Raw genomic sequence first — 72089 nt, 5'->3', positions numbered from 1 at the left:
GTAGGGATGTCATGTAAAAGCCCTGGATGGGTTCCATTGGGAGCTCATTAAAAAGCAGTTACACTTAGATGCCATTAGGTTGTTTTAGGATTAGTAGCATCTTAATAATATGTGTAAGAAGTGGACTTTAAGTAGCAAACAATGTGCATTAGTCTGGCGGCTGGTTAAATGACAAAACATGGATTCTATTAAAGCTGTAGTTTTTAGTAGACTACAGTTGGCTAAGATGCCTTGTAATTATAAAAACTGTGATGGTAGGGCAGAAGTGGGGAAGACATGCCTATTTTAATTTTTTATATTTTGTAAGGAATCACCTAGAGATAATGATCTTAGTTCAATTTTTAAAATAGATTCACTAGTTTAACTCATTTCCTCTTAAATTTATTTTAAAAAACTCTCCTCTGCTGAAAGATTGTATGGCAAATTTGATCTCAGGCTAAAATTTGTTTTATGTGTACATATTTTGAAGCTATGTTTGCATTAGAGGACATCCATAAAAAAACCAAGAGCACTAATAAATACATTTGTACTGTTTTTTGCTGCAACTATATTACACTAAAATTGATGAAATTTAAAAAAAAATTACACTCAAGAAGGATTGGAAGATTATATACATTTCTTGTTTAAAGGTTTTTTGTTAAGTGGAAAACATTAAAATAAATTGAGACTATAACATTTATAAATGGACACTACACATCTGACAAGCTTTCATTGAGGATATGTTACCTTAACCCTGAATATATAAATTTACACTTTTTTGTATAATTCAGAAGCTGTATGATTGTATAACAAGCAACAAATATTGTTCAGCGCTGGTATTGCAATTTCAAAATTTAGGCCTGACTCAACCATCACTTATTGCTAGACGTGATAGCTGCCATGACTAGAGAGAAGCATTGATGTCTTTGGGACTAATAGATAACACACATGAGTCTGGGTAGGTATTTGCAGGGGTAGACACTAGCTTAAGGCAGAAATTCCTATGAAAATCCTCAAATAACAGAACTGGAAGGGATCCCAGGGTCATTTAATCTAACCACCCACCGCACAACTATTTGACGTGCTATGGATTGAATTGGAAACAGGATCCAGGTGCCTGCATCCTAAGACAAAACCATTATGCTGTTTAGAGGTATAGTCCTGAGAAATGCCATTCCCAAAGGCTTGTATTATAGATGCACGCCAAGATAGACAGGAGGCTGTAGGAACATAATGGCACATCCTCTGAACCTGTGTGAACAATTAGCCTACTCAGAATCCGGGTCTGATAAAGGCAACTACCTTGGATAGTGAGACCCTTGGTCAGAGAGGGCCCCAAAGAAAACAGAGAGTCAGAGGGAGAGCAGCAGATGGCAGCACAGTACTAGAGATGGGTCTGAGCTGACCAGGTGTTACAATCTAGGGTTTGGTGCAGTCTGTAGTAGAGACTCCGACCAGCTGCCCATTTCAGACTTGAATCCTGATTGGAAACAACCAAATCTCAGGGGGCTGGGAGTTGGGGTTATAGTTTGGGCAAAGAACTAACAGAGTTGCACTTGTTGCCTGAGAGGTGGCTCTTTCTACAGAGGGTGGGGTGAACTGTCTTGCTTGGGAGGAAGATGGAGAGTGTCCTTGATCAAGATAAGAACAAGAAAAAACAAGAACTTGATTGTCTGTATGCTATTCACCTCTCTGTCTTAGCACTTGGGACTTTATAGATATCAATAATATGTATTACTGCAGGTGCTGGGTGCTTCAAGGAGAATATGAGACAGAACCCATCCTTGGGCTGGCAAATTAAGTGATGGAGTTGATGAAAAAGTGAGGATGTAACCTAGGTTAGGAAGAGGGAAAGCAAGATAGAGATAGGTTATTGCACTTGTCGTGTGCATGCTTGCTGACTCTTTTATGTGATTTTGCTCTGCTTATTCATATATCTTAGTGGTACACATTTCCTGTGAGGTGTGAATGCATTCATCTTGTATATGTGATGATATGGAAGTCAGTGTTTGAACAAATATGCATTTTGGAGTGGAGTGCCAAACCTAAGGGAAAATGTACAAAGGCACAGAGGTGTTTGAAGAGAAAAGGAAATATAAGGCTTATTGAGATGGGCAGACAGGGTGTGGGGCAGAAAACACAGAAAGTTAAAGCTCATTGGCATAGTTAAGGACTACATGATAAAAAGGGAAAATAAAGTGTTTGAACTCTGTACATAGTGCAATGGTACAGTGGTGGTGGTGATGCTGGCAGCAACATTTTGGGCAGAAATGGGGAATAAGTTTTGTATCAAAAGGGCCAGAGAAGAGACAGCAGTAACCTGAGTAGCAAGTGACTAGAGCTCTGAAAAAAAAAATGCCCTTCCAAGGACAGGAAGTAGAGAGCAAAGAAAAGAAGGCCAATACTTTGAGCGGAAGGAGCAGAGCTATGAAAGTGGAGCTGAAAAAGTAAAGATTAGAGGGAGAACTATGAGAGGGCAGAATCACAGAAATTAAGAATGTCTCAGAATGGGCTGCGTTTAGTGGGAAGACTCTTTCTGCTAAGGTTTTTTTCCCCCTCTAAAGTGGAAATCAAGGTGAGTACCTTAAATCAAAGCACTGAGTCTCAACAGTGTGGCACTGTGTATGAGATTAATTCAGAGTGTAGTAAGTATTAAGGTGCAGCACAGTTCAAAGTCCTGTCCCAGCGTTTAGTTCAGCGTAAAACCTGGTAAGCATTTCTTGGGAGCAGTCACTTTCTTGTTCCACATCCTCCACTGGAATCTGTAGACGATGACAATACCTTAAACACTTTACCCAACATTGTTGTTATTACATTGTTGTAACGATGACACTACTACTACTACTACTACAATTGTTTGTATCTAGCTCTTACATAGAGCTTTTCCTTCATAGATCTCAGACCACTTTCCAAAGGAGATCAGTATCATTGTCCTTGTTTTGCAGATGGAGAAACTGTGCAGAGATCGGGGAAAATAACTTGCCTAAGGTCTTGGTATCTTGGTATTCCCTGGCTCCAGATGGACTAGAAACTCCACACACATGCTTCTTCTTGCAAGAGTTATGTATATTTGCTTCCCATCATGAACAAGGCAGAAAACATAGAGGAGCCCCAAGTTAAACAACCACAGCCAGGCTGTCCAATTGGTGGCCTGTGGGCTGCATGAGGCTCATGACTGATTAATTTGTGACCCCTGGACCCCCCCTCCCCTTTTTCTGGCATCAGCAGCTGTCAAGTGCTTCAGGCTCCCACTCCCTCCTTTGCCTTTCATTTCCTGCCCTTGCCTCTGCCCCTGCTCCAGGGGCAGCACAACACAACCCACCGTGTACCAAAAACACTACTACTGGCAAGCTGAGGGTGAGGATAAGATGTCCATGCACATGGTACAGTGGGGATGGTGCTCATGTGTGCAGTGGGGGGGAAGGGACCATGTATGGGGACAGTCACAGGCCATTTAGAAATTGGACAGCCCCAAACTACACCTATAGAAAGAAAAAGAAAATTGAAGAATTTCTAAATTAGTAAAACCGGAAGGAGCCAAAAAGATTTTTTTTATTTGACTCCAAACCACTTTTCTAGTTTACATCGTATTTGATGTAGTACTTACATGGGGAAATAGTTCTGCCATGTTACTGCGCTCACATCTTGATTGGTGTCATCTGACCAACCTGCAAAGCAGTGTCTTCTGCTGTTGTCTATATAAATACAAGAACTGTCAGGGCAAATGTTGAGTTATTTTTACTGTTTTCATATAATAACTGTGAGCTCTGCAGGCAAAATAATGCTGGCAAAACATTTAGGTTTGTCATTTATGAACCAAGTGAATTCTCAGCATAATCCCCAGCTAGAATGTTGGGCTCCTCTGCTACGCTGCAATGGTTGTCACATGTCGTTCCCCTGTTCTTAATGAGCTGTTAATGGGCTGCTAACTATGTATGTAAATTGAAATGAGGTTAGATATTGAGGAGTGATCAAGAAATAAAGTGCCTTGTACTTTCTCAAAGTGTTGCAAAATAAACGTCTTAATTTTATTAGCCCAAAGTTGATATTTTGTTTTCACTGGCACAAAGTTGATAGATTCCGTTTTTCTAAAGAACCTTTATTTAAGACATATTCTTCTCAGTACACTGGGTTACATTAACAGAGGGGTCCTTTCATTTCACCTGACATGGCTTAAACCTGTATGTATAGGAAATGTCCTACTCTCAGTTGAATACTCTAATAGTATAATATAGTAATAGTAAAAGGTACTATTCAAGACTATTGGAGCTTAATGTAAACATTTTTATTACTTATTTAAGTGGCAGGTAAGAAAATGGGAATAGTCAGGACTTTGGCTCTAAAAGGCCATTAGAAGCTGAGATGTAGAGCCAAGAAAGATTGCAGGGGTAATTGCACAAACAGTGAGTGCTACATGGAGCACTCCCAGTTGGCTTTTGCTAAACTTTTGGAAAAGGTGAAGCATTCATTCCCCTGGCTTCCGCCAGAGTCCTCCAGCTACAAGCTGTTTAGAAAGCACTGGTGGGCCACTATTAATAGGATCACTTTTATGTAGAGTCAGTTGCCATTGCTTTCATTGGTGTGTTGTCATTGCTTTCAGCTGCATCACTGTCACTAGAGACTGGTCTGGAGAAAGGACCTTGTCTTCTCCTGTTTCCCCAGTGCTATGTGAGCCCTAATTTAATAGCTAGTTAATTCTTCGAATAGAAGTGGTCTCAGGCAGTTAACCTTGCCTTTGGAAAACTCTACAAAACCTGATGTCCACAGTGGGCCAAACTGTGTAGCCCTAGGTGAAGTGAAGTTTCCACATGTCTTACTTAAGGATGTTTTAATGCTGTCTCTCATTTTTGCTTCCATGTGCATTATAGACTTCATTCCGCCCTCTGTCAAGAATATTGCTTCTGCTTCTCTTGGCTGTGAATCGAGGCTGTTGAAATCTTGGGAGTCTTTTCTTTAACTTCAGTAGGCTTTGGGCCATGCTGCTAATCGCCATGTCTTTGAGATCTTTTCTCCGCATAATTCTTAGTCTTATCACTGTTATCCTCTGGTACCATCTTCAAAGGTAGTCCCAGCACCCATACTTTGTTCTCTCTTCCCCTTATTCCTTTCCTTTGAGCTTTCACCTCCTGTCTGAGTTTACTTCCACTAAACAAGCCTTTCTCCTTCCCATGCTCTCTTCTTTCCTAATTCTTCCAATAATTTTGTCATGGTTGAAGGCTGGTTTGCTTCCTGTTTCTTCTATTCCTTGTTTACATAAAGATCTGATATTTTTTCACCCATCACATACTTGCTGTAGTAAGTTTTCTTACTTAAAAAGCAGCAAGGTGCATCTACACATACAATTAATGCAAATGAATTTACACTGGTGCAATTTGCACTGGAGTAAACAAACTTGGGTGCAGCGTTGAAACATGCGCTTGGTGACAGAAGCAAATTGAGCCCAGGTGTAGCAATTTAGTTAGGGACACCCTGGCTCTGGCCCCTTGCTGGCTCGGCTGAACAGCCACAATTTGCACCTTCATCACCATCTACATGCTTGCTTAATCACAGCTATTTACTCTGGTGTAGGATAATATTTGTGTCTAATGGAGTAAATTAGTCTATTGTGCCCTAATTGAGGCACACATGTAGATGGTGACAAGGAGCAAATTAGTCTCCTCCTCAGTAAAGCACACATGTAGATGTGCCCACGGATACCAATTTTCCATCTAATACCTGCTTCATAGGTGATATATGTTTCTTCTATGGCTGACTCCTGACATGGGGGCAGGTTGAGTCCTTGCCTTAAATCTTCACTGCTCCAGGAATAGACAAGGGACCTGACTGACTTGGTCACCACCTCCTTGCTTGTTCCAGACAGCCCTCTTTCTAGAGCTGTTGCTTTTCTCTTGTCCCCTGGTGCACTCATCCCCTACCATGCCCATGCTCAGCTGGTTCATGTTTGGAAGTTAATCAAGGCTCTATCTATTCTTTGCTGTAGTCCATCCAGGCTTGGCCCACTTGTCTCTGAGGGTCTGTAGCTGTCTCAGAGAGGCCCCTGGGCTACAGCAAAGAACAGATAGACTGTAAATCACACTGGCCTCTGTGATTCATGTTGTCAATGCCTAGCAGTCAGCTAGCTAAAACCTGCTACACCCCATATGGGTTCATATAGTGAGTCACAGTTCAAGCACATGGCTAGACTCTTTTGGGCTCTGAGTTTGGCGAATTTAAATGCTAGTAGGGAGAACAACGAAGTCTAGGATTCTGCATCACAAAATGTTGCTGGATCATTTCACAATTTAGCTTAGGATATTTATCATAATACTGTGTAGTATTCTAGAAATGGTTACGTGGTACATTTTGTAAAATTAATAAATTGGTAATTTGAGATCTCATTACCACACTTTGCCATTTATTCTGTGCTGGGAAGTAGGGTGAGACACAGCTGTTTATGTTGAGTGAATTATGGGGTGTTTTTATGAATCTAATGTGAATCAACAATGCTCTACTAGACTTGCGTAGCTGAGTATCTTTTGTGTGCAGTAACTCAGTCCTGATTTATTTGCAAATCGTGATTAAATCTGAACAGGTGCTTTAATTTCATTTAGGCCTGTAAGGATTTTACAACATGACCCTGGGACCTAATGAATTAGTAATATAAAGATTTCTAAAATGTTTTTGAAAAACAAAAGGTAATTAACTATTAAAAGGTAAGAGTAATATTTTGAAAAGGTCTTCACATTAGCCTACAAATTCAGAGGTAAGGGTGAAACTTGCTTTCTTAACTAACTTTTTCACGCAGTTGGTAAAGGCAGTGTCCAGTATTGGGCAATGCTACATACTTTCCTGCAGTTTTATTGCAATATCTAGGCCTGAAAAGGTGAAGTTTCTGATCTGACTTTGAATTCCGTCAAATTTTGTGGGTTGAGGTCAGAGCCTTAACTTTATTTTTTAGTGGCTTAATGGTACCTTCCAAAATGTCATTACACAGCACCAAAGCAAGTTGAATGTTTTTGTTCACCCTGCCATCCTTGTTGTTTGTCAGGAACAAGATCCTTAATGTGCGTTCATTTCCCAGATGATTGACATTTTTGTCCTAAAAGGCTGTAGAGACTCCAGTGCTCTGAAGTCAGTACTCCAAAGAATAGTAACATAAAACAACGCTTCTTTGTGGACAAACTAATCCTCCAAACAGTGTTTCATTCAAATGAAAAAGGCTGCAGATCGAAAGTATTATTGCATGACTGTGTTTTCAAGAGATTATTGTGAATGAACTGTATTTTGCACTGAATGGTATCAGCAAAACAACCTCTGCTGAGTCCCCCTTCTAAATGTTTCCCATACCAATTTTGCCCTAAAAGAGTTCAGAAAGGAAAATAAGTAAAAATGTTTTGCAGCATTTCAGCCTTTCTTCTTTGAGTATGTGGATAAAAGGGGTCACGAAAACAAGACAAACATTCGTAGTTTATGCTTTTGAAGTCAATTTATTTTATTTTAGAGAATATTAATCAGTTTAAAAAATAGTACTGGGTCTGAAAAATTAACTCTGCCTTTGCCTTGAAATCTAGCTTTGAAAAATATCACTGAAGCTACTAGATACAACTGAATAGAATTTTTATTTTGTAGGCCTAAAGCTTGGAAAGCAGGAGTATTAAATTCACGTGTCCCCCAAATTTGTTTTCTTCCCCAGATCTTTTACATCTGATTTTTTTTACGATACGCACACAGATTACTGTAGGATATACCCACAGTGTAGCTTCTTGACCTTTTGGTTTAGATCAAGTGTAGCCCACCTGGCAAAGGCTGTCCTGGCTGCAGCAGGGGAGATCTCCACGAACTGTGCCATCCGGGGCTCCGAGAGCCAGATGTGCTCCGACATTGTCATCACCAATGAGGAGGCCAAGAAGGTTGTGATAGTAAACGTGACCATCCCTTTTGAGAATCGGTGCCATGCCTTCACTGACGCCCAGGCTTGAAAGCAGGAGAAGTACATCCCACTGGCTGACATCCTGAGGAGCCATGACTACGACGTAACGGTCAAGGCGCTCATCATGACAGCGCTTGGAGCCTGGGACCCCAGCAATGAGTTACTTGTTTGCCTGCTGCATCTCCCGCTGCTATGCCAAGTTGATGTGGTGCCTCATGGTGTCCGACACCATCTCCTGGTCCTGTGACATCTACGTTGAACACATCGTGGGCCGATACCAGGACACTGACCCCATTAGACCAACCGCCATCAGACTGGACCCAGAGGGGACTGCCTGAACCCCACTCTGCACCTGATGGACTCTGAGAGCTATTCTCAAAGATGGACTACTCCACTCCACCTAGCAAGGACCCTCATGATAGGACTCCATAGACTGACCGACTCTGTTGTTCAACCCTCCCCCCCCCCCAACACTGTGGGTTTCTGTATGGGTTTGTTTGTATCTATCTTCTTTTCTCTCTCAGCGTTGTGATCCCCTTCCTCTCCTTCCCCCAGCCTGTCCCCCCACCCCCAGGCTTAGATGGCTAATATTGTATTTCTGTAACCTAGTTGTGTTCCCCTTCTCATGCCCATCCCTCTTATGTTAGTCCCTCACTCGGGCACTCTGTATTTTCTTTATGGCCTTGTAATCTTTGTTCTATGACTCTTAACATTTTCTAATGAAGCTAAATCTTGTTAATGGGAAATCTAATTTTCAAACTCAGGCATTGAGGTAAGGTGCTCATATCCTGTGTTACAGATACAGATGTGTTTTGTGTCTAAAATGGCCCAGCTGTCCTGATGCAGGCCTGAAAACAACCAAGTTTGAAAGCAAGGCCTCATCTACATAGAGAAAGGGTAGCATTGTAGTTAAAGCACTACACTGGAGCTCAGGAGATCACAATTCAGTTCCTTGTTCTGTTGCTCATTTCATGTGCAGCCTTGAGCCTGATCCAAAGATCATTCAGTGGGCTTTGGCTCAAATTCTTAATCTCTCTATGTATCAGTTTCCCAGCTGATTTCACGATAACAACAGTACTTTCTCTCCTACTTTTTGAGTTCTATTTAGGCAGTAAACTCTTTGGATGGGGATAATTTCTTGCTATGTAGTACCTGTGGATTCTTGATACTGTTTGGTTTTTCTACAGGGTACTGTACAACAAATAGCAGAAAGAAGGGAATCATTTACAGTGTAAATGGTGGCTGATTCATAATATAATATTCTATGTATTGTATCAGTGTAGTGCTTTAACCAGCTTATTGATCAGATTCATTGTATCTGTTCAAGCATTACAGGAGTCTCTTAGAAGTTTGCACTAAAACTAAATTTGAAAGAGTTTCAATTACAACCAGCTCTTTTCATTTGCTCAGACCGTTCTGAATCATTCTCTTGCGCTGAAATTTCCCACGGGTAGTTTCAGTCAAAAGGACATTTTCTTGTGAAATGTCTGAGTAAGGGCTACGTTAAATTGAAAAGGAAGAGGTATTTCTTCCCACTGCAAAAAAAAAAAAGTTTCCTATTTTTTTGGCACTGGTGATACAAAAACAGATAGTTTTTTGTTTTTATACAACTTATAATTAAAAAAAAAGTGGTTAGAGTCTTGTGTGACTATAGCCAATCACTTCTGTGTATACTCAGTAGTATCTGCTGATGTTTGCAGTAGACCAGAAGTTCAGTTCACTTTAATAGACTCATAGGATAAGTACAGACATTCAGAAAGCCCCTGGCAGAAACACTCTATCGTGCTTTACTTAAATGCTATGAGTTTAGAGCATGAGCGAACTGAACTGGTATAACCTTTTTGGTGAGGGCTGGGAGCCTGCCCTTACTGGCCACTGGGGGTGCTCCCACATCCCTCCCAGGCGGCTGCCAGAGTGTCCTCTCTCCCCAGTCCTGCCCCCTACCAACCACCAGCTGGCAATTGTCAGCAGCAGCAGTGGGGAGACTCTGGAGCCCTTCCTCCGCAACCCCCCACCAAGTAGCAGTGTGTTGTGGAGACAGAAACTCTCCTTCCCCAACACCCCTCTCCTGGGCTGGGCTGCGTGACACACTGGGATCAGAGGCTGTCATTGACTGGGTCAGTGACTAGTGAGAGGGTGGTCTGCTCAAGGCTAGAGAGTAGCCCTGTGCAATGCCACCTGGGATGATGGCAATCATGCTCTAAGTTAACCCTCAATGGGATCTGGCACAGACATTCAGCAAAGAGCTCTAGCACAGGGGTGGACAAAACACAGCCTGTGGGCTGCATTTGGCTTGCCAAAGCATTTTGTCCAGCCTGCAGCAGGTCCCTTGACCCCACCCAGCCCAGGTGCAGGAGGCAGCCCATGGTGCGTGTGGCTGGTCCCACCACCCCTGGGTGCAGCAGCCAGATTCCATTTCCCAGCAGTCCCAGAGGTGGCTCCTTCTGACTGCCACTGTTGGACCTGGCCTTGCAAGCCCTGGTACCCTGACTGGTCCGCCCCACATTGCCCACTGGGGGTGGGACCTGCACAGGCAGGGTGCACAGCCAGGCAGATGGGATGGAGCCATGGATGGGCGGGGAGCTGCATCCAGGAACAGGACAGGTGGGGTTGGGATCACAGGGCAGCGACAGTGCAGGGCTAGGGCCCAGGGCAAAGCCATGATTTGCTCCCGCACGTCCCTGCAATGGGTGCTGGCTCCACAGGCAGGGATATGTGGGGAGCAGTTCTCAGTTCTGCCCCAGGCCCCAGTCCTGTGTGGGCATCACCCCACAATTGTGAATCCCAGCCCCGCCCATCCATCCCACCCCTGGGATGCAATCCATCCCACTCCAGTCGTGGCAGGAAAGTTTTCCCAAGGCCCCACCCACCTGTGGTCCCATCCTGTCTGCCCAGCAGCGTGCCCTGCCCACATGGGTTCTGGCCAGTCCCCATGGAGACCCTGGGATCAGTGGGCTGTGACAGCTCAGGGCCAGGGGCAGACCCATGATCCACTTTCTGCATGCACCTGCCCATGGAACTGGCACCCATTGCAGGGCTGTATGGGCAGTGGATTGCAGCTCTGCCCCAGGCCCTGGTCTTGTTCCTAATCCCAGCCCCAGCCCTACCCGCCTGTTTCATTCCCAAATGCTGCTCCCTGCCCACCACAGCTCCATCCCAGCCACCTGGCCACCATGCATGGGACCACTTAGGGAGTTTTGGTGAGCTGTTGTGAGTGGGATGCTGACCCAGGCCATGACAGCTCACTGAAATTCCCTCCAGCCAAACAAACTGCCCCCCTTGCTCTAACTGAAAGCGCTTTAGTCAAATGCCTCATCTATTGAAGGTTAATTTAGAGGGCAATCTGCCATTTTTATGCGTTCTAAGAGCTGTGAACATTTGTTAATTTATAGCTTTAAAGCACTTTCTTCCTGCTTAAAGCAAGATAGATATAATGCAGGAATGGGCAACCCCTGGCACGTGTGTCTATCAGTGGCATGTGGAGACATATTTTCCTTGGCATGCCAGGAGGCGTGGTGAGAAAAATGTTTAAAAAAAACCATTTTTTTTTTAAAGTTGCCGCACCGGGCTCTCTGGAGAAGTCATTCCTAGATTTGAACATTTCATATTCCTCACTTTTTTCTGTGTTTTTCTGCTCTCTGATTGCTTTCTTGGAAATACTTACCCAGATTTATACACATGTCAAATAATTAAATTTATTTTTCTGATTTTTTGCATTCTGTTTGCCTGTTTACATTGTTTGCCCTGCCTTTGGTTTGCATGAACTTCGGGAAATTTTATAGCTAGAAGGCATACAAAGGTAGTATATGAAGTTGTATTTATTGTCTCCAGGTTTAGAATTTTTAGAAAACCTTAGATTTACTGTAAAAAAACAAACAAAAAACCCAGCAACATTTATGATTATTAACTATACTAATATGCAGTGCTTCCTGCCATGTACCCCCTGCCCCGGTTTTATTTTTCTGGCATGCTGACACTCCAATATCTTACAAGGTAGTCATGGCATTTTTTTTGGCACTATGGTCAAAAATGTTGCCTATCCCTGGTATAACGTCTGTACCTAGCTTTAACATTTAAGTCTAGGAAGGACTACATCACTTAATCTTACCTTGTGTATCTCATACACAGTATTTCACTCAAATACCCCTATATTAAGTTCAGAGACTGTTTTTTGAGACTATCGTGCTCTATTTCTCATATTGACAAAAAAGTTGAAGTTAAAATGTAAATGCTTTTTTGAAGAGCATAGGCAAGTCCAAAAAAAGAAAAGGCCCCTACTTACACTGAATTTAGGAACATGGTCAAATCATGCATGACAAAGTTCCTGCCAGAGGCAAAGATTTCTTTGGGTGATATCTTTTACTGGACCAACTGCATATTTGGGATAGAGTTAGACAAGCTTTTAAATGTAACACCATTTTGTATCAGGTCTGAGCAGTTAAAGCCAGCACAGCATAGTAAAAACAGTTGTCAGAGAGGGGACAAAGATTCCCAGGGGTAGCAGACAAACAATTAGCAGAAGAAGAGAAGCTGATGACTGGGTTAAAAAGCCCTATCCAAAAGGGGGAGGGTTATTCTCACCTTGGTGTAGAATATTCAGGAATCCAGTTGGTTATAATCTACTGCAAAACCAGCATCAGTGTTAAATCCTTGGTTCTTAGAGTCCAGCGAGTTTATGAATTTTTGTTCCCAAATTCATCTTTTCTTCCCAAGTTCCTAAAGAAATATTTTCTTGGCCTTTAATTCATTTTATTTTATCAATTGTGATTAAGATTGCATAGGCATTTCCACACCAAATCTTGAATGTGGCAAGATGATTTTTTTTTTCTGAAAAAGCAAAATTTGTCCAGTTATTTATGAGAATAAAGAGAAAAACACTTTTCAGAAGAAAATGCTGTGATGTTTAACACCTTTCTTGGCAAAGAGATTGTACTTAAAACTAGGAACAGTAATTAATTTTCAGTTGAAACTGGTTTTTGGCAGTAAAACTAGGAAGTCAAACATTATCTGTTGAAACTGGTTTTTGGCTCTTTTTTTTTTTGCAAAAGGTCTGTTTTCTATTGAAAAGTTCAAGTTGCCTTAAGACAAAATAAAACAGTTGTTCTTTTTTGACAAAATGTCAACATTTCCACCAAATGCAAAATATATTGATTTGCTCATCTGCTCCAGTTAAAACATTAAAACGTGGTGGTGAAATTGTGCTCCCTGAGGGGAAATGCCTTTGACTATTCCATTGAAAATTGGGTTTCAACTGGGTTTGTTCTGTGCCTTGGTAAACTCATATTTCTGGCAAGCATGCTTTAGTCAGTAAGATTAAGATTTTTTCAGCAAAGATTGTACCGGAGGTAGATTGTACTGCATGGCTACCTGGTTGTGGGGGTAGGCATCAGATGCTACAGTTAACTGGTGTGACAGAGAAATACTTGGAGCCATACATATATTAACTACTTCAAATGAATCCACTTTAGCACCTGCATTATTCTCATCAGTGTCATATCTCCAATGTAATATAATGCATAGTTGTATCTCCTGCCATATCTCCTATGTGATAAATGCCATATCTCCTTTTAGGCTTGTAAATTATTATACTGTGTATTATATTATATACTATATTAAATACATTATAGATAGCATAGGAGGCAAGGTTTTATGTACATCTTATGGGGTGTGCATTTATTGTCACATAACTTTGTATCACGTAATATAGGAAGGGAAGAGATCTGTTCTGTGGACCTTTGGAGGGTGTGTAGATGTGGCCCTGTGTTGCTGTCTCAAGAAAGATTGATAATTGTCAAACCTTATTTTCTGACAGCTGTTCATTGATATGTAGAAAAAGAGCGCAGTGGATGCAATTCTCAGTGAATACCTTTCCTCAGCACAAAAGTCACTCCCCCAGGGTGCACTAATTGTCTGTCACAAAGGAGTCCCTTAGAATTAAATGGGCCAAGGAGTGTGAAACTTCCTTTTTTACTCGGTTTTGGGTTGCAGGGCATGGCCATTTGGAGAGGGTTGCCCTATTGTTGAATATATATGTTTTGACTAAACAGAAAATTTAAGATCCTAGGGTTATTAGTCTGACACCTTTCACAAGTGCCCGCTATGTTTTTATAACAACAAATAAACACACTGAAACCAACCAGACAACTGCACCAAAACCAAAGAAGCCACGCATCTCGTAAAATCCACATGATCAAATAAGCTGAATGACAAAGTGACAGCTTTAAGTACAGACTGCTGCTGCTTTATTTCTATTCATGTCTTACAGCTTCTTAGCAATTAAATGTTTTGTATCTAAGGTTCAGAGCTGAGCTTCACAGAGCAAAGGTGAAGTTTCAGTCTAGATTAAAAAGGTTTTTAGTGTGAGATGCCATCAAGTGCTACAACACTACAAATGGACACTTACAGCTTATTAAACTGGAAATAACTCCACTGATGCAAGCCAGCCCATTTGGCATTTTATATGACTGAGATTGAAGATGAAGGGAAAAGAAAGGTGCAGTAATAACTAAGGCAATAGGGATAGGGATATGGTGATGATAAAATGTCTGCAGAGGTAATTGTTTTCTGAAGAAAACAAAAAGAAAATAAAAAAAGGAAGAAAAGGAAAATTACTGAAACGCCCAGTATATTTATGGAGTAAAGTCTCCTCTCCCTATAGCGAGGAAGAAAAAGGGTCTTTTAGCTAAAGGAGGTCATTCCATGCAAACCTCTGAAGGAAAGAGGATTTTGTAATGATAAAAGCAGGGGAGAATACGCTCTATACACTTTAATGATTTCTTTGCTACTCACAGATAGGAACTAGAACTCCACACTATTAGCCACAAATGGCATTTTGAAATGACTTTTTTTTTTTGGGGCAAACCCAAAAGACATTGCTAAGATTTACATTTTCAAATATATGCTGACCTTTTTTCCTCTTTCTTTTAGTTCATTTGTCATCAGTATGTAATTGAATCAATATATTTCCTGATCAACCCAAAGATTGAATAAGGTCATGGGAAGCCATGTGTGGACATTAAAAATCATTATTTTACTCAAAATGAGCAGAGATGGCATAGACCATTCAGAGTTCCAAATGAAATTCTATTAGATTCTATTACACTTTTACAATTATAGAGACGTTCCAATATTACAAGGGGAAATGAAGTCATAATAAAAAAGCCCAGAGGTGTATTACAAAGAAATGGGCATACTATTTTTCTAGTTAAAAACTTGATGAAAGGAGCTCTGCTACTTTTCAGTTGCTGAGATGTGACCTTGTTCTTAAGAATACCAGAAGCCAGCTTCTTCTTATTCGCCCTTTTTACCTTTATTTCATAGCACATTTTAAAAAAAAGAAAGGATATTTAAACTGGGTCTTACTTTAAAAAATGTTTAAGGAAACAGGCATAATAATATGTTTGATATTATATATACACACATCACTTCAGTATCCTCTAAGGATTTTGGGAGCTGCATGTCTGATTTACAGTGGGTAAAAAAACATCTGTTTCTGTACATAAGTCAAAATAAACCCATTTTATACAATTCCACTTCTCTGCCTTTCTTCAGTGCCCTTTTCATCCCTGAGATCTCATTAAAATATAAGATTGGCTAAGCCAGATATTGTCAGTTTAAAATGAACTCTTTTTACTGTAACTCCCAGGAAAAATATACTGGTAATCACGTATCACATGGTAATGCACATTCATGTGGGTACTGCATTCATTGAAGGTATGCTAATTTATTTCACACAGTCTTAGAAAGTCCAAGTATGCCTTCCAAGCTTACTCTGTCACTGGCAGAAGTTGGATAGATTGTGGGATTTTACTATGTTAGGAGGTCAGTCTAATAATGGATGATCCTTTCAAGGGTGTTGAACAATATTAGCACTGTTAGGTGTGCAAACACTTATACGTGACTCATAAGATAAACCCAGAGATATCAAATAGGAATCCATATGGTCAAAAACAATCTGACCTGTTGTGGTCTTAGTTCTTTGCCACAGAAGAATTACTCTATTATGTCTTTGTTGTCAAAAAAACTAAGGGAAGAGCTGGCATTTTCCAAGGGGTTCCTTGAGTCTAAAAAGGCAAAGAACCACTGGCCTAGATTAAAGTTGTTAAGTTTGATACATAATGGTTAGTTATCATCCTCAAAGAGTAGTCCTCAATAGTTCAGTATCCAGCTGGGAGGAGATATCAAGTGGGGTTCCCAAGGCAACTGTCCTGGGTGCAGTACTGTTAAATATCTGCATTAATTACTTAGAGGATGGGATTGAGTGCACGCTTAGCACATTTGCAGACGTCACCATGTTGGATGGAGTTTCAGACACTCTGGAGGATAGGATTAGGGCTCATAATGATTTTCATAAACTGGAAAAATGGTCTGAAATAAATCAAATTAAATTCAATAAGGACAAGTGCAAATTTCTGCACTTAGGATGAAACAGTTACTTGCATAAACATAGATTGGGGAATGACAGGCTAGGCTCTGTAGTACAGGAGAAAAGGACTGGAGCATTATAGTAGATCAGAAGCTGAATATGGGTCAACTGTGTGCTCCTGTTTGCCAAGGAAAAAAAAGCCAATAGCACACAGGGCTGTATTAACATGAGAATCCCTTGCAAGAGAAATGATTCTTTTAGTCCAGGGCCATCCAACTAGCTGCCCATGGGTCTCATCCATCCACAAAGGGTTAAATTGCAGCCCCTGGGCTCCTGTGCAGCTGCAGCTCCCCCATCACTCCAGCTGCAACAGTGTCTGGAGTCTCAGGGCTCCCCTTCCCTCCTCCAGCTTCCATGTCCTGTGCCTGCTTCAAGCAGAGGTGTGACATGGCATGGTATGGCAAAGGGTATTCATGGTGAGGCCAGGGCCATGCAGTGCATACTGCAACTGTGGGCAGGGTGCCTGTGTGGGCACATGCTTTAGTGGTGGAGGGGGTGTCTAGAAGGGATGGTTACAGTGGCAGGGTGGGAGCACAGTGCAATATTTGAGGGTGTGCAGGCGTGCAGCACCAGATAGATATCCATGTAGTATGTAGCAGGGTCCCCACTGGTGCAGCCCATGGGGCATGGGGCCCCAGCTATTTAGAAGTTGGACAGCCCTGTTCTACTCAGTTCAGCAATGCTAGAGTACAATGTCCACTTTTGGGCACTTTGCTGCAAAGAAGACATCAAGAGAGTCCAGTGAAGAGCAACAAAAATAATGAGAGGTCTATGAAACATGACTTATGAGGAAATGTTGGAAGAACTGAAATTAATTAGTTTGGAGAAGCTAAGACCTTAGGCGTGGGCGGGATTTGATAAGTTTTCGAATAGCTGAAGGGTTGTTAGAAAGAGATTCTCTGTGGCCATTTGAGGCAGAACAAGCAGTAATAGTCTGATTGCAGTAAGGGAAATGTGGATTGGATATTAGGAAACTCTATCTATGGGCATTGAAACAGATTACTAGAAAGGTTGTGGTAATTAGTGTTTTTTATGAGCAAGTTAGACAAGCCTGTGTGTAGGATGGTTTAGACAGGGATGATCCTCCCTTGAGCAGGGGGTTGAATCAACCTTCATATGTTCCCGTGGGGTAATTTCCTACCCCAGACGCATTGTTGTGCAGTATCTTGAAGTTAATTCATTCGAAAAAGTTTTCTTTTTAGGACATTGTCACTGGCACCTCAGTGGACAGTATCTCCAAAGAACAACCAGCTTACATGAACGGTTTGCTCTCTGTGGATGAAAAACTGCCCAGGAAAACATGTTACAGCAGGAGTGAATGTGTTTTTTCCATATGGGGTAACTTGTTACCCCACTGCAATTTCTGTATACATGACAGGCCTAGACCTGTTTGGCCACTTTGGGTGGATGTATCTGAAAGGTCAGCATTCATTCACACCTCATTCATGTCCACTTCAGGTATCCACGGTAACTAATGGATGGCCATCTGCCCCTCTGCTTTTGCAGAAGATGCGGTAATCCCTTTTGCTAGCCACTTTGTTTGCAGGCTGCAAAGTCTTCGAAACAGCCTGCCCTTTGCCAAAACAAACAAACAAAAAACCCATTTGTAACACCCAAATTCACCTCTGCTCACTTTTCTCATGGAAAAACTCCACTTCGCCTGCCCCTTTCATAACATACGAGCTAGTTTGCCCTGCCTTTGTTGGAAGTGAGGACAAGGAGCAAAGGGACAGCAGAGAAGAAATAGAACAACATCATACTGCAATACAGTGTACATTATGGAGTCCCCTTCAACGGTAAGGGCTTGACACTCTCCATGCCCCCTTTACCTGCTCTCAATAAGCCCCTGCATGTGTGGTTTCCAAACAGCATCCACCCACATTTGGTTTGCCTGCAAGGGGTGGATGCTGGTCTCTGGCTTCTGTGCCCAGGACAGGGTGCTACCTGCGCTGCCATAGGGCAGGGCAGAATTGCTTCTGTGACAGCATAGGTGGACAGGCTTGGCTTTGATTGTTATTTATATGCATTCATTAGTAATCAATTTTTCTTTTTTTTTCTGCAGTCTAGGATGAGAAGGTAGCGCATATTCAGTGCTTAAACCTGTCTTGCACAGGTAACCGGAGACGACAGTGACACCCACTGATTAAATCTTATCCCAAGGCAGTGAGGATGCTGACTTTATTCTAGACATGGGAGATTGTTCAGAGCAAGAAGACCATGTGTCTATGCAAGCTTCACCCAGCTCAGATGAGGAGGGGTTGGTGCCACAAGCAGAAGTGATGCCAACACTTCCAGTGGGAAAGGGAAGAGGACCAGCCTGGGACCACTGTGGAAGACCAAAGAGAGCTACAGCAGGATGTGGAGCAGAACCACTGTCACCACCCCCACAAAATATTGCAGATGATGACACTTTAGAGGAAAGTATGGCAGAGTGTGAGAGCAAAGTCAACAGCTAATACATCATCAGAGAACAGCCAAGGACATAGTCCATGAAAGTGCTGGGCCAACAAGATAAAGTAGTAAAGACACAGTGGTGGAAACTTTCCACCTGTTTCTCTCACAAGATATCCTGACTGTTATCATAAGAGAAACAAACAGAGAAGCAGAAAGAAGGGTCAGGGAGTGGAATTATAGCCATCCAGAAAGTAGAAAGGAGTGGAACAAGCTCAATGAAACAGAGCTGAAAGTCTTCATTGGCCTCCTACTGCTGAGTGGTCTATACTACAGTGGTCATGAGGCACTGGAGGAGTTGTGGAAGCAACATACCAGGTGTCCTTGCTTCCATGCCACCATGAGTTTAAAATGATTCCGTCAAACCACCGACTACCTGAGATTTGACAACAAACTGACGTGAGGAAAGGAGAGCTATGGATAAGCTTGCTGCCTCCAGAGATATTTGGATACAATTTGTGGAGCAACTCAGGAAAAGGTATATTCCAAGAATACACCTGATGGTTGATAAGCAGCATATTGCGTTCAGGGGTCGCTGTCCCTTCAGACAGTGTATGCCCAGCAAGCCTGCCAAATATGGCTTGAAAATTTGGTGGTGCTGTGATGCAGCAACATCATTTCTTCTGTCTGGAGACATCTCCTTGGGCAAGCAACCAGAAGCTCCACGCCAAGGTAATCTTGGTACCCAGGACGTTGAAAAACTGGTTCATCCCTGGTACAAGACAGGAAGGAATATTTTGGGTGACAATTTCTTCACAGGTACTGACCTGACAGAAAGACTGCTACAGCAGGACTTGACCTATGTGGGTACAATTTGGAAAAACAAGGCCAATATCCCAAATGAAATGCAAACAAATCGAAGAAAGGAAACATTTTCATCCATTTTTTCTTTTGATGGGGAACTCACCCTAGTTTCCTATGTTCCAAAGAAGTCCAAAGTTGTGCTGTTGCTTTCAAGCATGCACCATGGCCTGTCGTTGGGTGGAGAGCAAAGAAAGCCATCATCCATGACTACAATAAAAACAAGAATGGAGTGGATAACCTTGACCACTTAGTTCGCATGACCCCCTAAAGATGGAAAATCAACAGGTTGCCAATGACATTATTTTTCAATATGCTGAATGTGGTTGCCATTGCCAGCCTCATCATTTGGCTAGGCCACAATGCAAACTGGAAGCAAAGATCATGTTTAAGAAGATGACGCTTTTTTTTGCAGGAGCTTGGAGAACAGTTGATCGATGGACAAATAGAACAATGGATACACATAATCTGTCTAAGTCCGTCAAGTCTGGTATGACTGCCCTAAATTACAAATTGCCACAACACACCCCAGTAGAACCTTCTGCAAGCACGTTGTGCTTTTTGTCCAAGGACAGATGACCGCAAAACCTGGAAACAATGTGAAGATTCTAAGTAATTTGCATGTGTGCACCACAGTACATCACTGCTGCTTTGTGAGGAATGCAATATTTAGTTAAAACAGTAAGGGAATGTTTTTGGAAGTAATTGTTAGTGTGAAAACAGTGTGAACTGCAGACTTAGCAAATTGTTCATTCACGTTTTGAAACTTAAAAAAAGTTAAAATTTTGTTCATAGTTCTAGTTAAATAATATTTGGGGGTCAAATCATCATAAATACTCTTTCAAATAATCTGCATGTTTAATAGATAGTTTTGGGTGCATTTATACTGTTGTTACTGGTTCCATTTTTTTCATGAGAACAGCAACGGTTACGGTTTCATGAGAATACATGAGGATTAAATCATCAGGGGCCTCCTGTAGTCCCTTCCAATCCTATTTTTCTCTGATTCTACTATTTAATTCCTTGGGAAAACACTTCATTGTGTTTGGTTACAGCTTGATATGGGTGGGTTTTGGATGGGGCTGTGTCCATCCTTCCCTACACAGGGAAACGAGTTACTGTCCGTTGAGATTAAACATTAATACAAGTTCAGAGTCAATTGATGAGAAAAAGGAAAAAAGTTATTTTTATTAAGGGATTAATTCAGCTACATAAATGGAAGAGAATGTTGTGGCATATCCAAAACTGACACCTACATCATGATCACAGCAAGCCAATAGAAATTCAGAACGGGAAGGGCAATCTCAGCCAAATGCAACTGCCTGAAAAGATTGTTAGGATGCTGCTATCCAGCCACATCCTTCCCCAATACCCACACAAATCATTGTTTCTTTTGGAAAGCCTACAACAAGAACAACTGAGTGTGGAATGGAAGACAAATAGAGCGTTGGAAAATGTGGTTGCGGTTGGATACATCGTCTCACAAAAGAAATTCTGGAATCATATGCTGTTGCCGTTCACTCTACAGAACTGTGAACCCTATGACAAAGCTGAAGTTCCTTATTCAACCCTAGAACAAACCCTACTTTCCACTCCAAACAATTATTCTTTTAATTTCAGAAATCACTGCCTACATTTGAAATATGCAGAGAGCTCACCAAGAACTGCAAGCCTGAAGTGGGGTCAAAAATATAGTATCTTCTTCCCAGAAATTTGGGGACACAAAAGAAATTGTGGATGAACTTTATTAATCAAGGTCACCACGTTTTATTAAATGCCTACGTTTTCTGATTGGTTTGTATGCAGAACATTTAGGAGTTCTGCTTCCAGAATCTGTGATCCAAAGCTACTGAAGTAAATTGAAGATTTCCCCAGTTGACTTTGGACAGGCCCAGAGCCATTCAACAACTCCTTGTAATGCGATTCACCACTACCTCTTAAAATTACAAATATTTGACCAAAATTAAACTGCCTTGGTAAGACAGACTTGCAAACTCTCTTGAAGTGTCTAACCTTCCAAGCAAGGTAACTTTTCTGACAGTTTCTCAGTGTGTAGCATGGTCTGCCAGTTGTAGGTACCATGGATCTTTCTCCTGCAAAGAATCGCATCCTCCCATCCATAGACAAGGGAAATGCTATACTGTCATGCTGGGTGTCCTGCAGAAACCTCTGCAACATTTGATACCGTTGATCATCTGAGAAACTACAAGGATAGTAGAAAAAGATGTAGTGAAAGTTATATGAAAGTTATTCCTCCTTCTCCAAAGCCATCTCTTATGCTGTTCCTCCCTAGAACTTTTTCCGGATGGTTATTCCCATGATACAGCCAACTGCCTCAGTTCAAAGAGGCTTAGGCCTCTTCTTTATATTGTAAATATCTATAGGGAGCTGCTTGGAAAGCATGTGATAGAACATAATCTGAAATGCCAGCAGTACATGTGTGACAGCCTGCTCTGTGCTTACCTTAATTATAAACAGCACTGTCTCTTCATGAAAAATGCCAAACTCCTGTAAGACTGAGGTGATGCTGGTAGCCAGAGGGAAATGTTTCAAAGAATTTGCCGCTTCATACAATCACTCACACCACTGCATGCATCTGCCCTCAGATAATGAAACTAGCCCCTGCCTTGGGGTTGTTTGATCTCAGGTAGATAGCCTGGGCAGAAAAACAACTCTCCCATTCTTATCTGTGATTGGCCAGAAAGCCAGAGATTTGGCCAGACTAATCCAAGCTGTTGTCACTTCTGTAGAGCTCACAGAAGGAAGTGGGAGTATGTTGCTGAAACAGCTGAGCTCCCCTTCTGTGGCACAGGTGGCTATCTGGATGCGTCTTCTCTGCACATGGATATGCTTTGATTTTCCAGGTTCAGTTAGTTACAAATTCTCGAGGTATAAACACTTGAGAGCTTTTAGGTAACCCATGCAATATGTGTTTGGTTTTCAGGGTGCAGTGGTGTTCCATTTCAGGGACTAGGTTACAATTTGCTGTTCAGGACTCAGTGTACCACAAACTACCCCTTCACGTTATTGGCTGGTATTGCAGTATCAGAGCTAGTGCGTTGCTGCCATGTGTGCTAGGCCATAAACAGCTGCCTTTAGCCTTCAAAGCCTTTTTCCAGACCCTTGTCTATGTAACCATCCAGACAGAGTTCTCTGGGTACTTTCACAGACTTCCTACCAGAACAGCAGGTATTTCCTGGGGTTCTCTGCATCTGTTGAATCTGTTGGCTTGACCTTGGGGCCTATGATTGCATTTCCAGCATTCATTTTTTCCCTTCCCTAATCACTTAGGTTCTGGGTTCTGTGGCCTTCCCTCTCTCCAAAGCAGAGGGAATGGGTACATTGTGGTTCTGGTAGGCTACGCCTCCATCCTAGGAACTAAATAGGCTTTGACCCAAATTCAAGAGCAGCAGCCTGTATTTTGGCAGGAAGTATAACTACTGTAGCTGAACACAAAATCTGCATTAATTCACTCCTCTCCCTTAGAAACGCTGGTAGTGGGAATGTGCCTGAAATTCTGAGATTCTCTCTTTGCTTTTCAAGCCTCAAGGACTCTTATCTTGATGAATAGATTTTGAACTGAGTTTGGCTGAATACAGCTAGGCTACCTGACCCACCAAGGCTGGGGGGGGAGGGGGGTGGTCACTGTGGAGCCATATGAAGCCCTTCTTTCTTCTCAGTGGATTGTTTGTCTACATTAGTTCTACATGATGCCAGCCTCAAAGTAAAACTGGTATTGAGTCTTGAGCCAGACTCCTGCATGGTAGCAAACTGTGTTACTGTTGGTTTGCAAGGCCTGTCTTCAGCCAGTTATATAACTACCAGTGCTATGACATCTTAATATTGGGTTTGTAATAATTAAGCAAGCAGTGCTTTGCGGAGATGATTCCTCAGACCTAACTATATTGATTCCTAGAGAGTATGCTGAGACTATAACAGAGAAGGTATGAAGCAATCAAGTCTAAATCTGCAATCTAGTCTCTCCCAAAATCTTAAATGATTTTAAGGAATTATCCAAGAAATTGCTCCAGGCCCATCTATATAACTAATAGAGCACTGTTTAAAAACTTTCAAACGTATCATTCCTCACTGAAATTTTTTTTGAAAAACTTATGCTTAAAGTTTTAAGGTTTGCCTTCACCTTATTCTTTTCCCAATCTCCTCCCTCTTAGATTATTTTTACAGGAGAAAAATGGGAAAGGAAGATGCAGAAAAGAGGGAGAATAAAGACATTAAAAGGAAAATGTTTGAAATCTATTTTATTTAAATAAGCAGTTTTGCAAAGAAAAAAACAGATACAAATTGGAGAATGATCATTTTTGGAAACCTGCAGAATGAAAAGAATTTCAAAACATTCAGAGATTTTATGAAAATGCTTGACCTCTTTTTGACCATCTCTCCTTTTTGACCAGTTCTGCTTATAATCACGTTATCTCAAAAATACTTTTTGAATGCAAAGTAATTTATTCAGACAACAATTCTAGGAAGAAATAGATGAATTTCCCCCCTAATTTTACATGAGTAGGGAAATGAAGAAGCAGATTCTGGTTGCCTTTCTCCAATAGAAAAGTATGAACCTGTAAGGAGGAAGAAAGCTATTAGAATCTGGCCCTATGCAATATGTTCAAAGCCATTAAAAAGAATAAGAATTAGAACTGACGAATTTTTGGCTCCTGGTCTAATGTTCCGATGACTAAAACATGCCTCTAGTGAAACGAGAACAAACTCTAGATCCTACGTGCTGTATAGCACATTTAAAATGCATTTACTTCCCCACCCTGGGAGTGCCAATAGCTCTAAAATAACTTTTTAAAATAAATTGTTTATTGAAAGATTAAGAGCATGTTATTGATTTTGCAGTTATGGCCAATTTTGGCGCACTTTTGTGACAGCATTTAGTCATAGATAGTCCTTTTCATACGTGTTATGACTTCAATATGAAAAAAGCCTTCCTTCTGTGTATCCTTTCATTGCTCTCATCTACACACTTTCTTCCATGTTGCCCATATTGCTTTGTGGGCCAAATGATCTCTCTGTCTCAGATCAAATCCCTCCTTAAGAAATTTCTTCTGTGCACATTTCTGATAATGATCGCTCCAAGAGATTCATACTGATTTAAGGCAGGGCTTTCAACTAATATAATATGAGTGACTGATGAGATAGTCTTATTACCTTTTCTCATAATTGTCCAAAACCAAAGAGAAACCTTAAAAGAAAAGAACAGTTTTTCTTCCTATTTTCTTTGTTTTAATGGTCTCTTTACTTTAAACAATCTTACTTAAAAAAAAAAAAAAAAAAAAAAGGAAAACTAACCTCCAGGCATTCAGAGGACACAATGGCCCTTTCACAAATGATTTTAAATTGACAGCACCATTTTTCTTAGTAAAACTATGTGATATCCCCTAAACACATGTAGAGGCATAACAGGACAGCCCCATGCCTGGGCACCGGTGGCTTATGTGTACTGCTGGCAGCAGTAGCGTGGCAACTATTTTTGTGCTCGCTCCCAAGAGTGACACCTGGGACTGCTATATCACTCACCGACCCCCGCCTTTCCCCTTCTCTTACACTACTGCACAAATGCATATTATAATGCAGAGAATCTCTCAATAAGTGCGTTCATAAATCTTGGGCATTGGCCCAGGACTTTACACACTCTGCTTGAACTTTTACTCTTTTAGATCTTATTACATATATCATCATAAACTCTTGGTGTGTGCATGTGTGTGTGGTCGACTGTACAGTCATGGTGCTTTTGCTACCATTTCCTCTGTAGTGTTGAGGACTAGAGGAAGAGTGTTCTTTGCAAAATGTCCCCAGTCGTGGAGCTTGATCCTGCTGACAGTTTGTCAGCAGCAAGTTTAATACCTTTTAGCATCTGGTGCCAGACTTACCTTTCCACAGTCCTTAGCCAAAAGGATTAAATTAAAATATTGCTTTTCTTTCTTTTTGCCTAGTTGATTGATTTCTTTTTTTATCTTTATATTCATGCGCAAAATGTTCAGAAGTAAGGATCTAAAGACAGACTCCTAATTTTTTATGTAAACAATAAATGGCCTGATTGTCAAAAGTACTCATCAGTTTCCACTGACACTAATAACAACTGCTGCATTTTCAGTACTTTAGGAAATCAAGTCATTTATTCAGGTGCTCAAACATGTATTTAAGGATATAACTTCAGATAGGTACTTAAAAAAAATTATTGGCAAGAAACACTCACGATATAAATGTTTTACTATAAGACTAGCCAGTGGACTTCCTTTAGGCTTAGCTCTGGCAAAATAAATGTCTATTGTACATTTTCAGCAAAATATTTTAAAATGGGTTCAGCTAAATGTCCTTTGTAACATCATCGTTGATCAGAAAAAAATGTATTGATGTTATGGTCTAATGCATTCGATTTATAACATCCCGTGGTTGCTAATCCCAGTCACTAATCACCAGCCTAGAAAGTTCTGCTAAAGCAGACGGGCAGGGGTGGCCAACCCACAAGTGTCATGAGCAGCCTCTGTTTCTGACACGTAGCAGATTAGGGAGAAGACAGGCAGCACAGCAGCAGATAGGGCAGGAAGCAGAAAGTGGAACAGCCAGGTCAGGCAGGGTGCACTGGTCAAGAAGCAGAAAGTAGAGCAACAGGAAAGGGATCCGAGTGGTAATCAGGGAGAGCAAGGGGCTAATTTCTGGTATGCTGGCCAAAAAGATTGACTCCCATTGCATTAGGAGATCTCTTTGTGGAGAAAGTCTCAGGTCCAAGTCCCATTAATGGTGGTACAGGGCAAGGCTGTGCAAAATTTCACAGGATGTTTCGTTTTGAAGCTGTTTCAATGTGTTTCGAGTTCAAAACAGCAAAATAGAAATGCCTTTGAAAAAGCTTTGAAACAAAACAAGGGCTTTCAAAAAGTTTCAAGTTTCAAAGCCAGGCTTGGCTTCAGCACCAGTCCCAGCCAGCAGCAGCAGCCTCCTGTCATCCCATGCAGATCCGGGGGCTGCGCCCCCCAGGAGGATTCTGGCACAGCCCCCAGCCCATCCAGGGGGCACCGGCCCCTGGATCTGTGCCTCAGATGACAGCATGTTGTTGCTGCCAGCTGGCACCAGCAGCAGCACCAACCTTCCCAGTGCTAGGTGTGGGCTGTGCCCAGCGCCAGTCCCAGCCAGCAGCAGCAGCATCCTGTGATCCAGCAGGCAGATCAGGGGCCTGCCCGTACCCCTAGGAGGAGTCTGTCAGAGCCCTGCAGCCCTCCCAGGGGTGCGGGCCCCCGATCTGCCTGCCGGATCACAGAAGGCTGCTTCTCCCACCTGGGACAGGCGCTGGGCACACCCCACACCCAGCACTGGGAAGATTGGTGCTGCAGCCCATCCTAGGTGGCAGGGCCCCACCTACACTCCCAGGAGGAGTTGGCAGAGCCTTGTAGCCCTCCCAGGGGTGCAGGGGCCCTCAATCTGCCTGCTGGATCACAGGAGGCCGTTCCTGCTGCCTGGGATGGGTGGCAGCACTAATTTTCCTGGTGCTGGGTGCGGGCTGTGCCCAGCGCCGGTCCCAGGCAGCAGCAGCAGCCTCCTGTCATCCGGCAGGCAGATTGAGGGCCTCACCCCCTCCCTCCTTGACCTCACACTTCCTGTCCCTGCTCCTGCAGGTAGGATGGCACATCTGGGGAGTCCGGCATTCTGGAATCCAGGTGGCCTCCATGAAGCAGGGGAACTTAGCAGCAGCAGAAGCTCAAGGTGGCATGTAGCTGGCTATGGGGGAAAGGCACGGAGACAAATAGCAGAGACTGTGCAGCAGTGGGAAGGCTGTAGAGAAGCTAATGTAGTTGGTGTGGAGCATGGAGAAGACAGCACGGCAGTGTATGGGGGAACCCACATGTTGCGTGGCCCTGGGGTGAAAGTGGTGGTGGTGGGGGGAGCTAGGCCATGCAGCCTCAGCTGCCAAAAAGTTGGACACACCTGATATAAGCCAAGGCACAAATCAACTGCCAGCTGGCATATGGAAGAGGTGTCTTTACACATGCTCCTGGGGTAGGGAGGGTGCTTTAATTAGATAGGCTATTTGGAGCTGCTCTAATTAAAGTGCTCATTGCCTCTTGTGTATTGCTTTAAAGTATCCCCACTGCCATTTGAAGCATGGGGATGCTGAATACATAAGATGCTGAGGCTACTGGAGTGTGTTAATTAGCACATTAGCAGACTCGATTAATTGAGTCTGCTCAGCACATTGGAGCAGCTGTCCCACATAGTTTCATAGTTGCTAGGGTCAGGAGGGACCTGAACAGATCATCTAGCCTGACCCCCTGCCACAGGCAGGAATGAATGCTGGGTTCACAAGACCCCAGACAGGTGATCGTCCAACCTCCTCTTGAATTTGCCCAAGGTAGGGGCGAGGACCACTTCCCTGGGAAGCTGGTTCCAGATTTTGGCCAACCTAACTGTAAAATATTGCCTTCTGATCTCTGACCTAAACCTATTCTCCATCAGCTTATTACTGTTGTTCCATATCACCCTAAGTGGTGCTGGGGAGAAAAGGGCTCTACCTATTTGCTGTTGATCTCCCCTGATGAGCTTGTAGGCAGCCACCAGGTCCCCCCTCAGCCTCTTCTTGCTGAGGCTGAACAGGTTCAGGCCCTTCAGTCGCTCCTCGTAGGGCCTGTCCTGCTGCCCTCTCACCAAGTGGGTGGCCCTCCTCTGAACCCTCTCCAGACTGGCCACATCCCTTTTGAAGTGCGGTGCCCAGTACTGGACGCAGTACTCCAACTGTGGAGTACTGGCACTGACATGTCTGGCACCCAAAGTTCTTCTCAGGACAGGTTGTTTGATAGCCACATTCTTTTCATTGGCATGCAGTTAAAAGAAATACCAAAGTAGATGCTCTACTATGGTATGGTAATTGCTGCCTCTTAATCTTTAATCTATTTCTATTATGTAATATGCTATGTGCACTAAAGAAGACCAAGAGATTGATTTAGCATTTTTATTCTGTTGGTTTCTAAGATTGTCTGATTTTCCTTTTTAAAAACTTTTTAAAAGTCATTTTTTTTTCATGTGAAAGAAAACTCCTGACCAATACAAGTTGAAATTCAAGCTTCTCTTTTTCCTGAAAGAAACTGAAAATCAAACCCTAGGATTGAACCCAGAGTAGTTTGAAAAATTCAAAATATGTCCAGAGACTAGAGCATTGTGTACAAGGCCCAGGAGAGAGAGGTGCTTAGCACCTCTGAGAATCAGACATATGTGAAAAGAGTCTAGCTATTTCTAATTACTGATTGGATTAGGAAATGCCTATTTGATTACACTACCCAGAATCATTTAACCAGACACTGAGAGTATCTCTATTTGGAGAGTAAATATAATGAATGATAGATGGATAGAAAATATCCCACAGAATTCTGTCCTTTCTTATTAAACTGCCACATATTGAGTGCATCCACAGTACATGTGCGATTAGGGCAAAAAGATAAATACTGGCATAGTTCGCACCAGATTTTATTTCTCCAGGGCATGGTTTTACATGTATGCCAGGGACTGCAGTATGTTGAGCTAAGGCAGAGCAGCCCTAGGCTGGCAGATGGCCCGGGGGTCAGTTGTGAGTGGTGGAGGGGCTGGCTGGGGCACAAGGGTGCTACAGTGTGGGGCTAGGTGACTGGCAGCACTTGCACTGTAGCACCCGCATGCCCCAACCAACCCCAGTCACTGCCTACACATGTTTGAACATGTTTGTACATGCCTTGAGGTACCAGGATGGCACATGAATGCTACAATGGTGGGGCAGATGGAGCATCCCACAGGAACGTAGGGGGGGCCCACGGTTTGGTGATTGGCCACGGGGGGACTCTGGGTGCCCCCCCAGACTCTGGAGACACCAGTCGCTGAGCCGGCGGGGAGGCGTGGGGGGGGGGGTCCCCCTGTGTGCTCTCCAGTGGACCTGGAAGTGGACCATAAGTGCTTCTGGTCCACTTCCGGACCTGCTGCCGAGTGTGCTGGGGACCCCCGCAATGCTTCTGTGGGATGCTCCATGTGCCTCTGCATCGCAGCATTCAAAAGCCACATGCTACCTAGAGGTATGTAGAAAAAACATTTAAAGCTGTGTCTATGTCCGAATCACTGAATCTGTCTGAATCAATTCGGAGACTTCTGGTTCGATTCAGAGAGATTAAAGGGTCCTCTGATTCGATTTGGATTTGGAGATTCAGCCATTGAATCGGGCCGAATCTCCGCCAAATTAAATCAGAGACCGGAGCTGTGCACAGCCCTACTAATTAGTCAACTGCAGTAAAGCACATGTGTAGATATATCCCTTATGTGGTACTATAATGCTTAATATATTTATGCTACTGATGAGATGACATTTTTAGTTGCCTTCCTATTTAAAAGCATCTTTTGTTGGCCTGTGGCAGGTTTAATAATTAAATGAAAATTTCATGCAAGTTGGAAACAAAAACATTTAATTTCACTACTGAATTTGCAAATAACTCTCTTCTCTGGATGTCAGAGAAGGATTTATGGTTTTGATGGGAGACTTTGAAACTTGATGGCATTGTGTGCTTTCAGTGCCAAACTAGAAAACACTAACCAGTTTTGCTCAGGAGGTAGGCGAACAAGTGAACCAAAACTTTTATTAAAAATAAATAAATAAAATAAAGGGTTTGCTTAGATCCCCATTAACTGAAATCTCTGAGATAGCACAGCGCTAAGTATATTATGGACATAGAATTATAAGTCATGACCCTATTACAAATGATAAATCATAATTTTCAAACCTAATTGCCTCACTAATGTGTACCTACACCTGGCCAAACTTCCTTCTTCCATTTTTCAAACTGCCAGTGCAAACAACTGGTCACTGTTTTCCACTGAAACAAAACTGCATCTTGTGGACAGCATCCAAATAATTTCCCACATACTCAAATAAAAACAACCCCATGATCAAAATATGAAGACATCAAAATATGCAACAATTAGGTATAAAGAAATACCACCTTGAAGATAATGGCTTTGGAACAGAGTGATTTGATCACTGATGTCAAAACGCATGTAAAATGCTTGCTTTCTTCCGTTACTTTGCTTAAGTTCCATTTACCTCTTTGAAGTTTCTCCATATGTCTCTATGTCAATGAAAAGGGATTTATGTTCACACCCTCAAGCTATTACCTTATCATACTACTGTTTGATGTATTTTGAGTTTCATTCAGTCCTCACTCAGGTACACTCCCACTATAAGTCAATAAAGAACTTAATCAGGTAGAAACCAAATAAGAATCTTGGGATAGGATTATGGTTTATTGCTTGAAAGAAGGATTAACATTTCATCAGTAATGACATTTCTGTTACTCTGCAATGTATGTTGTTGTTGGATGTAGTCCAATTAGCTCCCTCAGCATTCACTAAGTAATGCTGTGTCATATCAGTGTCACTGAAGAAACCACCAAGCAACATTTAGGTGTTGCAGCAAGTGGTACTGGTAGGCAGCACTGAGTCATTACTGAATTAATGCTCCATTATGGAGATCAGGTATGCTGCTGTTGAAGAAGTGAAAGTTCTGATTGCTTGAAGTTATCTCAGGAGTGCTAGTCCTGGTATCCAGACAAAATTCCAGCTTATATGAGTACATTTGACTTCTCTAATTCTTCTCATCTCTCCAAAGTTGGGCTATGGTCATCACTTCTTGGCTGAAGTGATTATGCAGTTTTGCTTTGAGCTTCATGGTCTTTTTTCTTAGAGCCAAGAAAATGTCAGCGGTGGGTATAGAGGGTCTATATACAGACAGGGTTTACTGTGTAATTTTGTACCTTATCCACCTGGATTGTTTGGGATGAAAGCTGGCACTTAAACAGAAGGTATTGTTTTGTTGATATGAATATTGATTGGGAACCTGACCTAAGTCTGCTGTCTTCAAAACTGGAATAAATAAAATAGACCATTGCCAGGTTAGGTGCCAGTAAGTAGATCAAATTTCTGTAGGATTCTTGCCATGAATTTTGGCCCAGATACATCCCAGCCTTTCATTTTAGAAAGATGCACAGTCTATTGACAGTAACACAGCAAACAGACATCAACAATTTCTCTTAAATATTCTCCAATATATGCCCCAAGAATGTTTTTTCTTTAACCCAAGTATTTGATATTTGGGTAAAATTCTGTAATTCTTCTTAAAAAGCGTTACTCATTCTTATGTAAATGAATGTGAACATGAGGTTGTAGTAGAAAATAAAAAAATGAAGAGTCACAGTAACGGGGAAAACAAAAGGAATTCCCACCAAGAAATCTGATTTATTTCTAGTGGCATAAGATAAACTATTAAAAAAAACCCCTGACATTAAAGAAGAACAAAATATGAACGATAGGATCCTCTGGGCAAAGCCACAGGTGAGTTTTTAAGAGGTGGTAAATTAGCTACAAGATTGAAAGGAATACTCTTTTGTGGGGAATGGAGGGAGGGGGATATAGCTACCTCTTCCATAAAGTGCTTTACATTTTCTAGCAAGTACTGAACTAAAAAAAAAAAAACCCAACCGGAAAGCAATGCAAAGAATACCAGTATAATTGTGAATTAGGAGCCAAATTATGCCAGGCACAATTGAATAAGTTCTGACTTTTCTTACTGACAGACATGTATATTAATAGTTGGCACTTATTGAACCAAATATGAATATTCATCTTCATTTATATTTCAAGGCCTTTCATTCCTCAAGGACCACGGTGCTTTTGACCAATTTTCATCCACATTACTAAAATGACAGCTTTCACTCCTGGGCCCTGACAGAGGTCTGCAGAATTCATTGGAGGTCCTGGGAGGAGGGAACCAGCTCCCGCTCCCAGCTGTCCACAAACACTCATTAAGAGAGGCAAATATCCAGCAGAATCTCTGTGAGAATTTTTAATCACGCAAAGGCTCTGCTAATTAGGTAGCTGATGGGGCATAGAGAGCACAAGGATGAATTCTTTAAACAAAGGACTAGAAACTTTAAGAGCTTTAATTACTTGGGCACAGAGTTCATTTCAGAACTTGGGAGCAAATTATTCTAATAACAATAAGACCAAGTGGCAGGCCGTATTAGCCAGAATTGTGTAGAAAAGTTCAATTTCCTTGGGCTGTCACAACCATGATTGGAGCCTACTAAAAATTGAGGGGGTTATAAAAATAAACTATATTGTGAAATGGGTTTGATGCAGACAATTAATTTCATATAAATGTACATTCTGCTCCTCCTTCCTGTGGGTACAGCTTTGCCAAAGTGCAGTGCGCACAGTTATACTTCTCAAATGTTCATGCCTCTCAAGAGTTTTGTGTTTTTCACAAAAGGAAAATATTGCACTTCTACAGTAAAACCTGTCTTTTGTTTAATGAAAGCTGGTCACAAAAATGTGACAACAAAGAAACATTCTGTAGTGCACAAAATCAAGGAAAACTGGAATCACTCCTCACTTTTCAGGTGAAAACCATGGATTTGTTTTTCTTGGTTAGTTTTATTTTGTTAGTGTGTAAATAGCAACATCAAATCCTGAGCCCTTTCCTGGTAAGGATCTAGGCCAGAAAATTTTCCAGAACCATCTTACTATGTAGGGTTGGAGAGAAAGGGGAAGCCAGCAGAAACAGTGACATAGAAGACACTGAACCTCAACAAAGAGGACTGAAAATAGAGTGCTCCACTGTCCGAGCAATCATGAACAGGAATTAGAAGTGCCCACTTTTTCCCAGGAGTTTGGTGACATGTGGTACCCCACTGCCTAGGTAGGGGAGTTTGACACCCGGAAAAGAGGTAGCTTCACCAAAGATGGGTAGGTTGATTTTTATTTTTAGTACGGATGAATCTGCCCTTAGGTCAATTTTTTTTCTGATTGACTGACTTCTGAAAAGTGGCAACTCTAATCAATGCATGTTCACTACGTGTCAAGAATTAGTACCCATGCTTAAAAAATAAGGGGGGAAAAACTGTCCCATTTTTCAATTAGTTCATTGCAAGCCATATGCAGTAGTCTTCCTGGGGTTGAACAAACTCTGACTGAGCCTTGCATATTGGAAAATGCAGGGTTAATTGCTCAGTAGAAGGGCTAGTTCTCCACTCCTGGTTGGTAAGGCAATGGGTCTGAACATGTTAATTGGATATGCTAGAAGTTCCAGGGATCTGAAGTGGGGACAGGTGAGGATGCAATGGGTGATAATTACTGGCTAATTATGTTCACCTAGCAATTGGATATCAGGTGTTCACAGCTACATTAAAGGGAGAGAAAGGAAAAGCAGTATTTGGAGGAATATTTCTTAAATTTTGGTCATTATTCTGCTTAGTTTGAGTGTGGTACTTGCTTCTCTAAGGTTTACCCTTTGCATAGGGCCGGTACTGCTGAAATGGCATAATTGGGATATTCTTATGGACAGACCTGCATTTTGGGGGGGGTTCTCAGCATGAATAGATAGGGGTCTTGATGGAGTGAATATAATTGAATAGGGGTTTTGGTTGTAGCTGTGTTGGTCTAAGGACATAGGAAGGTAAAGTTCTTTGGGTAGATGTGATATATTTTATTAGACCAACTGAGTAGTTGGAAAAAAGATTTTTTTGCAAGCTTTCAGGCACAAGCACCCTTCTTCAGGCATAGCAAGTCTCTGCTGGTCTGAGATCTCCAAGGAATGAAAGAAGCTAAAAGTGTGCCAGGATGTCCGTGAGAATGTATATAGGTACAAGTTAGGAAAACAAAGGGTAGGGAAGGGAGGGAAACAAAGAGGAAATAACTGAGTAGCTCCTTTGGACAAGGACAAGGACAAGGACAAGGACATGGACAAGTTGAGCTCCTACAGTAGCAAAGCCCAGCACGAAGAGAACATCTTTATTTTTAGTGATGGCATGTGGGAACAAACTGAGTTGGTGTTTGGGGACTTTTCTTGTCCCTCTCTGTATCTCTGCTATCGCTGAAAGATTTTTTTATTTATTCTTAAAACAAGGGCTCTTCTCTGCCCTCCTTTCCTAATCTTCCTTTTTATAGTATTATATTTTAAAAGGACAGCTATCCCAGTCTGCTTTTCTCATTTAGATGGGGGAGTGGGAGTATGTGAAATTTAGTTCTCAGTTTATATATCGCACTGTTTTTCTTTCTGATTCTCTTACTCACTCAAGACTGGTCTTGCTCATACTGTAGATAACAACAAATACATGTTACTGTGATCATGATGCATTGATTTTGCTTTTTATACATTAAGTTCTATTTGTAAATACATATGGGAGCCTTGATGTTAACTTCATGAGCTATTTAGAACACAAGAAGGTAAAACAAGTGCCATGAGCATCTGGCATTTATGTCCTTCAATGTCATTGAAAATTAATCTTTTTCATGCCCTAAAGAGAACACACAAGCCCATAATTTGTTCAGTGGATCATAGGAAATGGGCTGAAATGACTTGTTATATCATCAAGTGCCTTATCTCACCAGGGCATGTGTGGTAAACTGTTTTACCTTTGGCTTTCCTAAACTCTGGGATGGGTTTAAATAAGAACAACAAGATAAACATGCCAAAAGAAAATCATGCCTGATGCTGTGTGGGTTTTTTTTTTCTCTCTTTCAATATTTTACAAAGATAGCAAACCACAAAACAAAGTTTGTCATGTAAACTTTTTCTTCCCTCTCCATCCCTTTCCTTCTGTTCCCTTCTCAGAATCTCATTTCTGTGTTAACTCCTGTTCAGTGAAGATGATGACAAGTGCCTTTCTGAGGGCTCCTGTTGGAAAAATGAACCATTGCTATAAAACAGATGTTCTTAACCTGTTTAGATTTAGGACCCTTGTCTATCACTTTTTTCAGCTTAGTGGCACCTGGATTGAGAACAACTATTGTGCTGCCTCAGCTTACATCAGTGGTTCTCTACCAGGGTCCTGCCATTGCCATGGCCAAGCAGAACTGCCTCATATGTGCTCTACTTGGTCCAATCCCACATGCCCCTCCTGGAAAGGGACTTGTGGAACAGCTCCACCTGTTCTGCACATCTCTTTCCAGGAGAAGCCCTGGGAGGGTCAGACTTGGAAGGGGTGCAGCAGGATGCTTGCCTTAGAGATATCTGATAGACCAAAAGCAGGCCGGGGCACCTGGTTTGGCTCTTGCTCTGGCTCTGTGTGAGGCATGCTGGACAATTTCATCTGGTTGCAACAGCTGTCACAGTGACACCTGTGCTTTGGCATTCCTGAGAGACTCTTGCAGTGCTCAACCTGGGAACCACTGTTATGGAAGAAAGGTGCCTCTGAAAAAATCTAATGCTATCTAGGACACCTATACACATGCAGCAAGGTTTCTCTGATGTGCTGTAATTACAGTGGGTTGGAGCAGACTTGGCTAATCGAGTCTGCTGGAGCGTGGCAATTACTGTGCTCCAGTGGACTCCAGTATCATGTGTATCAGTGTCCCTGTTCCAGAGAATGGAACGAGCTTTAGTTAAAGCGCCCCTGTTGCCATTTTTTTAGCGCAGGGATGCTGATACACATGACAGTCTGGGAACTTTAAATAGAGAGACTCAGAGCTGCTCTAAAGTGTTCCCCCTAGCCCCCCAGCACATGTATAATGCCCTTAGTGTCTGAAACAACTTAACCACTTCTACATGTTCCTCTACATACCACCTAGTACATTTCTGAAAAAGCTGTTTTTATATAACCCAAACTCACTAGAAAGTAGTAACTAAAATTGTTTTTTGGGTGGGGGTGAAGGAGAGCTCTGTTATACTTCAGTAATTTAGCAGTTTATTTACTTGCTAGCATTATGACTTGAAATGTAGGAAACTGACACTTTCATTCACATCTCCATTTCTAGATTTGGAAGAGCAAGGAAAAGCAGCTGGTTCATGGTTCAATCTCCCTCACTATAGCCTGAAGATTTCAAACAGTTATTGTGCTCTTCACATTTAAGGTGAGTTTCCTCCAGTGGTTAGAATTGGGGCAGGGAATGAAGAAACCAGTTCAGTGTCAGGCGTAGTCAACTTTGGACTCTCATTTTAAAAGTATAGTGGGAATTGCTGAGAACCCAGAGTAGTAGTAATAAGAGTACTCACTAAAAATTAGTGGATTCAGATCTGTATAATGTGAGATTCTTGGAAAGCTCCTGAGGTTCAGAGACAGTAGCTCATTGGTTACTATTTATTTTGGACTGTTATCTTCGAATGGGAAGATTTAACAATAACTAGATAGTTAATAGGCAGTTCTCTGTGTTTCATGACACTTTGCCTCTGTTTGGAGCCTTGTCTCAGGTAGTATGACTTACACCAGGAACTATGATTTCAGTTTCTCTACAGCACTTCTGCATGTCAGACCCTTATTACAATTTGTTTTCTGTAATGCTGGAAACCAAACCTTTAAACTCTCTGTGGCATGGTGTAGTAGGTAATGGGTATTAGGTTACCAATTTCATAGGTATGTTCTAGTTAATAGTTTTTGAAGTGCACAGGGATTCTTAGAAGAGAGGGGTGCTAGAAGTAAAAAGCATTTAATATAGTAACTTGTTATAACCTTCTGAAGTTTTAAACTGATCCATTTCAGACAAGCTGGAGGTATACAACTTGATATAAATTAGGGCTGTGCAAAGCTTCAGTCCCTGATTTGATTCAGTGGAGATTTGGCCCAATTCGGTGGCTGAATCTCCGAATCCAAATCAAATCAGAGGACCCTTTAATCTCTCTGAATCTAATTGGAACCCTCCAATTTCGGAAAGATTTGGTGATTTGGACATAGACACAGCTTTAAATGTTTTTTTTCTACATACCTCTAGGTAGCAGGCGGCTCATGAATGCTGTGATGCTGGGACAGATGGAGCATCCCACAGGAGCATGGGGGGCTCCCCAGTGCACTTGGCAGCTGGACCAGAAGCACTTTCAGTCCACTTCCGGGTCTGCCAGAGAGCGTGCTGGGCCCCCCTCTCATGCCCCCCCAGCTCAGCAACTGGTGTCTTCTGGGTCTGGGGTGGCACATGTGGCACCTATATGGCTGATCGCTGAGACACGGGAGTTTGGGGGCCCCCCCAGCACACTCCCCAGTGGACCTGGAAGTGGACCAGAAATACTTCTGGTCCACTTCCGGGTTCACTGCTGAGTATGTGGCTCCCTGCCCCCCGTGCTCCTGTGGGATGCTCCATCCACCCCAGCATCACTGCGAACACGAGCTGCACCTAGTACCTCGAAGCGTATAGAAAAAACATTTAAAGCTGTGTCTATGGCGGAATTGTTGATTCTCTGAATCAGCATTGAAGATCTGGATTTGGCCGAATTGAATCAGGGACAGTGATCCAAATCAATCAATCGAATCACTGTCTCCAATTTGGGCTGAATCCAAATCCAAATTGAAAAGGGCCTGCTTCGCACACCCCTAATATACATGCTTTCTTAGACCCCATTCAAAAAGATGCCAGTCAATGCTTATATGCGACGTTTGTCATATTTATCATATTTTATGTCAACTCTTTTATGGAAAGCATTCATGCATCATGATCAATATTGTCTAGGGAGGGAATCTATAACAACTGCAGCAAAATCATTAAATCAGACCTGTTCTTGTAAATGGATTCCAAATGTGTATCAGGCTCATCAGAAAAAAAAAGGGAACTTAAATGTTTATGAAAATACAGGTTGGGTAAGGGACACCTGCCATGCAACAATTATATACAGGGAAATGTGAGTTGGAGTCGGGATTACTGTGAGGATCATGTGAAGAAGATGCTTGTGGGACCATTACTGTTTTGGGTGAATGCACCTCAAACCTATACATATCGATAATCTCTCTCAACCTGGAGAGGGAATTTATGCTTGCAGCGTATCTTGGTAGTGTATTTGAAAAATTGTCTGAATACTGTAGCATTTTCTGTTGATGAAGTGTGTGTAAAGACTAGCCACGGGAAACTGCCATGATGCAAAACCACTGGTTTCCCCTTACAGAAATAAAGGATGAATTTATCTTAATTTCTTATAAAAATGGTTAATATTTTTATACCTTCTGTTAGGATTTAGAATTTTCCGAAGAGAATATTTACAAATGAATTAATTTGTAAATACCAGCAAAGTCAGCTTTTAGCAGTGATGTTAGGAAACAAATTGCAAGATTGTATAGACAAGGAAAGCTTGAAAGATCTCATGTTAATGGATACACATTCAGGAGGCAGCTTTAGAAGAGCTTTTGCCCTAAATGTTCTGGTAGTCTTATTATTATACTTATTCTGTAGAATTTCCCTCCTCCCTATTTGGGGCTTTGACTGGGCCCTTTCACAAACCCCCCAATTTGGCAGTCTCAGACTTAAAATGGAGACATTTTTTCTTTTTAATTGGGGCTGAGTGCCAGTTCCTTATGCAATTCATTGTTTTGAATAAGGAAGCAGACCTAAAGAGTTAACTGCTTCCAATTGTAGGTACATCAGTGGTGGGCATGTTACAAATCCCTATACAATACCGTAGAATAAATGGTGGACAACTCATTACAATTAGGCACGGCCATAATGAAGAGCCAGCAGAGAGAAAAGAGGGCATGGGGAAAAACAGACCTTTGACAAATGTATTATATGAAGAGAAATTATGGCTAAAAGGGAGACAGTTAATTGGTTTAAAGAACAGGGGTAATGCCTTCTGCTTTGGAGAGAACAGCAAAAGACTTTGAAAGCATGGAAAATTGATGGGTTGCTAGCTGCTGAAATACAATTCGGGGGGAGTGGAAAGGAGTGAGCAAAAAAGTTCAAAATAATAACTGTACCTGCTTAGTTTTGAGAAGGAAGAGGGGATTGGCATTTGGGAGCATTCAGGGTTCATGGTCTTGACATGTTACTACTGAGATGGACAGTGGCCATTATAGCACAAAGTACAGACCTTATGTGAACCCCTGTTTTCATTGAAACATGAATATACTATTGCTGGTCTTCATCAGAAATATACAGGCCTACTGTCAGCTTCCCAGCTTTGCACTCTGCATAAGGAAGCAAGAATGCAGCTGACCTGAGAAAACTGGATGGAGGAGAAAGGCTACAGTGAAACATACTTTCTTCTATGAAGCTACCAACCACCGATCTGTTAAAGCAATGTGCATTTTAAATATATACTATGTGGGTCAGAATTAGATGGTATTCAAGCTCCTGAACAGCACTGCCATTGGCAAACAGCATGCAAAATGCAGTTAAAGTATAAGCATGGTAAAAGTACTTGTACCAGTCTGGTGGTACTGCATATTGGCCATTTGGCATTTTTCTGGCACCTGCATAGGTCTCCAGGCTTATTTTTGACAAAGACCTTTCTGCATATCTTGTTCTGGGAGAAGCCGCAGAGTAGCACAACCCTAGATAGTGTTGCTTCCCACACTTGTAGCTCTCTCCTGGCATTCTGCATCTTTATCTTGCTTTCTGGAGAGCTGAGGCCACATTATTCACATACTGGCAAGGGACAAAAATTACATATAAACCAGTATAAGTGACTGGAAACCAGTTCAAATCTGTGCAACAAAAGTCCAGTGTATATAAACCACTTTCAAAATGGCTAAAACCAGTTTAAAATAAATCTGGATGGATGTAGTATCAGATTTAACTGAGTTAGGTTAAATCGGTTTACTGAACTTCTGTCCCAGATCCCCTCCAGTTTCAAATTAACTCACAGTCCCCCAGCCTCGCAGGATGCTTCATACCTCCCCTACAAATCCCACTTTCAAAGTAGGTGGGCTAGCCTGGGCCCAAGCTCTAGCCTTGGCATGCTCTAGCGCCTTCTGGCTTCTGGCCTCCGCAACTGCAAGCATGTGGCTGCATTTCCAGAATTAAAGGTGAATGTCTGTTCACTTGCTTTTCAGTTCAGTCTACACACTTTAGATTAACCTGTGAAGATTGAATCGATTCAGCACTGGGTTTTTTGACTGTCTGTACTTAGCCTCTAGGACAACTGTGGAGTCATGATTCCCACAAAGAGAGCCTTGCTCAGAACTAGATCACTGGTCATCATGACACTTACTTTACAATTTGTCACACGCTTGTACCCTTCCATACATTTTTTTTTAAACAGTAACTTAACTGAAAAGGTCAGCAGTTGTCAACAATTACTATACATTGGTATCTCAGATACTATACACCCTTATTCATGCTAGGTAACAGCTACATGATAGTAGTGTGGTCTTTGTTGCCAACCATGAGCTTATTAACATTGACCCCTCTTTATTTATAATGGGAACCAGTGCATTGATAGCTTTTGTCATGAATAATATTAATCACTAAAAGAAAGGTGACCTGGACAGACCAGAGGAGATCTGGGTTTATGCTGGAATGATGGGACAGAGAATGTATACAGTCTGGGTGCTTTCACAGTTCAGCAATCAACTTCCTCGAATGACCTGCCCGTATTATTCTTTCCCCATTGCCAAAATAACATAATTCCTATCTTAAAGGAAACTTAATTACTTGATCTACACATTTTTTGTCATCCTCCAAGGAGCACTCGTTCCTGCCTAGGGCAGGGGGTCAGGCTTGATGATCTGTTCAAGTCCCTTCCGACCCCAGAAACCATGAAACATTGCTTTAGAAATGTAGGGCGGGGCTTTTGAAAGCATCTGCCACTGCCCTGTGTTCCTGCTGAAGTTCATAGTAAAACTCCTGACGTAGGAGCAGTTAGGCCTTCTCTAAGGATTTTTGAGAGTGCCATCCAGGTGGGATAATTGTTTTATTAGCTCTACATCTTTTATTATTGTGATAGCTGATTGCCTCAACTTTTCCAGTCTTTTTCTCTAGCAGAACCAAAATCAACCATTCAGAGACTCCTTCATCTTGACCATCTGAATGTGTGTAAATCAGATAAACTCCTGTCCGAATTATATTTGTCTTGTACTTGAAAATAACTAGAAATTTAAAGGACAACACTCATACCAATGGGTTTATGACGATTTTTGCAATATCATGGGTGTCTATAGACGTAGAATTATATTTTACTGGTACAAATAGAAGAAGAAGGGAAACTGAAGCAGAGAAAGCAGATGTGAACCAGGAGGGCAAATGTATTCCCCCAGTTGTAAGTAGGATCTAAATTAGATTTGCAAGATCTTTCTGAATATGTCTGGTTAAGCATAGTTTTTCAGAAGCAAAGGATGCTGTTTTTCTACAGTAGAGTTTCAAAATTATGCAAGACAGCAATTACTGGGGGCTTGTCATTGTTTGGGTTTAAAATAGGGCAGATTCAGGCTATGTGATAGGAAAATTTAAAAGAAAGTCGTGCAATGGGAGAAGGATCACAGAATGCAAAGAAGTGATTCTAAAACTGTCATGTGTTCCTGAAATGTTATGGAGAAAAACATTGCAAAATGTTGCAAAAGAAGCATGAAATTTAAGAAAGAAATTTGTTCCATAGTAATAAAATTAAAATCTAAGGGAAAATAGAAAACTTGAAAAAAAATAATTTTTCTACTTAACCCTTTAAAAGGAATTGAGTGTTGTTTTCATTCTGTGGTAACATACAGAGAACACTGTCAATACAAGTTGCAAAACCCCCAACCCCCCCAAACAAAACAAAACAAAACAACCCCCCCCGAAACAAACAAACAAACCCCCCCCAAACTACTCAACACCCTTTAAGCATGGTTTTGACCAGGTCAGACAACTCTGATCAAGTCACAGGAACTACTCATGTAAGAATAAGGAAATCCCTGAATTTCAACATAAGGATCATCAGTCATGTTAGGCAAGGCATAGAATAGATTTTCCCCTTCACCTTGAAAGTAGAAAGGACAATAGCTAATAAATTACCAGTTGTCTAAGAAGTTCTGTGAAGCTCTGGATATCTGTGAAGGACAGGGACAGTCATATTCAGTTCCAGTGTCTCCAAAAGGCTTTACAGTCCTATGGCAATGTGGCTCCAGAGGGTTGTCGCTCACAGCTGCTGCCTCTGGAGAGGTCTTTGCAAATGGCATGTGAGGAGTCAATGGTGAGAAGTTTACTTTATATACAGAAAATTGTGATGACTAGCAACTAAATGTGCAAAAATAACCCATATCACATCAAAATAGATTTATATGCAAATATTTGTATGTCTTTTCTCTGAAACAGATACTAAACCTGTAATGCTGAAGTTATCTTTGATCGCTTTTACTACCCAGAAAGTTTGTCGCATGTACATTATGAGGCAGTTTAAGGCTAGTATTGATTTCAAATCTAACTAGAAACAAGGTATGAAGGGACCCTTCAGTGCATTTGTGTGGTTTTTAAACAGTTTTGATAATTTATAAATAAAACAATTTCTACCTCTAAGTTTACTCTTTCCTTACTTTTTCTTAGGAGTTTTGCCTGTACATGTTTGTCTTGGTCATCAAAATTATCCCCCTTGTTAGCCATAAGAGCTACTTTTTATTTTGTATTTTAAACAGGAATTAAAGGAGATTGTAAGATAACCTCTGGGGCGCTGTAACAAGTTTGGCCCTAGGGTAGCCTTGATGCCTTCTGGTGGCCATGTGGCTCCTTCCCCCCTCCAGCTTTGTGGGTACCCTCCCTTTTCTTCCTCCTGCCATGCCTTGATGTAATTAGTTAATTTGTAAAAAAAAAAAAAGGAGGCTGCCCTAAAGTCCTAGAACAAGCCCTCATCTGTCCATCAATCAGCAGGTCCCTCCTGGCCCATCCATGCCCTCAGGCAACTGGTGCCTTAAGGGTTATTCATTGTATACTTCTGCCCTACAACCATGACCATGCCTCACAGGTGTTAATGGTTAATCGTTCCAGTGGGAATCTTGCCCCAGTATAATGTTGGGCCTCTTCAGGCCTTCAAGTATAAACCTCATTCTTGCAGACCTTGGGGTAGCTTACATACCAGGCAGTCCCTCTCCTGTAGCCATCCTGCTCAGGAGCTCCTTTCTCTGCCCCCTGCAGGGTCAGACTGCCTGCTGTGGCTCAGACCCTGGGTTTATACGCCTCCTAAGCCCTGTCCCTTTTGGTTAGGTGGCTCCCCAAGCACCTGCTGGGGTTTCCAATTTAGGCCTGATGGATAGCCTTCAGGGCAGCTTACTCTTACTGCCTTAGCAGTGCACCAGATGTCCAAGCAGGGCTCTGCCCTACTGCTGGGCTGCTAGGCACTTATAATCTATGACCACATCCTCATGAGCAGGAACATGTGCTTTGCAGCACCTCAAAGGCTTTTGAGGCACTGCAAAATGCACACAGAAAATGTTAACTGGTTCACCATACTGCATATTTGCATCATGGTGGCAAAATTAGATGCCAGGAAATCCTGGTATCAAAAAAAAAGGCGTGGAGAAAAAAGCAGCATGTTGCACGTGGCAGCAATGTGCCGCCCAAAACCCAATGCCTGGCCGACCGAAGCCATGCTCCAGCTGTCAGGCAGGCTCTGCATGCTGAGATCACCACTGTTGCAGCTCCAGGAGGCCCCCAGGACTGCAGGTAAGGCTGCTGGGGCCAGCCCAAGTGCTAGCACATGCAGAGATGCTCCCAGGGTACAACTAGCAAGTGACACAAATGTGCTGCTGCAAGTTGTACCCAGGGAAATGCACGTGCATATTTATGGGAACAAACCCTATGAGTCCTTGACTGCCTACTCCCCTGCAGCCAGTCCATAATGGGCAGTGTTTCCCCCCACCTGGGGTCGTCTTTGCTGCTTCTTTCTCCGTTGAAGTAATGGGAGCTTCTGGCTCCCTGTTACAGCCACAGTGAAGGAATTTTAAATCCATGATTAAAATTATTGGATGATACAACTCTGTGGTTGTGGTTCAAAAACTAGGGCATGTGTGGGAAGAAAAATCTGTCACATTTGACATAAAGTAGAGACATGCCCAAACTCTGTATTCTTTAATGTGTTTAAGGAAGAAGCGATAGGGTCACTGTGGAGTTCTCAGGATGCCAGGTATATAAATGGCCTGCACAAAATATTTTGGATATGAGTTGTTGATATGGGTAAAACAGGAGTGACAGAAGATACAGTACAAAGAAGGCTTTGAAGCAGCAGCTTATCTCCATTTTTTAAATGGAGATAAAACCAAATGCATGGTTGAAAGCCCATGAGAAGATCTTGAACAAGCCTAGCTAGCAATTTGTACTAACAAATTAAATAATTTAAATACCTAGAAGCTTTAATTACCACTAATAATTTGGTGAAGAGGAAAAATTAAGGCATGGGTAGTGAGCCTGCAATCCTGCTACATTTCTCTGCAAAAAATATTTACCTCCAAATGACTACTAAAAAAGACCAAGCTGCGGGTATCCTAGACATCACAAGGCCCAGACACTTGCTTTGAAGAAAAGGAGAGAGATAAACACCTTTGAAAATAGGTAAAATAAAATAAATTGAGCCACGATTTGAGCACTGCAAGGGAGGATGATATATGGGGAATTACAGGTGGAGGAAGAACTTATATACAGAACCAAGTAGGAATCAGTAGCATAACTAGGGTGGGGCGACTGGGACAACTGCTGCAGGTGCCAACTGGGGAAGTGGGGGGAGGGACTGGAAAAAACCCACTGTTGATGCAGCTGTACCACTGCACCTGTGGCATGGAGGCAGCTGAAAGTCATTGCTGCCCCCAGGTGTTGCAACTGCTCCAGGCACCCGGCTGCCTTATTATGCCTTTTACGAGAAACTGTGACTGCAACAATTTGTGAACAGGTCGTGTATTTAGGATGACAGAACACAGACCAGCTGAGCATCTCACAGAAAGCCGTTTTTATGATATTGAGATTTGTGGCTGATAGAGTAGAAGATGGAGTAATCATATTAAGTAATGCTTAATGAAAACCAGCAGCAATGGGGAAAAATACACCTTTTGACAGAAATGAGTGGAAACAAACTATGACAGTAGCCAAGGAACTCCATAGTCTCCAGTGCCAAAAGTAGTAATTAGAAAAAGGTAGGACTATGCCCATTTGCTCGTGGGTTTCCAGTTAAACAGAACTCTTGTGGTTTCCCTGAATCTATGAAGTGCTATGGGAAGAATACTGGGGTAGAAACAAAGTCAGTCATATGGAAGAGTTCTAAAAGAAAAAAGTACATGGGGTTTGGTGAGATTGCTATGTGTTGTCTCCAATGAATTTTAAAATTCTTGCAAATTGCACTAAAATTTTGAACAATTTCAGGGGAAAAATAAAATGCTGTTTCCATGTCATGAAACACTCCATCCTTCTTAAGGACCCACTTCTTAACCTGACTGTGACTGTTTTGCTACTGCTCTGGCATTTAGTGATATCCTGTTATTAATTGTAACTAAGCATGACACTTGTCTAAGGGCTGATTTATGATGGATACAGGAATACTAGCTGTAGTCTCCTGTTTCTGACAGCTTTGGCCAAGTTTTCAGCTTTTCTTCAAGTAGGCTTTCATAACTGTAGGTATTTTTATCAAATCTAAACCCATTTTAATTATTTTAATTGTAAGATTAATTCATTATTGAAAATCTTTTATATTTAATCTAGATTTTAAATGCAGCTACATATGCCAATTTAATGCCACAAAATAGCCTAAGAATATTCTTGGGTAGTATGCCAGCTTAATTTTATTGCAGGTCTATTAGTATTACCATTAAGTGGCTGACTAAAGGTCATAATGAATACTTATTTTTTTTATATCACCCAGGAGGTACTAAGCACCATTGGAGGCCATTTCACTACCAGCACACACATAATACTCAACAATTTGTCAATCAGTGGATGTGTCCATCTTAGCAAAGAAGTACTTCATGTCCGTCCAAGTATATAGCAATTCTTCTAGTCTATATTCATAATAGGCTCTAGAATTTAACAAATTATTCTTGCTAAATGTATAGCTGTAACAGTTCTTTGAGATAGTCTGCAATTGGTAGCCACAATGATATTTCCAAAAAAAGTCAGAACTTACCATTACTTTTCTAAGTAATCTAACAAAGGGGAAAATATCTCTTGGGTTTCTGATACTATATTTCAGACCAGAGGCTCTGAGTACCTGAGGGCCTGAGGACCCTGACTCCCCCTCCCCAAGAAGAGGGCTGCTGCCTGAAATGTGTAAAACTTTCCACATGTCCATCATCTTAGGCCTCCCCTGGCAAACATAAAAGTTGGCACCTGTGTCTCTTATAACCCTTATAACAGCACTTCAATAGTTTTGATCCCTTGTGTATATATCGCTGACATATTTTCTATTTTTTCAATGTCTTTTCATCATCTTGTATTATTCATGCTATATGGATCATTATTTCTCCAGGCCAAGTTCAATTTGGGTACGATGTAATCCACTTTTTCTTATTGTAAGTCTGTTTTGCAGCATTTGTTGCAAAATGTACCTCTATTTTTAACAAATGACTTCCCTGTCCTTTCAGAAGTTTTTTTTATTGCATTGGAAAATCTATTGAAAGGAGTAGATAGGTTAAGTTACAGTATCTATGTGAACTTGCTTGACTCCACTTTCTTGTGAAAAGAATAGATATCATATGAAGCTGGTCAGCAGGACAAGAGCTTTCATCTTCTCAGCTGTCATTTTTTATTTAATAACTTGTCCTATATTTTGTGTCCATATAGTTCAACATAACTTGCAGTAGGGAAGCCCTGCCTTTAGAGTGAAAGGATTGGTCATTTTGAGAGCTAATATTTGTCATTCCTCAGTGGATTTTAAAACTCTCTTTTATAAATGTACACAGCTGCAATGGAAAAAAGGGATGACTCCTCTGTGAAAAATGTTCCAGTCCTCTTGGCTTTATTCCTTTTTGCCACTGAAAGCCTATGAAATTTCACACTACATTTCATTTCCTGTTCAGTTTCAGCAACAGCAATAGTGTATCCCACACATTTCTTATAGTGCATGTGCACCATATTATTTAACATGAAGACATTTGGCAATGACTGACAGTTTATCTAAAATGACATATTTTCACTTCAGGGAGGTTCTCAGGAAAAATACATGATTACCATAAGTTCTTTTTGTGTGTGTGTGTGTGTGTGTGTGTGTGTGTATGTATGTGTGTGCACACATATGCATGTGCATACATAAAGATGAACCAGCAGTTATGTATTTTGTTAATTTTTTTGTTCAAGAAGGGGCCCTTGATGCCACTTCCCATGCAGTACTGGGCAGGAATTGTATTAAAAAAGGGGGAGGGGAAAAAAGTCATAAGTGTCAGAATGGTGTATCAGGGCCTTCAGCTAAAAAAAAAAAAAAAAAAAAAAAGCTTTTCTTTTCCTTTGTCTCCCTATCTACAAACTTTTTTTTTTTACTTCTCCTTTCCTTTTCTTTTCTTGACACTTACTGTGGGACAGTGTTCTACCTTTAGTAATATAAATCCCCCCCCCAAAAGAAAGAGCTTAAAGTCTTGCCACGAGAAGGATGTGTATGGAAAACGGTGTCCCTGGGTTTCAGTAATATAAAAAGGGGTGTTCCAGATCTGGTCCATGGTTCAGATCCAGCCCACGGCACTATATTATCTGGCTTGTAGGGATTCCCATGGGTCTGGACATTTAGCAGCAGGACAGCAGTGGCACTGCTCCCCTGCTGCCAAATCTATAGTATCATGGGGAGCCTTGGGCCATGCGCACTGGATTTGGTGCCCAGTCCTAGTTCACAGGGCAAGGTGGGGGTGGTGCTGGGCCTCAAGCTTCAATTCCTGGGTGGGAGGCTGGGAAGGGCAGCACCAGCCCCCTAGAGCCCAATCCTGGCATGGGGGAGAAGGGACAGGAGGGTGTGGTGCCAGCCCCCTGAGATTTAATCTTGTCACAAGGGGGGTGAGAGGAGGTAGCACTGGCCCCCTTGGACCCAATCTCTGCTTGAGCGGGGTGGAAAGAGCAGTGCTGGGCCCCCAGGGCTTAATCCTGGCCTGCTGGGCAGGAAGGGGGTGGTGTTAAGCCCCAGACCTGATATGGCCCACAGACAGCCTCATCCACCCTAGACATCCCAATCCGGCCTACAGACAAGTCCTGTGCTACTCATCTGATAATGAGCAAAATAATGGGGATTCAATTGACAAAGAATTAATTCCTTTGTACATTTGTACAGATCCTAGCTCAGTGACAGCTCAACCTGTTGGAAGTCGCTAGGCCCAAGTGCAATATAAATAATAATGATTTCTGATTCTGGCTTTCCCACAGATTTCCTATTTGATGTTGAGCCAGTCACTCGATATAAAAAAGCACCACGGTCAAGAAAGTAAGAGGTCTTGATTTTTAGTCAAAGGCTCACAGGATCACAGGAAAGTAGATCTGGAAGGGGTTTCATGGGCATGTCCAGATGAGTGTGCACATGTAGTGTGTGTCATCACAGACCCATCTGTCGCGCCACACACATTGCACATGCAAGTGCTCCTCATGCTGCTAATTGGCAGTGGGGGATGGGGGGAGGTGTTGACAGGGGAAGACCCCAGTCTCAAAAAAACCCACAGTGGAAAAAAATGGGGTGACACATGTGGTGGCATTGTTCACTGCCCAAAACCAGAGCCTGGCTGGCCAGAGCCACAGTCTGCTGCTGCCCAGGCTCCCTGCTGCCTGGGAGGCCCCCAGAACCCCAGGTAAGGCAGCTGGAGGCAGCCCAGGTGCTGGCACTAGCCTCTCCTACTCCTCCTGGGACAACTTGCTGCATGCCAGAGCACAAATGCAAGGGCATTCCCTGCCCTGTAGGAATGTGAAGACTGTTATTGAATCTCCCTTCAGTCTTTCCTTCTCCAGACTAAATAACCCTAGTTGTTTCAGCCTTTCCTCATAAGTCATGTTTCTCAAGTTTCTAATATTTTTTTTGGTATTTGCTGGAATCTGTCCACGTCTTTCTTGAAGCGTAGGGCCCAAAATGAGACGCATTACTCCCAGTGAGGCCTCACCAATGTTGATTAGATTGGGAGTATCACTTTCTTTGATTTGCAAGAGACACTCCTGTGCATACAACCCAGTATGCTGATAGCTCTGTTTTTTTTAAGAAGCAAAAAGAACACATTGTTGGTTCCTATTTAGTTTATGGTCCATGGTAGCCATGGTAGTCCTTCTCTGCAATAATGCAGCTTAGCTGGTCGTTCCTCAGTCTGAATTTGTGCATGCAATTCTTCTGTCCCATGTGCAGGACTTTGCACTTGTCCTTGTTGTATCTCATCTGATTTATTTCAGACCATTTCTTCTTTTTATTCTGGTCATTCAGGATTCTAGCCCTACCCTCCAGAGGATCTGCAGTGCCATCCTGTTTATTGCCATGGATTTCCTGGGTGCCGTTTCCTAGCCACAGGTTGATCTCTATGCTTCAGTTTTCTCATCTGTAAAATGACGATGAAAATGCCTTCTTCCCTTTCTCTAAGACATTTGGAAAATGGATACATTAGTTGTTGTGATGGGAAATGCATGGTATGAGCACCTTAGAAAAGTTATTAAGATAAATTGTTATTCAGATATAAATTAAACTAGACACAAAGTTCAGTAAGGGAAGGCAGGGGTGTGGGGAATGGAATGGATGGAGAGAGTTAGAGAGAGGGAGGGACTTTTCTTTTGAGACAACTTTGAGACTTGACTTCGAATTTCTTTTGAGTATTTATATTAATGTTTTCACAATATTTAAACATTGGGTTTCCATTTACATACAAGAATATGTTGTTCCTTTATTAGATTTACATACTGTGGTCTGAACACACTGCCTCAAAGCAGCAGTTCTACACTCATTTATACTTCATCCTCTCTAAAACATTTAGCAGCAGTTCTACACTCATTTATACTTCATCCTCTCTAAAACATTTAGTTCCCTTGCTAACTGTAAGTACTATGGAAGCCTGTATCCATAGCCAGCAAAAAGGAGAAATAATGGTTTACTAACACATTCTTATTAAACCTTTCTAAATGGCACACTTAAGATGCTTTTGTATTAATTGTATGTCACTGAGGAACAATAAACCTATATTAGCAAAAATGGAATAATTATTCCTTATTTCTGATAAGGTTTAACCACTCTGATATTTTATTTCAAATATCTGTTTATAGTTTGAATGTCTGACTCCTTTTTCTTGCTCTCTGGTTAAATGGTTCTATTATTTAATGCTTTTCTCTCAAATTTGTTGCAGCAGTGCAGTAGTTAAGTTATTAGATAGTTAACTGACAATAATTAGGCCATTATGATGATTAATGCTTATTCAGGACATTTAATTTGCATGCTATAAGCATGTGTGGGACAGCTAATTTGAAGTTATGCCAAATGCAGTATTTAGTTTTTATATACAACATTTTTCTGGCTTTCCAAATGTGAAATATTTGACAAGAATAATCGTAACCAGGTATGTGAGGTTAGCAAGTTTTCATTTCTTTCTTTAATAGCAATGATGTGTTATTTAGTGAGCAAATTACCAAGTTTAAGTTTACTTGCATTGTAAGACTACAGAAGAATTACTAAATTGTAGTTAATGGAATGTCAACCAAGATGCATATTCTGTCATTCTCGTCCAGGTAAAAACCATCTGTCGTAGACAGATAGCGTTTCTCCAACCCTTCACAATGAAAAGGGGAAACAAGGTCATTTTTTTATGAACCTTGTGATCAGGTTGCATTTATATATTTATTTTTGATTTATGAAAATGGATGAAACCACTGGGCCTGAGCCACACATACCCAATCAGCCGTTTCAGACCAATAGACAGCAACAGAGTAAACTTCTTCGATCATGGCCTCTGCCCCTCTGTTGCCCTTCCCTTAGGCAAAGCTTTGAGTATGAGTGAGGCTTACATTTTGCCTTGCAACCCAGAAAATTTCTTCAGCTGAGGTTCTAGCATTCAGATTTAAAAAAGGATTAATGAGATTTTTGGGTCAACTGGTAAATCAAATTCTGAATCCAGGGTCTCTTTGCAAGAATTGCCCAGTTTTCAGTAACCCAGATTTGTCAGATTGTTGTATAGGGCCTCCAGCCAGCCAAATCTAAACCATGTGGGGACTTACACATGAATGTCTAAACCTTCAGCTGCATCAGAAAATGAATAGGAAACTTGTGTAGGTTGATGCAAAGATATGGTATGTGCTATATTCTTGTCTAGTGTTGCTGTGTTCTACAGTATCTGAAGCTATCAAAGTTCTTTGGAGCAAGTACCAGCTAAAGCACTGGCAATGGCTGAATTTTTTTTAAATGATTTTTTTAAAATTAAAATTTAGACTAAATGGAAGGGAGAAGAAATTTTGATAATATTTTCTTCCAGGCTTGTTTTATAACTACAGGAAACCCTTGCTATTTGTGGGTTCAGCATTTGCGGTTTCAAATATTCGCGAATGCCAAACCCACATTTTAAATACACTTTATACCAGGGATCAGAACCCCCCCGGCACATGTGCTGAGCATGGCATGCAAGGCCATTTTGGCCAGCACACTGCTGCTAACCTGGGCTCTAAGGAGCTGCTGCCAGCCACAGAGCCCAGGATGCTCCCAGCAGGCAGCTGGGAGGCTGCAAGCCCTGCTCCAAGCAGATCGGGCTCTGTGGGCTGGCTGCAGCTGAGAGGCTGCAAACAGCTGCTCTGGGCTCCGGCATGTCGGGTCTCCGGCACCTTCCAAGGTAGACATTGCGGTTTTTTTCAGCACTCCGGCCAAAAGACGTTGCCTAGCCCTGCTTTGTACACTTACAGGAGCTCCTTAGGAGCTGTATGCTTGCTGCTGCCCAGCTCTTGCCACCACCGCCGTGCTCCCACCACCACCACTGCACTCCCACCACCAGAGCCATGCCCTCCCAGCCACCGGGGGCACTGCGTTCATGAACACAGTGCCTTATTCACGGATTTCGTCATTCGCGGGGGATACGAGAATGTATCCCCTGTGAATGGCGAGGGTCGCCTGTATTTCTATGGAATACCTTGTAGTAATTCAGTCTGGAGGTCACAGAGACCTGCATAATTCTGGCTAAGGCCACATGAAAGAGGAAAAGTTGGGACCCCATAGTCAAAAGAGTTTTTAAGGCATTTCTGGCTATGGCCTCCGCCTAAGAACCTAGCACATGCTGGAGGTACAAGAATACTTGTAGATTTTAGACTTTGGTAAGAAAGGTACAGAAACTACCTCTGAAAGTCCTGTGGATGCTTCCTACTGCACATGAGCATCAAACCTGGTTTAACTGGAATGTGCTTCAGCTGGTTCATTCTTGCCAATGTTCCAGCTAGGTACTTGGGAGTCAGAAGAATGACACTGTCTGGGTCTGGAACAGCAGAGACTTCCTATGCCTGAAGAACAGTGATTGTGCCCGAAAGCTTTTGAAGAACTTTTCCCCAACTACTCAGTTGGTCTACTAAAAGACACTACATCTACTCAAAGAACCTTGCCTGCCTACATCCTTAGACCAACAGAGCTACAACCAAAAACTCCACTGTCTGGGTCTGTTTCACAAAGATAGGTAATAATTATCATCCATCATCATTGGTGGTACAAGAGCCTGAAGCCTGCAGTATCTTTAACAAGGTTCTAAAAACCTTTTGTTGTTCACAGGAGATCAGCAGTTTCCTCTATAAAATGTCTACTAAAATGGCATGGCCACTCTTCTCACCATTTACTCTGACTAACCTGGAGAGTCACAAGCCGATATTGGAAACTGTAGGTTGTAGCTATCCCTCCTACCTTTGTGTTCTCACTGAGAGGCATTTACAGGCATCACTGTGTTTGCTTGGTTGCCAAACCACGTTCCACAGAGCCAAGTAGGATAGCCTAAACCCCCTCACAGTAAAGCATTGTGAAAAAACACTATTGCATTTTCAAGCAGAGACATCACAGATTTCACTGGTTATCCACCATTCGTGTAGGTCCTATTAATTTTTATATGCATCTTCCATCATTATTGCTAGTATCTCTTAGTGCTGTGGCACTAGAGGTGCAACCCCAGAGCAGATCATGGGGGCAATTTAAAGTCCACTGAGACTTTCACTACTGTCTACAATGGATCTTGGATCAGGGCCAGGGTGGTTAAAATGCTGGTAGCAGGTCTACAATAATGCTCCCATTGTGGATACCACTGCTGGGGGTTAGTGAAGTGGTTGAAGATTTTAACAAACATATTAATGTAGATGAAGCCAATGACAAGCTGCGAGTTCTCTGTGGGAAGTGTTCCAGTGTAAGAACAATTGTAATTCTTTATCCATGTCCGCTGGGGTATCATATACTTTCAAGGCAGGGAAGCTTATGAAAAAAATTGGTGCAGCGAGGCTTCATCTGCTTTTGTATGCCAAATCAGAGATTAATTTGCCCCTTACTTTATTAGTTCTGTATTCAGACACACTCCTCATGTAACTATTTTTTGAACCTGCTTCTGAAGCAGATTATTGTAAGGTTAAAAAAATTAGCCTCCTGGCATTGCAGATCTATCCACTTAGTACCGCTCTAGTCATGCATTAAAAATACTTCTGATCTAATAATACTAGAGAAAATTAACTGTAAACGGGAAAAAAAAATGGTAGAGCATTTGGCTTCAAACTCAATCTTACTTTTTCCATCTTAAACTTATTTAGATCAACTGCCTGATTAGTATGTTATTAAGTAACTGTACAGTATTCACCGCAGGTAAAATCATAGTTTTCTTAAGCTGGAAGATATTAGATGAAAAGGGTCCTACTAGATAGCTCACCTTCAGGAACAGTCCAGAAATGTCTTAAGTAGCCATTCCTTATTTCTGATGACTCACAAATGTTACACATAAAGCAAAGCTAAACCTAAGCTGAACCAAAGCAAAAAAACCCCCACTGTTGGAGTTAAATATCAAAGAATAAGATTCAAAATGTGCTTTCCAACCACCCAACCAGTGTTAAATGCAACATTTTTTTCCATTGAAAACCTAACAAATGTTTAATTTCAAATGTAATTTGAATGTTATCCCAGATGAGAGTTTCTGTGGTTAAGTTATACAGCTTTGACTAATGGGGGTCACAATACACAACCTTAAACTGCAGTGGTACTATGACCTGCCAATAGTCAATCACTTATGCTTTACAAAATATTTTTTTTCCTATTTAGGTTGTGGTCTACTACATTGTGCTGTCCGCTTTCTCAATTCTGTGCAAAGGTTCCTTGTTATTTGTGTACCACTGATACAAGTCTTTTGTAAGCGAAAAACAAAAGAAGGCACTAGCGATTTGAATAGAGGGTGCCTGATTGATAAGCTAGTTGCAGCCAAACCTGCTCTTGCTAATTGTCTTTCAAATGCCCTCATTAATCAAACAGAGGAGTAACTCTGACGGGAAGGCTGTCACTGTTTTCATGATTTCCTACCACTCACCTCACAGTGTGAGGCCTGGCTGCATACCCAAATCATGGCCTTTAAAGCAGTTTTAATGCCTGTTTGCTGCAGAGCACACCTGGCTTTCGTGGGATGGGGGCCTGCCCAACTCTGAGGCAAGATCTGTCCCAGGAGACCAATTTAGCAGTTATTTAATGATTCATAGCTTGATGTCTGGAAATGAATGCTCCACACGATAACATACATAAACAAATTTAATTAGTTTCCCCCTTTTTTGCATAAGTAGCCACTAGTGTATTAAAGCTGCAAACAAACCAGGTAGGCTGCTGGAAAAGTCATTGAAGCTAGTTACCAGTACATCTTTGAAAAATACTTCGGTGATTTCTTTCATCTGCTATATTCATTGATGCCTGTTTGGTCCGCTCCAGAAGTTGAACTGTTAGTGCGTGAAGGAAGAGGGAAGTGGAGAGCACAGTTGTCTTCTGCTGCACTGCCTAGATGTAGAAGTATATAGCAAATTAGGAAAATTGGTGAACATTGTAGAATACCAGACTGTCTGCTCCAATGCAGGACCACACAATATGGAGGTCTTATAACCTTATTTAAGAAGGGAATGCTTTCTTTTATTTTTTTTTCTATTTGCAGTGGACATTAGAAAGTGTTTCTTTTACTACATTTGAACATGTAAGGCTATGTCTTTGGATCATCTTGATCCTAGATTTATGATAGACAAGAATAACATTGTATCTTTCCAATTAAATAGAAGTAGATTAACATTTTTTTGGCAAAAAATTAGCTTATTTTGTTTTAGTTCATTTTTGACTTGTGAAATTTCATGCGACTGAAAATTCTTCAGTGACGTGTAAAATACACACACATTAATGACCTAGTCACATGAAACTTAGAAATGAGTGTTCTCAGCAAGGAAGTATATCGTTACACCTAATACAGTACAGCCCTTGGGATCCAGTTCAAACTGTCAGTAAGCTTTGTGAGAGGGTAAATGATCTAAAGATATCTTATGTTAAAAATATGATAATTTATATAATCAAGTTAAAAAAGACCCAGTGAAGGTTCCAGAAGAAGCAGATTCTAGGAAGATGGTGAGAGAGAGAGGGGGAAAAAAGGATATGATTACATTGACAAAGCAAAGATAACACTGGCTCCCAGTTCTGAGAGGAGAGTGAGTTGCCTTAACTTGAGCTATGGTTTTACCTGGATGATGAAAAAGCTGATGTAGCTAGGTTCATCACTCTAGCTTTCCTTCTCCACCCCTGGTAAAAGGGGCATTTCCTGGTGGGCTGGGAACAGGAAGGCCAAAACTAGATTGTGCAGCACTCTGGTGGATCCTAGCTGGAGCAGCACTCCATAGGGAATTGTTCATGAATCAGAGCTGTCATTTGTCTATTTGAAGTTATAGAAGAGAGAGTTCAACCACTGTTGGGTAGAAGATGATGGAGCAGAAATTGGTTTAGAGCCATATTTCCTCCTCCCCTCCCACTGCAGGTCCTGCTTTGATCACTTCTCAGCTGTCTTGAGGACCAGTCACCTTGAATAACCTTGATGACTCTGGCCAATGGAAACTGCTTTATGAATTGTTTTCATTTCTTCTGTGGAACAAATTGATTTCTCCCCCAAAAGTGTTTTGTTGTGTTTATCCAAGAATTTAATTTTTCTATCAAATCTAATATCTTGATAACTTGCCCTAGTGCTGTCCATAGATCATATATGCACTTACTGTGTGTCTGTTAAATACAGTATTTCAATAATGTTTTTTAAAGGAAGAGCGTTGTTGTTCTCTCTATCATAACTGCTGTATCACGTGAAGCTTTGTAAGTGGTTAGGGTGAATAATGGATTTTTCTGGTTTAATGGTTGATCCATAAAAAGGAGGCATGGGGCAGAGGGTGGGGAAGAATGACAGAATGTGTTCTAGGTTAACCCAGAATATATTTTGTTTTACTTGACTTTTTAATTTATTTTTAATTTTTTCTGTATCTTCTTACCCATAATGATTTGCTGTTTTTTACTTGAATTCACAAATTATTCACAAAAAACAGCTGTTTTTTAGAGAATAAATTATTCCTGATTTTCATCCTCAACATTCCCATAAAATGTATTAGGCACCTGAAAGTCTGCAGATACCTGTAATGTTCTCTAGGTACCTGTTTGTTTGCATTACCAGAACTGCTGCTGCTTTGACAATTGAGTTGGCTCAGTACTTATAGCTATATATGCTCATGTGGAATCCTCAAAGTAGGTATCCTTCTGCCTTAACTGCTACACGGCTATTATATAACAAGTTGGGCAACAAGTTGGGTTGAGTTCTTCCTGCCATGTAGCCAAAGAGAGTCATCCTTTTACTTCCAAAAGGGGTTATCATAGGCAATTAACATCAAGAAATGGTTCCAATACTGCTTCTGACTAGTCTGGGTACTTCTACATGACACTGCATTCAGGACTGTGGATTCTGCTCTGGGTGCCAGGTGCCTAGAAGTTAGGTATGCTATGATAAGCTAAGTGCTATGATACCAAGCCCCTTGATGGATCTAGGCCCTAGTACAAATAAAAAAAATTGTCTGAAGATGCTTTGGCTGGCTAAGCCTTAGTGGGTGTCATCCTGGATGATAGGGGTTGGGTGATAGGTCACCTTTTTCCTTTTAGGACTTCCAGAAGCTGCTAACTCATTTCACCTCCATCTCCAAACAACCACTAGGGTATTTTCTCTAGTCACTCTTTGTTTTCTATTATCATTACCATTTTACTTGAATCCAAGACAAAATGTTTTCCTCAGTCAACTTTGGGGGGAGGGGTAATCTTGTCTTAGATTCAAGTACCAGCCTGGGGCAGGACCAAAGTCAGAGGTGAGCTGCCAAGTGCCCTGGGTCAGGGTAACTCACACAGCAGGTGAGGGAGCATGGCAGAAGGAGGGCAGGAAAGACCATGCAGTGGAGATGGAGGGCACATGGGGTAGATCATGCAGTGGAGTGGAGAGAAGGGGTGTGTGGCAGAAAACAACAGTGTGTGGCTTTGGGGGGGGGTGTGCTGGAGAGAATGTGTAGCCTGCCCCCTTCCCCAATCAACCCCCCACCCCTCAGCCACTTTCCCCACCTCACCACATACCTTCAGGTCTGACCCCAGTTATGGCACTGACCTGGCTTGGCCTGGAGCTGCTGTTGCAACAGGCATAGGCATGAGGAGGGCAAGGTGCAGAGGGCACATGGTGGGAGGCTGGAGGGATTGGGGAGGGCAAATGTTGGGGGAGAGGTACCTGGGGGGTGCAATTTGCAGGGAACAGGCACAGAGGTGGCAAGAGGAGGGCAGGCAGACTTAGAGGACAAGGGGTGAGGGTCTGTTCTTTGCCCCCCACTCCTGCTGCTTCATTCCCCACCCCAGCAGTGGGGGTGGGGACAAATTAAAGATGACCCTTCAATAGAGTATATACATGGAAAATTGTAACAAATTCATAATTTCCCATGTATAGAACCTAATTATTGGGAGGGGGGGGCATCTTAAATTTGAAGTCATCTTGGATTTGGGTAAATATGGTATTGATTTGTTACCAGGTGTCCAGATTTCAAAGCACTGTGGTTATTACAGCACAGCTACCAAAATAGGTACCCTTTACCTGCATAGTACTAACAATGCACTAAGAACTACACAGGCATGCATGCTAACTAGGTCCTAGCCCCAACGAGCTTGTTGGTTTTGAGCCAAACCAGTGACATAGGAGTAAAAATTTCAATATACCCATTATTAATTCCTTGAACTATGTAGTGCCTTTTAAGTTGTATTATATAGGCACTCATAAGTACCTCTAATTACAAGTGTCAGCATGTCCATTATAAATCTCCATTTCAGAGCCTTTTATCTTAGTAATAAAAATCTGCTCTGGCGTGAAACTTGACATGAAGGTCTCAGCATGAGGGCAGGATGTTTTTTGCTCATACATGGTACTGTATGACTTACTGATTCCTTCCTTCCTTCCTTCCTTCTGATTCTATCCTGCAAAAAAAATATGATTTTTAAACTGACGGCCATTAGCTAGTATTGACAGGAGGGTGGAAGGGGAACCAAACAAAACTAAGATCATTTGAAAAGGAATGCCTCAAGCTATTTATTAATTTTTTTTCCCTTAAAAAGATATTCAGTTATGTATTAATGCTCAGAGAATCTAACAACAAGTGCTCCTAGAACAGAAGTATGAACCTGTAAAAGGAGAGGAGAAATTGAGATGGTGGGGCAGTTTCACAGAGCTCGGTTGTTAACATTGATTGGTTAGTGTAAGTCATTATTATACGTTCTTCTAATATTTATTACAAGGTATACCATCCAAAGCTCTTATCTGGTTGACGTCTGTCATGCTTGGTAGATCTGTTATTCCAGGGCCCTTCTCAAGGAGAGTCTGTGTCTATTCATGTCTGCCTAATAACAAAAAATACCATGCTGCGTCAAAACGCAAGTCCATCTAACCTAATATCTTGTCTCACAGAATCAGAGAATGCCTCTGTTCCATACACTGTTTAAGGTCATATTCAATCTTGGGTGCTTAAAATTAGGCTGGCACTCTAAACCAAAATTAGAAATGCTAAATCCATGTTTAAGATCTTCAAGAGTTATGGGAGACCAGGTACCCTAGATTTTAAAATAGCCTGTTTTTTCAGGAGCTCAACATTAGATTTATACACCTAACTTTTAGGCACTCAAGTCTGAAACTGTTTCTTACAGCTAATGAAAATGTATAGGAGCATAGTTAGGCATCTACACTTATACAATCAAGTAACGTTTTGACTTGAAAAAAAATTATGCTGTTAATAATTACATTTTGTATTCAACCACAGAGTACTTGCTGGAGACAAAAATAAGAATGCATTTTAATTGGCATTGAGTATGTCTATGGGTGCATAAATGTGCCAGTGCTATGACACATTACTACATCTAATATGAGATACTAACTAAATGTGCAGTAGCCAAGGTGCACAATTTTTTTGTGATGCTTAATGCGAAGCAGACTAATTCTACTGCGCATGAGCACGGCTTTTGCCGTGACGCACTAAAGCACGATAGAATTAGTCTACTGCGCATTAAGTATCTTGTGTAGATGTGCCCACTGACGAGGAAAATTCCATGTCATTCCAATTTGACAGCAACCACTGGCTTAAAGTTAAGCATGTGTGTAAGCGGATAGAACTGCTTTCATGTGATAGCTAGAGTTTACTTCCAAGTTACCCAGTAGTTTTGAAATGCAGCGTCAGATTTCAGTATTAGATACTTCTGTGGAGAATTCTATTTATAATGTGCCTAAAAGTTCAACAACATGAAACATAATGGATGTCATTTATAATTTTCTAGATAATGTTTTAAATTACTAATCAATGTCTTCAATATAATTTGATAGGAGGAAATAAGAGCAATGGACTGAATACAGCAAGCTGACAAATTAAGACACCAAAGCAAATGATAGAACACTGGTTTATTAAAACAGGGAACCTAACAGCTTCACTGGGAACCTAACTTACTCAGGATACAGCGGGTTGTAGAGCTATTTGAGTGGAAGGGGCTGACATTTTAAAACTGAGTTGGAGATACCTAAATGGAGGGTAATTTTTAACGTGCTGATTTGTTGGCTACTTCTATCTAGAGACTTCTGGGTATATTGCAGAATATGGCCTCAAACCTGCAAAGAATATGTTTGCATAGCATAATCCAGTGCCATGGAGAGATACCTGAGCTAGCTTTAAATGAGCTAAACCAGGCACTGGAAGCTGGTAGTGTTAGAATGATGTTGGCAATGATGGGTCAGGAATTATGTGAAAAGCAAGGATTTTGCAGGTGATATCTTTTGGATCAGCTTCATGGTTGGAATAAAGTTAGACAAGCTCTTAAATGCAAGGCCTTCTTCAGTGGGTCTGTTCATCTGGGAAAGGATCTGGGCCTATGATTTTGAACATAACTTGATATAAAAACAACCTCCCTCCCCACAACATCTGACTTCTGCCAAATTTCCAAAACAAGGTAGGGGAAAATATGTCAAATCCACCTTTCCCACAATGTAGAATCAATAGTCTGTAAACAGATGTTGCATTTCTCCCAGCAGAAAGCCTTTTGTCTTAGTCTCCTAGCTCACACCCATTGTCCTCATGGGAGCTCCTCATGGGACCTTGCTAGCTACTGGCTATTTATTTATCTGTCTCTACTTGACCTTTTTTCCATTCAGCTTTTCAGGACTTGGACCCTCTCCATCTTTTGTCAAATGCCTTGAGCACATTAGTAATGGTTAAAAATTGGCTGTCCTCTTGGAGAGATGCCTGTGGGCTAGCTCCTGTTGATAACTACAACAGGCTTGTGGAAACAGAAATTATTACATGCCAAATCAAGGAGCAAGAAAGAAATGGATAATACCAATAACAATTTAGAATTGTTAATTTTTTCCCATCTTTAGTGGCATGTTTGACTAGATTTTTTTGTATCATGATATTATAAAGGATTGCAATACATTTTTTCTAAGATACTGAATTTTAGACCGCAGAGCTGAATATGAAAAGAAAATTTAAAAACATGTATATTGGGGATGTACCCATGTAATTGGGCATGAATTGTTGACCAACAGGGGAAGCTTTCAGGTAGCTGTCTGATGGGTCAATGTGAAAATAGGGAAGATATAAGAAATGGTTCCAAGCCACAAAATTCAGAAATGACTTGAGTCTAAACTTTTTTAGGGTGGCACTGATTGCCAGAAGCACTCTTATGAGTGGGCCCTTTTTTACTGTAGCCTTAAAACTATGCCACTGGCTTCTGCCTCTCATGAATCTTGTCTGGAGCTTTTATGACTATGTTGTGAGGCTCGGCCTCTTGAATCCACATCTGAAGCTTGTTCCTGCCAGGTGCTGAGCGCTCTGGACCCAATCCAGCAGGGCAAAAAGCATCATATCTAATATTAGCATGTAAGTAGTGTCCCTGAACTCCGTTCAAAGGATATGCCTAAGTGAACCATGCATGGCTTTTGAAGACATTTTGAAATATGTACTAGAGAAATTTATATCGGGACATATATATTCTCAAACAGCTTCATGTGATATATGTTGGGTATTGGAAGAACAGATCCTACTTTAGATGGACAGTCTCACTCAAATAATGGGACTGATTCTCCTCTTGCATGTGGATAATAGGAGAATCAGCCCTAGGGCTACTGTAAGAAAACCAGAAGTCAGATACATAATAGCTCAGCTGAATGCTGCAGGCAGTTTTGGTGAGGAAACAGATTGCACAGTAGTTGTTTCTATAGGTCAGACCAATCATGAAATAAATGGATAGTGTTGTACTAAATTTAGTTAAGGGGTGGTATGAATGGAAATGAACTGATTGGTGAGACTAGTCTGGTCTGAACTCCTAATCCGAAGCCATCACCATACCAGGGTTTGATTAGTTGTTGTTTCTTTTCTTGTGTGTCACTCTCCTCCAACTTTAAGTTTTTCCCTAGGTTTTTAGGTACTTTTTTTTATAGTTCTCTTCTGTATGTCCCAGATACAGCTATGTTATAAATATCCACCAATCATCCTTCACACTGGTCGTTTTTCCTGTCAGGCTGCCTTCTGCATCCTGCTGTCTCAGGTTGTTAAACCACATCATCTTTTAATTTTTGCTGACATGGGTTATACAAAGGTCACTGTGACCTGCTGGCCTTTGCATTTAGTTATGTCAAGGTACAAAATGGTGTTGCTTATGCTAAGCATTTTGCTAAGGCGGCTTTCAGGCCTACAGATAGAACTGAGTGAAACTTTTCAGTTCATCACATGGTTGGTCTTAGCTAATCATGAAATAAATTATTTTTGTTCTATGTGTTCTGTGAAGAATACATTTGAATGTATTTACAGGTATACTTGATATTTAATTTTACATTTACCATTTATTATATATTTACATTTAGTAGTGACTAGTGTTCTAGTTTTCTTAGCATTAGAAGAAATGCTTATTTTCATTTTTCTATTTTGCTTTTCCTTCTGTATCATTTAAAGTCCTTTACACATAACTGTTCTCCCAATACACTTTCATACTAAATACATCTATTTTTAATAAGACAGAAATATTAAGGGCATACTTAAAGAACAGAGAGGCACAATTTTTAAAAAGAGTATTATGTATTTATAGGCTACAGATATAAAGTTGCTAGTTCAGATCTGGCGATGGAGACATGAAACTACACCAATGGAAGAAGACATACAATGAAAGTCTGCTGTTAACGGAAAAATATATAGAGCTGGCAATACAGTTAAATGCTAATAGACTGCGTATTAGATTATTTTTGAGGGTTCTTTAGTTTTATGGTACAGAGTATATCAGTGTGCAGTGATGATGATAGGTATTGCTCCGATGCAGGGGTCAGCAACATACAGCCTGCAGCCCATGGATATGTGGCTTTAGTGGCATTTTTGGTGCCAGGGGGCTTTTGCTGTAGGTGCTCTTCCCTTGCTGCTGTGGGGATGAGTGTAGTTGGCAGCCAGGTCCTAGTACCTGCCTGCCCACCTCTGATCCAGAATGGGTCATTATCAAGTATGGCAGAAGACCAGCTTGGCTTAGCAGGGAACTCTTCAGTAAACTAAATAAAAAAGGAAGTTTATAAGAAGTGGAAACTTGGACAAAGAACTAGGGAAGAATATAAGAGCATTGCTTGGGCATGCAGGGATGAAGTCAGAAAGGCCAAAGCGCAACTGGAGTTGCAGCTAGCAAGGGATGCGCAGGGTAACAAGAAGGGTTTCTACAAGTATGTTGGTAGCAAGAGGAGGATTAGAGAAAGTGTGGGTCCCTTACTGAATGGAGGAGGCAACCATGTGACAGAGAATGCAGAAAAGGCTGAAGAGCTCAATGACTTTTTTGCCTCAGTCTTCACAAGCAAGGTCAGCTCCCAAACTACTGCACCAGGCATCACAGATTGGGAAGGAGGCGAGCAGCCCTCAGTAGTAAAAGAACAGGTTAGGGACTACTTAGAAAAGCTGGACATGTACAAGTCCATGGGGCTGGATGGGATGCAACCAAAGGTGCTGAGGAAGTTGGCTGATGTGAATGCAGAGCCATTGGCCATCTCTTTCAAAACTCATGGTGATCAGGAGAGGTCCTGGATGATTGGAAAAGGGCAAATATAGTGTCCATAATTAAAAAAGGGTAAAAGGAGGATCCAGGGAACTACAGACCAGTCAGCCTCACCTCAGTCCCTGGAAAAATCATGGAGCAGAGCCTCAAGGAATCCATTTTTAGCTCTTGGAGGAGGAAAAGGAACAGTCAGGATGGATTCACCATGGGCAAGCCATGCCTGACAAATATGATTGCCTTCTATGATGAGATGACTGGCTCTGTGGATGTGGGGAGAACAGTGGATGTGGTGCACGTTGATTTTAGCAAGACTCGATAAGATCTCCCACAACATTGCTCTCCGTTGCTTGAGATTGTAGGGGGGCTGTTAGGAAGGCTAAGGCAGAGATGGAACTGGGACTAGTGATCCAGATCAAGGATAACAAGAAGTCCTTTTTTAAATACATAGAGGGTAAAAAGAAGGTACCAAGTAATGTGGGGCCTCTGCAGAACATGCTTGGTAATCTGGTGGTAGCACCAAGCGACAAAGCTAATCTCTTTAACACTTTCTTTTCTTCCATTTTTCTGAGCAGGGACAGGGACATCCCACACCCTGGGAATCCAGACAGACCCAGGGGAGGCACAGCCAGGCCCAGGGTCAGTGAGGACCTAGTCAGGGAACTTCTGGAGTGACTAGACATGTTCAAATCATCAGGTCCCGACGATCTCCACCCCAGAGTGCTGAGGGAATTGGCAGAGGTCATTGCGGGACCCCTGGCATAGCTTTATGAGCACTCATGGTGCTCTGTTGAGGTGCCACAGGACTGGAAAAGGGCCAGTGTGGTCCCCATTTTCAAAAAAGGGAGGAAAGAGGAGCCAGGAAACTATAGGCCCATTAGTCTTACCTTCGTTCTGGGGACGCTCTTTGAGAAAATTATCCAGGAGCACATCTGTGAGGGACCAGCAGGGGAGATTATGCTTAGAGGCAGTCAACATGGGTTCATTAGAGACAGGTCCTGTCAGACCAACCTGGTTGCCTTCTATGACCAGGTCACAAAAGCCCTGGATGCAGGTGTCACGGTAGACGTAGTCTTTCTGGACTTTAGGAAGGCCTTCAACACTGTCTCTCACCCCATCCTCATTAAAAAATTACGTGACTGTGGTGTCGATGCCTACACAGTCAAATGGGTTGCAAATTGGCTGGAGGGTCGCACCCAGAGAGTGGTGGTGGATGGGTCATTTTCGACCTGAAGGGATGCGGGCAGTGGGGTTCCCTAGGGCTCAGTCCTCGGACCCCCACTGTTCAATATTAGCGACTTGGACAAGGGGGTGAAAAGCACCTTGTTCAAGTTCGCAGATGACACTAAGATGTGGGGAGAAGTGAGCATGCTAGAAGAGAGGGACAGGCTACAACTAGATCTGGACAGGTTACAGAGGTGGGCAGATGAGAATAGGATGGGTTTCAATATGGACAAGTTCAAGGTATTGCACCTGGGAAGGAAAAACCAGCAGCATACCTACAGGCTGGGGAATTCCCTTCATGTCAGCACAGAGGCAGAAAATGATCTTGGAGTCACTATTGATTCCAAGATGAACATCGGCTGCCAATGTGGGGACACAGTCAGGAAGGCTAGCCACACCTTATCATGCATCCATACATGCATCACAAGCAGGTCCAAGGAGGTGATCCTCCCCCTCTATGTGACACTGGTCAGGCCACAGCTGGAGTACTGCATCCAGTTCTGGGTGCTGCACTTCAGGAGGGATGTGGATAGCATAGAGAGGGTCCAGAGGAGGGCCACTCACATGGTCAGGGGGCAACAGGATAGGCCCTATGGGAAGAGACTATGGGACCTGAATCTGTTCATCCTACACAAAAGAAGGCTGAGAGGGGATCTGGTGGCTACCTACAAACTGGCCAAGAGGGACCAGCAGGCAATGGGAAAGTCCCTGTTTCCCTGAGCACTACCAGGAGTTATAAGGAATATCGGCCATAAGCTGACTGAGAGTAGGTTCAAGCTAGACATCAGGAGGCGCTACTTCACAGTCAGGGCGGCTAGGAGCTGGAACCAACTTCCTAGGGAAGTGGTGCTGGCTTCTACCCTGGGGGTCTTCATAAGGAGGATAGATAATCACTTATATGGGGTTGCTTGACCCCAGCATTCTTTCCTGCCCATGGCATGGGGTTGGACTTGATGACCTGCTTAGGTCTCTTCCGATGCTACCAACCATGAAACTATGAAGCATTCTCACCGGCAAGCTAAGGAAGTATGGGCTGGATGAATGGACTGTATGGTGGATAGAAAATTGGCTGGAGCATCAGGCTCAGAGAGTAGTAATCAATGGCTCGATGTCTAGTTGACAGCCAGTATCAAGTGGAGTGCCCCAGGGGTCTGTTCTGGGGCTGGTTTTGTTCAATGTCTTCATCAATGACCTGGAAGATGGCATAGAGCACACCCTTAGCAAGTTAGCAGATGACACCAAGCTGGAGGGAGTAGTAGATACCCTGGAAGGTAGGGCTAGGATTCAGAGTGACCTAGACAAATTGGAGGATTGGACCAAGAGAAATCTCATGAGGTTCAACAAGGACAAGTGCAAAGACCTGCACTTGGGATGGAAGAATCAATCAACCATGGAAGAATTAACCAAGTGGCTAAAGGACTTGGGGCTTACAGTGGACACTTAGGATGGAACAGTCCCATGCACCAATACAGGCTGGGGCTGACTGGTTCAGCAGCAGCTCTGCAGAAAAGGACCTGGGGATTACAGTGGACAATAAGCTGAATATGAGCCAGCAGTGTGCCCTTGTTGCCAAGAAGGCTAACAGCAAACTGGGCTGTATTGGTAGGTATGTTGCCAGTAGGTCAAAGGAAGTGATTATTCCCCTCTATTTAGCACTGGCGAGGCCACATCTGGAGTACTGTGTTCAGTTTGGGGCACCTCACTACAGAAAGGATGTGGACAAATTGGAGAGAGTCCAGCAGAGGGCAACAAAAATGGTGAGGAGGCTGAGGGACATGGCTTATGAGGAAAGGAACTGGGTTTATTTCATCTGGAGAAGTGGAAACTAAGAGGGGACTTAATAGCAACCTTCACCTACCGGAAAGGGGGTTCGAAAGAGGATGTCAGGCTGTGTTCAATGGTGGCAGATGACAGAACAGGGAGCAATGGTCTCAAGTTGCAGCAAGGGAAGTTTATGTTAAATATTAGGAAAATTTTTCTCACTAGGAGGGTAGTAAAACACTGGGGCAGTTACCCAGAAAAGTGGTGGAGCTCCATCCTTGGAGGTTGGAATGATCCACTTGGGGATGGTCCTGCTCTGAGCAAGGGGTTGGACTGGATGAGCTCCTGAGGTCTCTTCCAACCCTAACTTTCTATGATTCTGCAATTCTGACCTGGAGCCAGAAAAGATTGCCTACCTCTGCTCTAATACTGTGCTTCTCAACCTTTTTAGATTCAAGGCACCCCCTCAACAGACTCAAAACACCTCTCCCTAACTTTTGTGAACTGAGCAGCACCCCATATTAAAAATTAACTTATTTATTACAGTGCCTACCTACTTGCAGAGAGGCCTGTAAGTAATATAAAATAGAGACAGTGTGAACAGTTGCTCCCTCTTTCGATACAAAATAGCACATTTTATTTTTGTGTCACCAAACAGCTGTAAAGGCTTAAAACTAAAAATTGAAATTCCATGTGAGCCTGTCAGGGAAAAATTGCAGTTACAGATGAAAGATGCCTGTTTCATTTGGATTTGTAATAACAAAATATATGTGCTGAAAATGCTTCATTTAAGGTTTCAGAAAAGAAGTTATAAAGTGAAAGTTAGCTCTAAAATGACAAAGTGAAGAGTTATTGCTACCACTGATCAAATTAATTTCTCTTCAGCTTTTAATTTTTGGTATTGCAGTACCTCTTACTGGTTTTGAAATTAAAATTAATTAAATGAAACCTTCAGGTTGATAAGCAACAGGAGTGCAGAAACAGGCAAAAATATATTTGTTGGGGTGTGGTTTGAAACCTTCACTTGCAAGAAACTGGAATTAAACAGTGTTTGTTTGCCAGTACACTGTGAAGCCAGTAGTGTTAAAAGGGGTGGGCACCAGCCCCAGATGCTCACCTAGATGGGGCATGAGAATACTTCCATCCCTTCTCCCAGGGTGCAGCCCCAGATAGTTAAATCTCTGTGGCTACAGACAAACACATTTGTCCAGAGAGAAACCATTTTATCCCCGGACAAAATGCAGTTGTTCAGATGTTCATATGTATTATCTTATAAACCTTACCAAGGTTTGTCCCAGGACATTAGGTGTTAACAGTTTGCCCGAGGACATTGCAAGGTATGTCTGAATGGTTGTCCACTTCACTGAATCAATTGCAGAAAAGTTGCAGTGCATTCAGCTGCTCACTAAACCTTGATTGGAAGGGTAATGTGTGTAGATGCAAATTCCAGGACATTACTGTTCTGGGACAAGCACAGGCACAACTTGTCACTGGACAAATGCAATTTCTGTTCCTCACCTGTGTGCAGCCCTTGTCTCCAGTAGCCAACTTTATGAAGACAATTTTATCATTATGGGCCAGATTCTGACATTTTTACTCATCTTGAATAGCACCTTATTTCATGAGTAGTCCAGGGGGACTATTTCTGGAGGAAATTGTTACGGTTTGATTGATAAGGTTTCAGACTCTAGTCCTTTGTGACCAATCTGATCCCCCCAAGTCATGTTGATTTAGCCTTTTTGTGAGGTAGAAGGAGCTGTGCAATTTTCTCTGTGAGGGTCTTTCAAATGAAACCTTAAAAGCCTGAGTCCTGTTCTGTGCAGACATTAAGGCTGCTATGCAACTTTTATTAAGGGGAGGCATTTCCCCTGATATCCTTGTTCAGAAATTTGCTTCCTCCATTTGTTGTGCTGCAGGCCAGCTGGTTGCAACTGTGTTAGCTCAGAAGCAAATATATTAAGGCAGAGATTTTCAAAGGCCTTCTGGGTACCCAAGTCTTTGAGAATGTTATGGTGAGATGCGCACTAAGCTCCATTTGTGCCTTTGAAAATGTTGGCTATATTTAATAAAGAATTTGGGGACCCATAGAATGGAGAGATGCTAAGGGGATATCCCTTACTCTTTTTATCCATATTACAGTGTACTGAATCAATCTTATATACAGCCTGATATTATGTAATCTTCAAGTGGAATTGTAGCATTGTATCTTCCATAAAGCAGGACACTAAGGATGACAAGAAAGGGTTTGCTTTAAAAAAGGGAATAGTATAATCATTCAACCATCCTCTGATACTGCACTTCAGGTCTTTTAGGTCACAGGATTCTTTTCATGCCAAACTAATGCAAATACAAAACAATTTAAGCATTACGGGAGCAAAAGGGCTACTCACAATTGCTTAAAATCCCTGGATAGAGTAAGGAGGAAAAATGCCAGCCCCAGTAGTATTTACTGCTTCTTGTACCATTTTCTGTTGTTCTGAGAGCCTACCAAGCATGTAATAATTAGAACTGTGTGCTTGAGATCATGCTGGTTCAATGGCTTTGTACCTGAGATGATGTTTTCAGTTATAGGTGGATCAGGATTTTTTGACATTCACAGAATGACTGAATTGGCTACATGTTTAACACTCCTGCTTCCTTCCCCACATCTATTCTTGATTATCTTACATGTTTTGATGAACTTTAAAAATGGGACTTTGACTCTGCCTAGCATACTGAACATACCAGGGGACTTAATCCTTTCTAAAATAGAGAAGGTTGGGAACAAAACTCCAAACTTTCACAAACTCACTGCAGGACCAAGTTTTTCCTTTTGTTGGATAGAAATTAAAAAAATAAGGCCTTTTATATTTTTATTTAAAGGTTGCCCTCATTACCTACTGTGCCTACAAGTTGCAGTATAGAAACGATGCAAGTAAGCAGGTAGTTCTTTGTAGTTTACATATAAGCATGGACAGATTTACATCTTTTGAGCTGGATGTTACACAATTCTACTTTCATTGAATCTTCCAGTACCAGTGTTACAATCTCTGACAAATCTGACAACAACTCCGTATAATTTAAAGAGGTGGAACATAAGAGATGCTGTGTGCTGGACTGCACAGTTGTTACTGCGCAGTCCTAACACCACGTTTTTTTCCCATGCTACTGTGCAGTAGTAACAAGCTACTACATGGTAGCTCATTGCTACTGCACAGTAGCATCAGCGCCACAGTTCATGCCTGCCAACACTACATTGCCATAGCAATGGGCTACAATGATGTAGTGTCTCATGTAGAAGAACCCGCTGATGGTATACCACAATACTAGGGTAACTAGCAGCATCTGAGTGGAGTCTCAGTCTTGTGTTACTGATCAAGCTGTAAGAGGAAGGGTTAATTGGGCCACCAAGATGGGGAGTGAGTTTTGCCTTAGTAAGAATGCTGAATAGGACTCTTATGCAATGGGCTACTGACCTTTAGACATCTTTGATCCTGCCTTCTGTTAAGTGACAGCAGACTAATTCTCTTAGGCTGTGCATCATTCTCATACACTATCTTGCATCTCATTTGACCCATTCTGAAATTGATCAGATAGCAAGAAAAGTACATGATCACAGATTTTGGCCCATTGTATTTAACGGTTCTAAAATGTGATCTCAGCATGGCTGTAAAACAGTCATGTGAATAGTGCTGTGAAAGTAAAATACTCTTTGGTCAGTGGAGTTCAGTTGTTAGAGAATCTACTTATTAGAGGTAACATTTTCTAGTTCTGAAAGGAAAAAGTCTCTCAAGAATAGTGGGTATAAAGCTTAAGCTTACTATATTTTAATTCTGTGGAGGGTGTGCTTTTCAGTTCCTGAGTAGTTGCTGATGCTTGCAATTTGGTGGGGTGGAAGAGTGTTGAAAAAGGAATGTGCTTTTAATTACTACTGGAGCAGAGAGGGCCAGAATAATTTTAAGGAAGTAGAAAATTATTATTTACCAAAAATGAGGTATTGGCTTTCCTCAGTTGCAACAGTTGGAAAATAATTGCATATGATCAGTCGAGGTGATAGGGAATATTATTTGTTTACATGAAAAGGGTGAAGTGTGACTATGTAGTGAGTCTGGAGTTTGAGCAGGCTGAAAGTCTTAATGTGATCCTTCCCAAACTGCAGCAGTCAAGGAGAACATTAGCTCTGAACAGACACAGAGTTTCAATAAGCAACCTTGTGAACTTTACTCCAAAATCATTACAGTACCAGGACACCAAAATCAATGACCCAGTGCTATAATGATTTGGAAAGACTATGAGTTTGTGTTGTATACAAGAAAAGAGAGTCCAGGGCCAGATTTCTGTTGCAGCTCCTGATTCTGCAAATATCAGATTAACTGTCTGATATATAAAAATGTATGTCCAGGCAAAATCATGGTAACATTTGGTTAATTCAGATGAGTGAAACAGTCCTATATTTAAATGACTAGTCTGAAAGGATAATTGTCATATCCCTAAGTAAAGATATTTTCTTCATTATAGGCTCACTGCATGCCAAAAGTGATCTTCATTTAGACAAAGTATTCAGTGCTGATAATTGTTTTATAGCTAGTGAATCCACAGAAAAGTTCCAGCATCTTTTTATGTTTTCCTAATCTTATCTGGAGCAGAGAACTCAATCTGTGGCCCTTCTGCTGCAGATGCCACAGCTGTTTGTGCTTATTTTCCCTAATATTTATTTAAAATGTACTTACGGTGAATTTACCTTAACAGATTTATGAATAGAGTGTGTAAGCATATAAAGCAATGTAGAATGATGTTTTACATTTAGAAAAAGAAACCAGAGCATTCCATTTTTAGAAGCTGGTGTCTTGGACTTGACAACAGTGCTGTAAACAGTTTGGGCATAGCATGTTTGCTGACCTAATCAGACAATGGTTCTTGCTGAATTCAAATCCTCTTCCACATTTTGTTAATGGCAGGCCAGATGGGAGAATGTACAGAGAATGGGAGAAGTCAAATAGTTTGTAGTCATCATTATGATAATTTTTGGTACAAACAGCAGATGAGAAGCAATGTGAATAGGCACATGAACTACAGGTAGAAGAGTAAAATATCATGCACTTGTATATGCTGTCCCCATACTAAAACTATGTGTACTTAATCATAATTTTCTATAAAAGGATGGCTTGATTACAGGAAGAAATATGTAAGTGCAGATATGAGAGTCCTCCCTAGTGCTGTGTGAAACTTTGGTCCCTGATTTGATTTGGTGGAGATTCGGCCTGATTCAGTGACTGGATCTCCAAATCTGAATCGAATCAGAGGACCCTTTAATCTCCCCAAATCGAATTGGAACCCTCCGAATTGATTTGGAGAGATTAAGAAAGATTCAGTAATTTGGGCGCAGACATGACTTTAAATGT

The sequence above is a fragment of the Alligator mississippiensis genome, chromosome 2 (genome assembly GCF_030867095.1).
Source record: "Alligator mississippiensis isolate rAllMis1 chromosome 2, rAllMis1, whole genome shotgun sequence".
NCBI classification, from domain to species: Eukaryota; Metazoa; Chordata; order Crocodylia; family Alligatoridae; genus Alligator; species Alligator mississippiensis.
The sequence above is the reverse complement of the archived record's forward strand: the minus strand, read 5'-3'. Positions refer to the sequence as shown.